This window comes from Rutidosis leptorrhynchoides, chromosome 1 (assembly GCF_046630445.1).
Source record: "Rutidosis leptorrhynchoides isolate AG116_Rl617_1_P2 chromosome 1, CSIRO_AGI_Rlap_v1, whole genome shotgun sequence".
In the NCBI taxonomy this organism is placed as follows: domain Eukaryota; kingdom Viridiplantae; phylum Streptophyta; class Magnoliopsida; order Asterales; family Asteraceae; genus Rutidosis; species Rutidosis leptorrhynchoides.
Window position 1 is genome coordinate 98997707 of NC_092333.1, and position 72089 is coordinate 99069795.

The 72089-nt window shown below is 33.4% G+C and overlaps 2 protein-coding genes and 1 non-coding gene across 3 annotated transcripts; 1 reads left to right on the top strand and 2 right to left on the bottom strand.

Moving 5' to 3' along the window:
* Positions 1 to 27288: 27288 nt before the first annotated feature.
* Positions 27289 to 28500, bottom strand: LOC139887615 (uncharacterized). The gene is made up of 2 exons (XM_071870693.1): positions 28494 to 28500; positions 27289 to 28010 (listed from the first exon to the last, which is right to left on the bottom strand). The coding sequence occupies exons 1-2, from the start codon at positions 28498 to 28500 to the stop codon at positions 27289 to 27291; spliced, it is 729 nt and encodes a 242-aa protein (XP_071726794.1).
* Positions 28501 to 30265: 1765 nt separating this feature from the next.
* Positions 30266 to 34030, bottom strand: LOC139863502 (uncharacterized). Its single transcript, XM_071852130.1, has 3 exons — positions 32908 to 34030; positions 30795 to 31337; positions 30266 to 30679 (listed from the first exon to the last, which is right to left on the bottom strand). Exons 1-3 carry the CDS (start codon positions 33781 to 33783, stop codon positions 30581 to 30583), a joined length of 1518 nt encoding a protein of 505 aa, XP_071708231.1. The 5' UTR covers positions 33784 to 34030; the 3' UTR covers positions 30266 to 30580.
* Positions 34031 to 58871: 24841 nt separating this feature from the next.
* Positions 58872 to 58978, top strand: LOC139887293 (small nucleolar RNA R71). The gene has a single exon (XR_011773130.1). It is a non-coding gene; the product is annotated as a small nucleolar RNA R71 (small nucleolar RNA).
* The last annotated feature ends 13111 nt before the right edge of the window (positions 58979 to 72089 follow it).

A 72089-nucleotide genomic window follows, 5' to 3' on the forward strand; every position in this document is an offset into this window, starting at 1 on the left:
GATATACTAAATAAGTCGACCGATTGGGAAAGTCAGTCGACCAGTTGTGTCAACAGTCGACCGACTGTCTACGTCAGTCGACCGATTGAGGAGACAGTCGACCGACTGTGTGTCCAGGGCAGAATGTTTTACCAAAGTGCCTTTTTCTAGCCGTTATGCTGCCCGTTTGTATTTTGGTGTTCAGGATGTAAATTTTGAAAGTGCATAAGTGTTAGGTGGACTTTTAGCGGCGCTTTTTGTGACTGATTTTCTGTACTGTGCTGTTTTGTGTTAACGGACAGAAACTAACTTGATTTGCCTTATGTTCAGGTGATAAGGATAAGGAAGCCGCTCAGTGATAGATTATCTGAGCTAGTTGCTGGTATTCGGTGAGTGGGTCTATCTCCGGATAGAGTTTAAGTAGCATATCCTGCTACTGTGGTTGACTCCTTTACCATGCATAGTGTAGAAATTGTCATGTTAGAATAAAATAGTATGCCTGATGTTGTATGTGAATTATGTGTACACTATGTGAATGGTACCAGTCGAGCCTAGGGAGACTGGGGACTCGAGACCGTGCCTAGGAGAGGTTAGAGTCCGTATGAGGTCAACCGTGCCTAGGGGAGGTTGGGTCCATAGGCTACTGATTGTGGAGTATAGTGTGAACGATGCATCCCTTGCATCTGGATAACTATACTGTGAATTGAGTAGCAAGGACTATCGGTAGACTCAGGCCCGATCAGCTGGGAGTCGTGTGCTCGTACAAGCTGCCGATCCTCGTATTGTCTTATTGTATGCTAGTTGGTAGTTAGCAAGTGTTGTTGTTAGTATATATCTTGTGTGTGGCTTAAGATATATCTGTTAGATAGATTTCATTCACTTAACGGTGCGCTAATCCCCCACATATTCTCCTCTTGCAGGTTTAGGTACTGTTAGTCGGGATGAGTGTTGTTGCAGAAGACATGTTTGACAACCCAACTCTGATGTGGACTTTTGTATAAATAATGTCTTATGATAACGTAACACCGTGGTGTAAACTTAAACTTAATTACATGGATTAATGTAATGACGTGACCTATACTGTGTTTATTAATAAAGTCTTCCGATGTGTATAAAAAAAAAATATGGCAGGTGTTACACTTTACTTCTAATATTGTTTTAGTTTCTACTAATAATCAATCTAAGAAATACTATACTCCGTATAATATTGTATTAATGGGACAAGTGGATATTTGATTTGACCCTTAAAAAATCCCGCAAATTTTGCGGGTCTTAAGTTAATAATAATAATAATAATAATAATAATAATAATAATAATAATAATAATAATAATAATAATAATAATAATAATAATAATAATCCCTATCTCTATACCAACTCTATATATATAAAAAAAAAAAGTTAAATAGAGCAATTGATTAAAAAAAAAACTTTCTTAACAACTGTTAGATAAAAAATTATACTAGTAATTACCTCTTTGATTAAATCGTCCAAATCATATTAAGAACTAATAGTGTAATTAGTTAACCTTAACCGAAGCTTGGCTTGAGTGATATGTGATGGAATTCAACATGGGGTACTACCAATTCAGGTTCAATTCTCACTTCAAGCAGAGAATTTTCAACCTTTGATGGTACTACCAACATCAATGTGATTTGCTCTGAGAGGTTTTCCCAAAACTCAATTCGCGATTGAATATCACCTCATACCACTCAAGCCAAGCTTCGGTGGTTTCTATAACTTAACATAATAATAATAATAATAATAATAATAATAATAATAATAATAATAATAATAATAATAATAATAATAATAATAATAATAATAATAATAAAATAATGTGTAACTATATAAGAATAGATCATTATACGCATTACATCAATTTATATCGAATTGAATTTACTCAGATTAAACAAAAATTCATTTGCACATTACTATTATTATTAATTAGTTAATTAATTACTTATTACATAATTATTAATTATTTAAGTAATTATCAATTATTATTTAATTAATTTATTTATGTTAATAATTAATATCTCTAATACTAAAAAATTTATACATTAGTACGAGGCGGACAAAGATTTTTATCAGTTGATGGTTGTGCACGATCATGAATATCTAATATCCGTTGCGATTAAAATTCGACTCATGAATCCGTCATATCCGTTTGAACAACCCGCGGGTATAACCGTTAACTTGCAACTTTTATTTAATTACACATTATTATTTATTATAATTATAATTTTCAACAAGTTGCATATATTTCTTACTTTTTATTTTTATTATTAACCTTTTCGATAAGTTATATTATATATTTTTATAATATGCAGGTTTTTGATATTCGAAGGTTATATATTTTTATAATATGCAGGTTTTTGATATTCGAAGGTTACAGGTATGGGAAAAAATTATCCTATTAAGTGGTACAATAGCCCCGACGAATAAAGAAAAATTATTGTGGGCTGCAACATAACTGGTTATTACGATCATTAAAGCCTTTATAAAAGACTATTTTAGCAGACATGTGGTATTATGTAGTAGTATTTGACAATCTCGTCTATAACCGTGAGTGATTTATCATTTTAGTTAAAACTCTCAAATTATTTTTGTAGTTTAAAGTTTATTTTACGTGTTATATTTAAGTTTCTTGAAACGGCGGGTTATAACCTTCTAATAATAATAATAACCAGAAAAATTCTGCCATCGTGTTGCTGCAGGTGTGTTTGGATATACGCGATTAGTATCAAGTATATCTAATGTCCTGCGCGTTTTTAACGCCTTATGAAAGTAATGTCGAGCGAGAAAACTTATCTGAAAAATCACAAAAAAAGGGGACTGAAGGACTTAAATAAGTCAGGTCTTTTCTTTTATAAGCTCATGAAGTTAGCAGTTTCTCAATCCATTGACATGTTATAGTTAGTTTCGGTTGTTTATTATATGTGTGTATATATTTATTAAAAAGTAGCCCGAAATGGTTAGCGTTATTTACAAATCTTTCGTTTCACGTATAGTTAGTTGCTTTGTGCTCGTAAAATTATTTCGAGTTTAATGGTGATGTCGGTGAAAAATAACTCACGGCGAATAGAAAGATAAGTCCCGTCTATGATGTCGAGGTGGATAGCGTTTTTTGAAAAGCTGTCATTTCAAGCATAGTTAGTTGCGTTTTGTTCATAAAATTATTTCAAATTTTAATGGTGTGGGCGGTGAAAATTAACTCGATACGAATAGGAAGACATGTCACATGTAAGATGTTGGTGGGTTTGTGAGTTTTGTTTTAAATTAAATAATAAATTTACACTATAAATTCATGGAAATTATGTTTTTGGCCCTGAAGGATGGTCGAAAGTGTAAAAATTGGGTTGTTGCATTGTTGACGTTTTCAGGCGACCAAATTTTAGTTTAGGACAAATTACATAAAAAGGTAACTTATTTTCTCTGTTTTTTCATTATAGATAATCTATTTCATTTCGGATATAAAAAAAAGAGATTTTTTTTTCAAAAGTTAATCAAAAAGAGGTCTACCGTTAACATTTATTAACTTTCTAAGTTAAGTGTACTTCGCATAACATGTCAAGTTCATTATCGACCAACATTTTCAACTCGCAATTTCGACGCACAGTTTCGACATGCGTTTTCGATCTGCGTTTTTTAGGCGCATTTTTGAGGCAGAGTTTTCAACCAGCATTCTAGAGGAGCGTTTTCAACTCGCGATTTCGTGGCGCGTTTACAAGGTGTGTTTTTTGGCGAAGCGTTTTTCTAGGCGCGTTTTCGAAAACGCATGTCGAAATCACGCATTGAAAACCTAGGTCGAAATCGCGAGTTGAAAATGTTGGTCGATAAAGGACTTGACATGTTATGCGAAGTTGACACTAACTGAGAAAGTTAACAAAAGTTAACGACACATCTCTTTTTGATTAACTTTTAAAAAAAGACCAATTTTTTATATCCGAATGAAATAATAATAATAATAATAATAATAATAATAATAATAATAATAATAATAATAATAATAATAATAATAATAATAATAATAATAATAATAATAATAATAATAATAATAATAATAATAATTTTTTGTTTGTTTGAAAGATCGACAATTTTATTAAAGAATAAGAAGTACAAAGAGGGCCATAGGCCATAAACACGAAACATATACAAGGGAGCATTTACATGTATAGCTAAACCCTACCGATCTAAAAGGTATACTCGAACGTTGACACAGGGAAAAACCCTCAACTCACAGGCTAACTCTCAGCTTTTCCTCACTTTAGATAAGCTGGGCCGATTATAATTACAGTACTAAACTATCTTAGCGACAAAGCAATTAATAAACGGCACCATTTAGGTACTAACTAAGAGATCACCTGCGAGAGAGCATGAAAAAACCCTGAAATATTAACCGATACCTTCTTTATTTGGCGGGTTGACATCAAATTTTTTCGGGTTTGCTAGCCAATTATGCCAATCTATAAACCCGTTTTTTAGCCTCGATGAAATCCATTCAAAGGATTTCATTTGAATTCGGAGACTATTTTAGCGTTGCAAAATCTGGTCTTATGTGACGATCGCTCCAAATCCATATGGACGAACACGTCATTCATCGGTTTCATTGCGAGGTATTTGACCTCTATATGATACGTTTTGTAAACATTGCATTCTTTTGAAAAGGCACACCATAAATGAATATTTAAATCAAGGGTTTTCGACATCTGATGATTTCTACATATAGACAATCACCGTAAATAATAGTTTACAATAGTACTTCCGTTGACAATGCAGTCAAAATAAGATACACGGTGATGATTTGGTGAATACAACGTTTCCTTGAAAAATATGCCATGTAAGACTCCATGCACATAGCTTGTCTAACATATAAGCAAACAGCGGAAGACTTCTAGGGAACCTGAGAATAAACATGCTAACAAGTGTCAACACAAAGGTTGGTGAGTTTATAGTTTTAATGTTTTGCATAATCTGTACATAAAGGTGGATCACAAGATTTCAGTTGTTTCATCCAGAAACGTTTATCAAAATATTCTACAAGATTGAGCACCCTGGTAACTAAACTTAATGTATATATAATTTGTACCCTTTGTATAATCATCTTAATAATACACGCAAACCAACTTGTACGCTTCTCAAATAGCATACGTCCATTAAAAGGCTAGTGCTCTAGCTCGGACGGGGATATCAAGCCCTATGGATCCATATATAACTACTCGCGTCCACCAGTTCTTATAACCGGCAGTTACTAGTTACCAAAGCTAAGGGATTTTTGGTTCAAACTCGGTGTAGAATTTAGTATGTACTTTTATCCATTGCGTTCAAAATAAAGTGCATGTATTCTCAGCCCAAAAATATAGATTTCAAAAGCATTTAAAAAGGGAGCAAATGAAACTCACCTTAGCAGCACATAAAGTTGTTCATCGTAATGCGACCGAAACTCGAAATATCAAATAATTGTAGATCTCAACCTAGAGAACATATGTTGGTCAATAAATGTCTATCAAGCTAGGTCAGGTCATAGTGTATCTCAATCCTAATGCTCGAGATTGACATACAAAAGTTATCAAAAGTTATTTCAAAAAGTCAATCTGATTCAATACTATAGTTGAATGATTATGATAATCGAAACATTTTAACATTTCACATAGTTTCCCAATTCTTGTAAAATTAGACTATAGTTTTTATAAGGCTTTAAAATATGATAAAATAATCAATTTTGACAATTGTTTAACAAAACAAGATGTGCCTTATATAAGGATTCATTTACTTGGCTGGTAATATTCAAAAATCCAATTTATCAATCTTACAAACAAGTTGTTTAAATATCGATTGCAGATTCAAAAGCAATTTTAATTAATGTCAATCATAATTTAGTTGATCATATCTTTTAATTCGCTCACCGAAATTACGCGATTTCTAAATGGAAAGTTATTTATTTTTCGTCAGCTTTCCAAAACATGCATATCATATACCTTTATTAGTAATATATGTATTTAATTCGTGATTCATCATAAACTGTTTAACGACGAAATTTAGCATACAAGCATGCATAAATATATATACTCGAGCACTAGACATGGATACACAATTAATATATAAAAGTTAAGATATGAATGCTCACGTATCAATATTGTGATTCAATATTGTAGGAAAGTACATAGACACAACGGAGATGATAAACACTAGGTTTGACTTGCCAATAATACCCATGAACATTACCTATAACCTCCATAGTTATAACTCATAGTTTCCTTAGCTCTATCCCGCTCGAAAACCCATTTTTGAAAGTGACACGCTCATAACCTCGTCGTAGTATTTTATGTATAATACTAATAATAATACTCCTAATTATAAGATTAATAATAATATTAATCTTGATAATAATAATAATAATAATAATAATAATAATAATAATAATAATAATAATAATAATAATAATAATAATAATAATAATAATAATATGTAAGTGTATGTGTGCGAGAGATAGAGTGATCCACCAACTAAAAAAAATGTTCGAGCTTTATAGACCTGGCCTGTCCACCACAGCCTTGCGATTACATGGTTTGTGTGAGGGGATGCCATGCAATCGGATGGCTCCCATTTCCAGCTCACATCTGATTTTGTCCTAACGCTTGTCGACATATTTAAATATAATATATATAATATATTTAATTTATATAATTATTTATATATTATATTATATTTACGTGCATAGTTAACTTGTAACTTTTTCTCCGATAAGTTGTACGTCGTTACTCGAATGATGTCCCATTTCTGGTTTTTCAAATGTCCTTTCGTACGCTGAGAAAACTCGCTCTTTATGTTTCGTGACTCATACCTTTGCCAAATTATATACTTAAATTATCCATAAACTATATCAATAGAATTGTAACTTATACACTTGAGTGTTTTGGTCTTTATGTTTCGAAAACACTGTAGCTTTTCGAGTACTGTAAAAATTCGAAAATACTGTAGCAAATTAGTGTTTTACTGGTTCATCTTAAACGTTTTAGTTAACTTATCTAAATATCAATCGAATGTTACTATCGTTTACAAAATAAGTTGAAATCATATATATATATATATATATATATATATATATATATATATATATATATATATATATATATATATATATATATATATATATATGTATATGTATATATATATATATATATATATATATGCACATTAAGTTATATATATATATTGTTCGTGAATCTTCGAGAACAGTCAAAGAATAATTGATTACATGAATATAGTTCCAAAACTTTGAGACTCAACATTACAGACTTTGCTTATCGTGTCGAAAATATTAAATCATTTAAAGATAAAGTTTAAATTTGGTCAGAAATTTCCGGGTCGTCACAGTACCTACCCGTTAAAGAAATTTCGTCCCGAAATTTGAGTGAGGTCGTCATGGCTAACAATAAAAATGTTTTCATGACGAATATGAGTTGATAATTAGAGTTTTATCACCGTTGAATAATATGGATAAAATAATCCAATTACTCGAAGCGTATGAGAGAAGTTATCGTAAAAGAGTGAAATGAGGGAATAGAGATTCGTTTTAACTCTTGACGTAGTAACGATTGATTTCCGGAATTTAAGGAATAGAGAATCTTCATAATCTAAATAAGATTTGATTCTTCGGGATTTAAGGAAATTATGATTTCCTTTGATTAAATTCGTAATCTGCCTCGATTGCTATGTCTGATATTTCACTATAAATTGACCTTTTCCGTTTCATTTATTTTCACCACTCCTATAAGCTTCTTTCTTATTTCATACTTCCTAATAGATTGTGAAAATGCTTAATCCAGTTCTGATTCTTGATATTTTCTTGGCTATCTTATCCTTCATTCTTCTTTTTCATCTGCCACCAGAGGAGGTTATTTTCTTCTAATATTACCTTGGGGTTATAGTGTTTTTCATTCTCCCGTGTCTTTATATTGCTATATGCATTGATATACACGGTTTGTAATTTCGGGGTTTTTATCGGACTTTTTATTCTCCATTATATTTCGGAGCTTCATGCTTTTGTTTTCTCTTCCCGACCTTAAGTCAAGCGGATAATGGTCTAGAATTCGTAGTTATGCATTTCGGAATGAACATAGTCAATGTTCTAAGAAAGAAATTGTAATAACACGATCTTGATTTGTCAAATTACTAGAATATCCGAAAAAGACCGAATCATCAAGAAAAATATTTTCTTGATATATTTAGAGGTTAAATAGAATGAAAGAGTTATGTAACATGGTTCATGATGAGGGTATGATCTGTGAACCTTTATCACGTTCCATTAGAAACTCAGCATGACTTACTGTAATATAATCACATTGATCAAGTGTCATTATATTATACTAACTCATGCTTCAATTCCCAACACTACTTCAAAAACATCCATTTTTTGAAATTTTCAGGATTTAGAAACTAAAATAGTTTCTTTTATGATGTAATACAGATAGCGCAAAGAGATAAATGATTTCAGATAAGAATAGTTGTGAAAATATCTTCAGGAATATCGAAGATATTTATAATGAAAGATACGATGATATCTTAGAATTTCTAATATTGAAGGATGATGAAGAAGATTTGTTCATAAAGGTTTAGAGTCAAGAGCAAGGTATTCGTTAATGACTTCAGCAGACACTGAATCATTTGGATTCTTTGAAGGCAAGTTTAATCTTTGTGATTTTTCCACAGCCTTCTTCATAGTTTGCTCAATCCGTTTTCCAGTTTCAAACCTTCTCTTTTTCTGTGCTTTTTCAACACACTACTCTTTATCATCCAACTTTAAATTGTTAAGGTCGTTTATAGTTTTTGCTGCTTCATCAGCATTTTTCCAAAATTCAGAGGACTAGTTTCACAGTTTGGGGTGTTTTTCAGAAACTTCACATTCGAAGTAAGTAAGTCTAGGAGATAGAAATTATATGTATATATATATCTGTTGGCTTACAATTGCTGTGAATTCGAAATACTGATTGCTAATTTCTGGTAGTTGGTATGGCAATTACCGTTACAAGATGTGGATGAGTACATGATATGGTTTCAATGAGTATAATGATTTTTCGGAAGGTCAGGGATTAATGAAGTTGTTGGTAAATTTACTGCTAATGTGGTGGAACATGAAAGGTTCCCCAGTAACAAGAACGTATATGTCAAGGTTATAATAAGGCTAATCTGAAAAGTCGAAATTGACTGGTTGGAAGTGTGGTAAAACTGGATACTTTGAACAGGGATTGCAAGGTTATTTTCGGTAATAACAATGCTAAAGGATCTTTCACAATTTTGAAATCAAAGTATAGCTTTAAAAAATGTAGAGATCTAAGAATGATGTCACTTGTTAAATCTTGACTTGGATTCTGTTCTGTAATTGAATTTGAATAAGAATGGTTGTTCAGATTTCTATGAACGAATATATAGCTTTGTGAAAGTAGTGGGTATAGTCAATAATTTTTTGAATCAAAATTGAAGAATGTACAGTGTAACATATTAATTGTGAACTTATATATTTTTCGGGTATTACCTACCCGTTAAAAATTTCACAAGTAATATTTTGTACAGAAGAATTTTACTACAGTCTTTATGAAAATATATGTATGAATATTTTCTTCAGATGTAATACAGATTTAATGAGTTAATGTCATATTAAGCTCATTTAATTTTCGGCTGGATTAGAAATGAATAATCTCTAAAACATTAAAGATTTCATAATCTTCGTGGAGTATTTTACTAATGTAATCAATACTTCGTTATTCAGTTTTATTGATATTTCCTCAGTGAATCATGTTGGTACTTATGGAACTCTTGCTAACTTCGCAAGGTACGAATGATGTTTTCTGGAAAGTTTCAAGTACATCGAAAATGAAAGTGTTAAAATCAATCATGTATTTGAATAATACACTTGATTTATTATGAAATGGAATCTATTAAGTCGAAGCAAAGATTATAGTTAACGATTGTTAATTCATTAACGAAGGATGTATAGCATATTAGTAACATGAACTAACTGAGTAGTACCTACCAGTTATGATTCACATGTAATAGCTTAGTACGAAAAGATTTATTTTGTTTTCAAATTTCACATATATATATATAAAATATACATATAATTTCTTCAGGAAAAATGAGTTAATACTTCATAACTCGTTGATACAATATACGCGTTGTTGATTTGTGATGATGTTGGTGATTATGAAATTAGCGGAACTTGTAGTGCTACAGGTTTTGCCGGTGTTGGTGATACTGACGATACTGTTGATGCTGCTGGTAAAACAAGTCTAGCTTGTAAATCGTGCATCATTCCGGTCAGGGTTTCTACTCTTCCTTCTATCATTTCGGTCCACTCATCTGATTTACGGTTACGGCTGGAATAGGTTATCTCTAAGACTTTAGAGATTACATATTCGCCGTAGAATATTTCTCCAATGAAGTTATGAATCAATACTTCATCGGTTATTGTTGTTGGTACTCCTTGGTATCTATGGTGCGTATAACGTTGATGTTCAAGGTTCATATTGTGATGTTGAGGCTTGCGGTGCGGATATTGTTGGTGGTGGTAATGGTACTGTTGGTGTTGTTGTCAGTGGTACTGTTGATGCCGGTGATTCTGCTGGTGCTTGTAACCTTTGCACCATAATCTCCAAAGCCACTACCCGAGCGCGAAGCTCGTTGACTTCTTCTACTACACCGGGATGATTGGCGGTTCGGACGAGCGGATGAATAAGATCCAGAATTTGAGAGAGTATATGATCATGACGAGATATTCTAGAGATGAGAGAGAAAATGGTATTACGAATAGGTTCGCCGGTAAGTGCTTCAGGTTCTTCGCCAAGAGGGCAATGTGGTGGATGGAAGGGATCACCTTCTTCTTGTCTCCAATGATTAAGTAAGCTACGAACTCATCCCCAATTCATCCAGAATAGGTGATGGCTGATTAGTTGATCCATTCCGGTTACACTATCTTCGGAATTCAGGTGAATATCCATATCGGAATAGCTGTCGGAGTTTAAGGAATTTGAACTAGATACGGGATCCATCTTGTATAATTAGGGAGATGATTTTTGATATGAATTAGATTATAGAATTTAGTTTGGTATTCTTCAATACATAATTTACATATGTATATATAATACCAAATTCCATAAATCACGGAGAAATTTTTGAAAGATGTCAGGAAAAGTTTACAGTAACAGATACGCTAAGATATTAATTTTTATCTATACACTATTTATACAATAAATGCAGGAAAATGTGTCTAGACTTAAGAATGATAAGCATGTAATTTCCGACAAGAAATGATAAGCAAAACTTTTAACATGCAGACACGGTCGAAGTCCAGACTTACTAATGCATCTTAACAACTATCAGTTAGACACACTCATGCAAGACCTGGTTTGCTAGGACCAACGCTCTGATACCAACTGTAACGATCGCTCCAAATCCATATGGACGAACACGTCATTCATCGATTTCATTGCGAGGTATTTGACCTCTATATGATACGTTTTGTAAACATTACATTCTTTTGAAAAGGCACACCATAAATGAATATTTAAATCAAGGGTTTTCGACATCTGATGATTTCTACATATAGACAATCACCGTAAATAATAGTTTACAATAGTACTTCCGTTGACAATGCAGTCAAAATAAGATACACGGTGATGATTTGGTGAATGCAACGTTTCCTTGAAAAATATGCCATGTAAGACTCCATGCACATAGCTTGTCTAACATATAAGTAAACAGCGGAAGACTTCTAGGGAACCTGAGAATAAACATGCTAACAAGTGTCAACACAAAGGTTGGTGAGTTCATAGTTTTAATGTTTTGCATAATCTGTACATAAAGGTGGATCACAAGATTTCAGTTGTTTCATCCAGAAACGTTTATCAAAGTAATCTACAAGATTGAGCACCCTGGTAACTAAACTTAACGTATATATAATTTGTACCCTTTGTATAATCATCTTAATAATACACGCAAACCAACGTGTACGCTTCTCAAATAGCATACTCCGTTAAAAGGCTAGTGCTCTAGCTCGGACGGGGATATCAAACCCTATGGATCCATATATAACTACTCGCGCCCACCAGTTCTTATAACCGGCAGTTACTAGTTACCAAAGCTAAGGGATTTTCGGTTCAAACTCGGTGTAGAATTTAGTATGTACTTGTATCCATTACGTTCAAAATAAAGTGCATGTATTCTCAGCCCAAAAATATAGATTTCAAAAGCATTTAAAAAGGGAGCAAATGAAACTCACCTTAGCAGCACATAAAGTTGTTCATCGTAATGTGACCGAAACTCGGAATATCAAATAATTGTAGATCTCAACCTAGAGAACATATGTTGGTCAATAAATGTCTATCAAGCTAGGTCAGGTCATAGTGTATCTCAATCCTAATGCTCGAGATTGACATACAAAAGTTATCAAAAGTTATTTCAAAAAGTCAATCTGATTCAATACTATAGTTGAATGATTATGATAATCGAAACATTTTAACATTTCACATAGTTTTCCAATTCTTGTAAAATTAGACTATAGTTTTTATAAGGCTTTAAAATATGATAAAATAATCAATTTTGACAATTGTTTAACAAAACAAGACGTGCCTTATATAAGGATTCATTTACTTGGCTGGTAATATTCAAAAATCCAATTTATCAATCTTACAAACAAGTTGTTTAAATATCCATTGCAGATTCAAAAGCAATTTTAATTAATGTCAATCATAATTCAGTTGATCATATCTTTTAATTCGTTCTCCGAAATTACGCGATTTCTAAATGAAAAGTTATTGATTTTTCGTCAGCTTTTCAAAAACATGCATATCATATACCTTTATTAGTAATATATGTATTTAATTCGTGATTCATCATAAACTGTTTAACGACAAAATTTTGCATGCAAGCATGCATAAATATATATACTCGAGCACTAGACATGGATACACAATTAATATATAAAAGATAAGATATGAATGCTCACGTATCAATATTGTGATTCAATATTGTAGGAAAGTACATAGACACAACGGAGATGATAAACACTGTAGTGACCCGAACTTTTCCATGTTTATATATATTAATTGAGATTGATATTTACATGATTAAATGTTTCCAACATGTTAAGCAATCAAACTTGTTAAGACTTGATTAATTGAAATAGGTTTCATATAGACAATTGACCACCCAAGTTGACCGGTGATTCACGAACGTTAAAACTTGTAAAAAAACTATATGATGACATATATATGGTTATATATATAGTTAACATGATATTATGATAAGTAAACATATCATTAATTATATTAACAATGAACTACATATGTAAAAACAAGACTACTAACTTAATGATTTTGAAACGAGACATATATGTAACGTTTATCGTTGTAACGACATTTAATGTATATATATCATATTAAGAGATATTCGTAGATCATAATATCATGATAATATAATAATTTAAAATCTCTTTTGATATTATAAACATTGGGTTAACAACATTTAACAAGATCGTTAACCTAAAGGTTTCAAAACAACACTTACATGTAACGACTAACGATGACTTAACGACTCAGTTAAAATGTATATACATGTAGTGTTTTAATATGTATTTATACACTTTTGAAAGACTTCAATACACTTATCAAAATACTTCTACTTAACAAAAATGCTTACAATTACATTCTCGTTCAGTTTCATCAACAATTCTACTCGTATGCACCCGTATTCGTACTCGTACAATACACAGCTTTTAGATGTATGTACTATTGGTATATACACTCCAATGATCAGCTCTTAGCAGCCCATGTGAGTCACCTAACACATGTGGGAACCATCATTTGGCAACTAGCATGAAATATCTCATAAGATTACAAAAATATGAGTAATCATTCATGACTTATTTACATGAAAACAAAATTACATATCCTTTATATCTAATCCATACACCAACGACCAAAAACACCTACAAACACTTTCATTCTTCAATTTTCTTCATCTAATTGAACTCTCTCAAGTTCTATCTTCAAGTTCTAAGTGTTCTTCATAAATTCCAAAAGTTCTAGTTTCATAAAATCAAGAATACTTTCAAGTTTGCTAGCTCACTTCCAATCTTGTAAGGTGATCATCCAACCTCAAGAAATCTTTGTTTCTTACAGTAGGTTATCATTCTAATACAAGGTAATAATCATATTCAAACTTTGGTTCAATTTCTATAACTATAACAATCTTATTTCAAGTGATGATCTTACTTGAACTTGTTTTCGTGTCATGATTTTGCTTCAAGAACTTTGAGCCATCCAAGGATCCATTGAAGCTAGATCCATTTTTCTCTTTTCCAGTAGGTTCATCCAAGGAACTTAAGGTAGTAATGATGTTCATAACATCATTCGATTCATACATATAAAGCTATCTTATTCGGAGGTTTAAACTTGTAATCACTAGAACATAGTTTAGTTAATTCTAAACTTGTTCGCAAACAAAAGTTAATCCTTCTAACTTGACTTTTAAAATCAACTAAACACATGTTCTATATCTATATGATATGCTAACTTAATGATTTAAAACCTGGAAACACGAAAAACACCGTAAAACCAGATTTACGCCGTCGTAGTAACACCGCGGGCTGTTTTGGGTTAGTTAATTAAAAACTATGATAAACTTTGATTTAAAAGTTGTTATTCTGAGAAAATGATTTTTATTATGAACATGAAACTATATCCAAAAATTATGGTTAAACTCAAAGTGGAAGTATGTTTTCTAAAATGGTCATCTAGACGTCGTTCTTTCGACTGAAATGACTACCTTTACAAAAACGACTTGTAACTTATTTTTCCGACTAGAAACCTATACTTTTTTTTGTTTAGATTCATAAAATAGAGTTCAATATGAAACCATAGCAATTTGATTCACTCAAAACGGATTTAAAATGAAGAAGTTATGGGTAAAACAAGATTGGATAATTTTTCTCATTTTAGCTACGTGAAAATTGGTAACAAATCTATTCCAACCATAACTTAATCAACTTGTATTATATATTATGTAATCTTGAGATACCATAGACACGTATACAATGTTTCGACCTATCATGTCGACACATCTATATATATTTCGGAACAACCATAGACACTCTATATGTGAATGTTGGAGTTAGCTATACAGGGTTGAGGTTGATTCCAAAATATATATAGTTTGAGTTGTGATCAATACTGAGATACGTATACACTGGGTCGTGGATTGATTCAAGATAATATTTATCGATTTATTTCTGTACATCTAACTGTGGACAACTAGTTGTAGGTTACTAACGAGGACAGCTGACTTAATAAACTTAAAACATCAAAATATATTAAAAGTGTTGTAAATATATTTTGAACATACTTTGATATATATGTATATATTGTTATAGGTTCGTGAATCAACCAGTGGCCAAGTCTTACTTCCCGACGAAGTAAAAATCTGTGAAAGTGAGTTATAGTCCCACTTTTAAAATCTAATATTTTTGGGATGAGAATACATGCAGGTTTTATAAATGATTTACAAAATAGACACAAGTACGTGAAACTACATTCTATGGTTGAATTATCGAAATCAAATATGCCCCTTTTTATTAAGTCTGGTAATCTAAGAATTAGGGAACAGACACCCTAATTGACGCGAATCCTAAAGATAGATCTATTGGGCCTAACAAACCCCATCCAAAGTACCGGATGCTTTAGTACTTCGAAATTTATATCATATCCGAAGGGTGTCCCGGAATGATGGGGATATTCTTATATATGCATTTGTTAATGTCGGTTACCAGGTGTTCACCATATGAATGATTTTTATCTCTATGTATGGGATGTGTATTAAAATATGAAATCTTGTGGTCTATTGTTACGATTTGATATATATAGGTTAAACCTATAACTCACCAACATTTTTGTTGACGTTTAAAGCATGTTTATTCTCAGGTGAATATTAAGAGCTTCCGCTGTTGCATACTAAAATAAGGACAAGATTTGGAGTCCATGTTTGTATGATATTGTGTAAAAACTGCATTCAAGAAACTGATTTCGATGTAACATATTTGTATTGTAAACCATTATGTAATGGTCGTGTGTAAACAGGATATTTTAGATTATCATTATTTGATAATCTACGTAAAGCTTTTTAAACCTTTATTTATGAAATAAAGGTTATGGTTTGTTTTAAAAATGAATGCAGTCTTTGAAAAACGTCTCATATAGAGGTCAAAACCTCGCAACGAAATCAATTAATATGGAACGTTTTTAATCAATAAGAACGGGACATTTCAGTTGGTATCCGAGCGTTGGTCTTAGAGAACCAGAAAATTTGCATTAGTGTGTCTTATCGAGTTTGTTAGGATGCATTAGTGAGTCTGGACTTCGACCGTGTTTTCTTTAAAAATGATTGCTTAACATTTTTGTTGGAAACTATATATTTTTAACATATGAATATTATGTGATATATTAATCTCTTAACGTGTTTGATATTATGTGATAGATGTCTACCTCTAGAACAAGTCCCATTGACTCACCTAATAATAATGAAGAGTCAAATGTAAATTGGAATGATTTGTGGACTGATTCACAAGTTCCCGAAGAGGAACCGGAAGAAGAGTCGGAACCGGAAGAAGAATCGGAACCGGAAGAAGAATCGGAACCGGATGAAGAAATAGAACCGGTGGGGGAAATAATAAAACGGTTAAGTAAAATAAAATCCTCAACCAACCGACCAAAGTTAATTATGGTCAATGGTGTTTCCGCCAAGGAAGCAAAATATTGGGAGGATTACCAATTCTCCGATGAATCGGATTCCGACGAGAATTCCGATGATGTTATAGAAATTACCCCAACTGAATTTAAAAAGGCAAAAGAAAATAATAAGGGAAAGGGCATAAAAATAGAGAAATCTAATTCCAACCCCGATGAACTTTATATGTATCGTCAACCCCCGAAGTCCTTAAGTTGTAACAATGACCCGGGAACCTCTAAACCACCAGGTTTTTCTAAACCAATGTGGACAACGACGGCTCGTATTAGGGGAACATCATATATCCCTAGAAACTTGGCAAAACGAACCAAAACCGAAGAAGGAGAAACGAGCGAGTCGGAATAAGATAGTTGTATTCGTGTGGTGTAATATATGGAATATAGTGTTCTTATGCTTTATGATATATGTAAAAATTGCTTGTATTAATAAGTATTTTTTTTATGAATCTAACTCTTGTCTATTTTACAGTTTAAAAACACAAAATGGATAGACAACCCAATATTTTAAGAGACCTACCCGGAGACATGATTGATGAAATCTTGTCTAGAGTCGGCCAGAATTCTTCGGCACAACTATTTAAGGCGAGATCAGTTTGTAAGATATTCGAAGAACGTTCCAAGAATGTCTTGGTTTATAAGAGACTTTCGTTTGAAAGATGGGGGATATCACATTGGGAAACCCATAAGTTACGATGTGTTTACTTTGACGCATATATTGCGGGGAACCCAAATGCTATTTTACGCAACGGGTTAAGAAATTATTTTGACTCAATATATCCGAATATTGGACTTCGTGATTTAGAAAAAGCGGCTAACATGCAACATAAAGAAGCATGTTATGCTTACGGATTAGTAATGTTCGCTTCTCACCAAAGTGAGAACAAGAACATCGGGCTACAACTATTAAACAAAACGTTTCCACAAGTGACGGAGTCGGTAATTGGGGTAAGAAATGAGGTTTTTAGATTATTACGGGACTGTTGGACATTACGTAACCCTCGTCCCTTTGACGACGTTACAACACGCTGTCTTATCAACGGCCATAACGGTTATGTTGCACAAGACCAAGGATGGGAAGTGGTCCTAGTAAAACCAGAATGCATGACTTGTTTCTGGACGTATGAATTACGTGTCTTTATTGCCTTTGCTGAACGACTTGTGTACTAGCTAGAATTATCTTCACAACTATCTTGTATCAAAGTTATTGTGTGCTATATTTCATGCTTTATGTAAAATAAGCGGTATTGTAAGTTTGTAAAATATTGTGTAAAAGTTTGAACGCGAAATATTATTATAATCAGTTTTTCATATAGAATTGAAGTAGTTGAATTGTATATTAGCTACTAAGTATGAACTTAACGGGTAAGTACTACCCGAATTTAAACTTATAAAATGCTAATATGAAGAAAAAGCTTTTATAAATGAGTTCATATTATGCTACGAAATACTATTAACTACTCTTAATATTCTGTATGATTAACTTGTTCCATTTGACTATTTTGAAGGAAATGGCACCGACTACTCGACATACCGTGAATATGAATGAAGAGGAATTCCGTACTTTTCTAGCTTCAAACATAGCCGCAGTACAGGCTGCGCTACATACCAACAATAACCTTGGATCTAGCAGTACAGGAAATCGTGTAGGATGCACCTACAAAGAATTCACTGCCTGTAAACCTTTGGAATTTGATGGAACCGAAGGACCGATCGGATTGAAACGGTGGACCGAGAAGGTCGAATCGGTGTTTGCCATAAGTAAGTGTACTGAAGAGGACAAAGTGAAGTACGCTACGCATACCTTCACAGGTTCTGCGTTAACATGGTGGAATACCTATCTAGAGCAAGTGGGACAAGACGATGCGTACGCACTACCGTGGTCAGCATTCAAGCACTTGATGAACGAGAAGTACCGTCCGAGAACCGAGGTCAATAAGCTCAAGACAGAACTTAGAGGGTTACGAACCCAAGGATTTGATATTACCACGTACGAAAGACGATTCACAGAATTGTGCCTATTGTGTCCGGGAGCATTCGAAGATGAGGAAGAGAAGATCGACGCATTTGTGAAAGGATTACCGGAAAGAATCCAAGAAGATATAAGTTCACACGAGCCCGCCTCCATACAACAGGCATGTAGAATGGCTCACAAACTCGTGAACCAGATTGAAGAAAGAATTAAAGAACAGACTGCTGAAGAGGCCAATGTGAAGCAAGTCAAAAGAAAGTGGGAGGAAAACGGTGATAAGAATCACCAATACAACAACAACAGCAATTACAACAATAATCGCAACAATTATCCCAACAATCGCAACATCAATCGCAACTACAACAAACGGCCCAACAACAACAACAATAATAACAACAGCAACTACAACAATCATCCCAACAACAATAATAACCGCAACAACAACAACAATCAGAAGCAGCTATGCCAAAGGTGTGAAAAGAATCACTCGGGGTTCTGCACCAAATTTTGCAACAAGTGTAAAAGAAATGGTCATAGCGCGACGAAGTGTGAGGTCTACGGACCAGGGGTTAATAGAACGAAAGGAACAAATGATGTCGGAACGAGTAATAGCGGAGCAAGTAGTGTCGGAGCAAGTTATGCCAATGTAGTTTGTTATAAATGTGGAAAACCAGGCCACATTATTAGAAATTGCCCGAACCAGGAGAACACGAATGGACAAGGCCGTGGAAGAGTTTTCAATATTAATGCGGTAGAGGCACAGGAAGACCCAGAGCTTGTTACGGGTACGTTTCTTATTGACAATAAATCTGCTTACGTTTTATTTGATTCGGGTGCGGATAGAAGCTATATGAGTAGAGATTTTTGTGCTAAATTAAGTTGTCCATTGACGCCTTTGGATAGTAAATTTTTACTCGAATTAGCAAATGGTAAATTAATTTCAGCAGATAATATATGTCGGAATCGAGAAATTAAACTGGTTAGCGAAACATTTAAGATTGATTTGATACCAGTAGAGTTAGGGAGTTTTGATGTGATAATCGGTATGGACTGGTTGAAAGAAGTGAAAGCGGAGATCGTTTGTTACAAAAATGCAATTCGCATTATACGAGAAAAAGGAAAACCCTTAATGGTGTACGGAGAAAAGGGCAACACGAAGCTACATCTTATTAGTAATTTGAAGGCACAAAAACTAATAAGAAAAGGTTGCTATGCTGTTCTAGCACACGTCGAGAAAGTACAAACTGAAGAAAAGAGCATCAATGATGTTCCCATTGCAAAAGAATTTCCCGATGTATTTCCGAAAGAATTACCGGGATTACCCCCACATCGATCCGTTGAATTTCAAATAGATCTTGTACCAGGAGCTGCACCAATAGCTCGTGCTCCTTACAGACTCGCACCCAGCGAGATGAAAGAACTGCAAAGCCAATTACAAGAACTTTTAGAGCGTGGTTTCATTCGACCAAGCACATCACCGTGGGGAGCTCCTGTTTTGTTTGTCAAGAAGAAAGATGGTACATTCAGGTTGTGTATCAACTACCGAGAGTTGAACAAACTTACCATCAAGAACCGCTACCCACTACCGAGAATCGACGACTTATTTGATCAACTACAAGGCTCGTCTGTTTATTCAAAGATTGACTTACGTTCCGGGTATCATCAAATGCGAGTGAAAGAAGATGATATTCCAAAGACTGCTTTTAGAACACGTTACGGTCATTACGAGTTTATGGTCATGCCGTTTGGTTTAACTAATGCACCAGCTGTGTTCATGGACCTTATGAACCGAGTGTGTGGACCATACCTTGACAAGTTTGTCATTGTTTTCATTGATGACATACTTATTTACTCAAAGAATGACCAAGAACACGGTGAACATTTGAGAAAGGTGTTAGAAGTATTGAGGAAGGAAGAATTGTACGCTAAGTTTTCAAAGTGTGCATTTTGGTTGGAAGAAGTTCAATTCCTCGGTCACATAGTGAACAAAGAAGGTATTAAGGTGGATCCGGCAAAGATAGAAACTGTTGAAAAGTGGGAAACCCCGAAAACTCCGAAACACATACGCCAGTTTTTAGGACTAGCTGGTTACTACAGAAGGTTCATCCAAGACTTTTCCAGAATAGCAAAACCCTTGACTGCATTAACGCATAAAGGGAAGAAATTTGAATGGAATGATGAACAAGAGAAAGCGTTTCAGTTATTGAAGAAAAAGCTAACTACGGCACCTATATTGTCATTGCCTGAAGGGAATGATGATTTTGTGATTTATTGTGACGCATCAAAGCAAGGTCTCGGTTGTGTATTAATGCAATGAACGAAGGTGATTGCTTATGCGTCTAGACAATTGAAGATTCACGAACAAAATTATACGACGCATGATTTGGAATTAGGCGCGGTTGTTTTTGCATTAAAGACTTGGAGGCACTACTTATATGGGGTCAAAAGTATTATATATACCGACCACAAAAGTTTTCAACACATATTTAATCAGAAACAACTGAATATGAGGCAGCGTAGGTGGATTGAATTATTGAATGATTACGATTTTGAGATTCGTTACCACCCGGGGAAGGCAAATGTGGTAGCCGATGCCTTGAGCAGGAAGGATAGAGAACCCATTCGAGTAAAATCTATGAATATAATGATTCATAATAACATTACTACTCAAATAAAGGAGGCGCAACAAGGAGTTTTAAAAGAGGGAAATTTAAAGGATGAAATACCCAAAGGATCGGAGAAGCATCTTAATATTCGGGAAGACGGAACCCGGTATAGGGCTGAAAGGATTTGGGTACCAAAATTTGGAGATATGAGAGAAATGGTACTTAGAGAAGCTCATAAAACCAGATACTCAATACATCCTGGAACGGGGAAGATGTACAAGGATCTCAAGAAACATTTTTGGTGGCCGGGTATGAAAGCCGATGTTGCTAAATACGTAGGAGAATGTTTGACGTGTTCTAAGGTCAAAGCTGAGCATCAGAAACCATCAGGTCTACTTCAACAACCCGAAATCCCGGAATGGAAATGGGAAAACATTACCATGGATTTCATCACTAAATTGCCAAGGACTGCAAGTGGTTTTGATACTATTTGGGTAATAGTTGATCGTCTCACCAAATCAGCACACTTCCTGCCAATAAGAGAAGATGACAAGATGGAGAAGTTAGCACGACTGTATTTGAAGGAAGTCGTCTCCAGACATGGAATACCAATCTCTATTATCTCTGATAGGGATGGTAGATTTATTTCAAGATTCTGGCAGACATTACAGCAAGCATTAGGAACTCGTCTAGACATGAGTACTGCCTATCATCCACAAACTGATGGGCAGAGCGAAAGGACGATACAAACGCTTGAAGACATGCTACGAGCATGTGTTATTGATTTCGGAAACAGTTGGGATCGACATTTACCGTTAGCAGAATTTTCCTACAACAACAGATTACGGGTCCGGAGATTATACAAGAAACTACCGAGAAGATCATCCAAATTCAACAACGGTTGAAAACTGCCCAAAGTCGACAAAAGAGCTACGCTGACATTAAAAGAAAAGATATAGAATTTGAAATTGGAGAGATGGTCATGCTTAAAGTTGCACCTTGGAAAGGCGTTGTTCGATTTGGTAAACGAGGGAAATTAAATCCAAGGTATATTGGACCATTCAAGATTATTGATCGTGTCGGACCAGTAGCTTACCGACTAGAGTTACCTCAACAACTCGCAGCTGTACATAACACTTTCCACGTCTCGAATTTGAAGAAATGTTTTGCTAAAGAAGATCTCACTATTCCGTTAGATGAAATCCAAATCAACGAAAAACTTCAATTCATCGAAGAACCCGTCGAAATAATGGATCGTGAGGTTAAAAGACTTAAGCAAAACAAGATACCAATTGTTAAGGTTCGATGGAATGCTTGTAGAGGACCCGAGTTCACCTGGGAGCGTGAAGAACAGATGAAGAAGAAATACCCGCATCTATTTCCAGAAGATTCGTCAACACCTTCAACAGCTTAAAATTTCGGGACGAAATTTATTTAACGGGTAGGTACTGTAGTGACCCGAACTTTTCCATGTTTATATATATTAATTGAGATTGATATTTACATGATTAAATGTTTCCAACATGTTAAGCAATCAAACTTGTTAAGACTTGATTAATTGAAATAGGTTTCATATAGACAATTGACCACCCAAGTTGACCGGTGATTCACGAACGTTAAAACTTGTAAAAAAACTATATGATGACATATATATGGTTATATATATAGTTAACATGATATTATGATAAGTAAACATATCATTAATTATATTAACAATGAACTACATATGTAAAAACAAGACTACTAACTTAATGATTTTGAAACGAGACATATATGTAACGTTTATCGTTGTAACGACATTTAATGTATATATATCATATTAAGAGATATTCGTACATCATAATATCATGATAATATAATAATTTAAAATCTCTTTTGATATTATAAACATTGGGTTAACAACATTTAACAAGATCGTTAACCTAAAGGTTTCAAAACAACACTTACATGTAACGACTAACGATGACTTAACGACTCAGTTAAAATGTATATACATGTAGTGTTTTAATATGTATTTATACACTTTTGAAAGACTTCAATACACTTATCAAAATACTTCTACTTAACAAAAATGCTTACAATTACATTCTCGTTCAGTTTCATCAACAATTCTACTCGTATGCACCCGTATTCGTACTCGTACAATACACAGCTTTTAGATGTATGTACTATTGGTATATACACTCCAATGATCAGCTCTTAGCAGCCCATGTGAGTCACCTAACACATGTGGGAACCATCATTTGGCAACTAGCATGAAATATCTCATAAGATTACAAAAATATGAGTAATCATTCATGACTTATTTACATGAAAACAAAATTACATATCCTTTATATCTAATCCATACACCAACGACCAAAAACACCTACAAACACTTTCATTCTTCAATTTTCTTCATCTAATTGAACTCTCTCAAGTTCTATCTTCAAGTTCTAAGTGTTCTTCATAAATTCCAAAAGTTCTAGTTTCATAAAATCAAGAATACTTTCAAGTTTGCTAGCTCACTTCCAATCTTGTAAGGTGATCATCCAACCTCAAGAAATCTTTGTTTCTTACAGTAGGTTATCATTCTAATACAAGGTAATAATCATATTCAAACTTTGGTTCAATTTCTATAACTATAACAATCTTATTTCAAGTGATGATCTTACTTGAACTTGTTTTCGTGTCATGATTTTGCTTCAAGAACTTTGAGCCATCCAAGGATCCATTGAAGCTAGATCCATTTTTCTCTTTTCCAGTAGGTTCATCCAAGGAACTTAAGGTAGTAATGATGTTCATAACATCATTCGATTCATACATATAAAGCTATCTTATTCGGAGGTTTAAACTTGTAATCACTAGAACATAGTTTAGTTAATTCTAAACTTGTTCGCAAACAAAAGTTAATCCTTCTAACTTGACTTTTAAAATCAACTAAACACATGTTCTATATCTATATGATATGCTAACTTAATGATTTAAAACCTGGAAACACGAAAAACACCGTAAAACCAGATTTACGCCGTCGTAGTAACACCGCGGGCTGTTTTGGGTTAGTTAATTAAAAACTATGATAAACTTTGATTTAAAAGTTGTTATTCTGAGAAAATGATTTTTATTATGAACATGAAACTATATCCAAAAATTATGGTTAAACTCAAAGTGGAAGTATGTTTTCTAAAATGGTCATCTAGACGTCGTTCTTTCGACTGAAATGACTACCTTTACAAAAACGACTTGTAACTTATTTTTCCGACTAGAAACCTATACTTTTTTTTGTTTAGATTCATAAAATAGAGTTCAATATGAAACCATAGCAATTTGATTCACTCAAAACGGATTTAAAATGAAGAAGTTATGGGTAAAACAAGATTGGATAATTTTTCTCATTTTAGCTACGTGAAAATTGGTAACAAATCTATTCCAACCATAACTTAATCAACTTGTATTATATATTATGTAATCTTGAGATACCATAGACACGTATACAATGTTTCGACCTATCATGTCGACACATCTATATATATTTCGGAACAACCATAGACACTCTATATGTGAATGTTGGAGTTAGCTATACAGGGTTGAGGTTGATTCCAAAATATATATAGTTTGAGTTGTGATCAATACTGAGATACGTATACACTGGGTCGTGGATTGATTCAAGATAATATTTATCGATTTATTTCTGTACATCTAACTGTGGACAACTAGTTGTAGGTTACTAACGAGGACAGCTGACTTAATAAACTTAAAACATCAAAATATATTAAAAGTGTTGTAAATATATTTTGAACATACTTTGATATATATGTATATATTGTTATAGGTTCGTGAATCAACCAGTGGCCAAGTCTTACTTCCCGACGAAGTAAAAATCTGTGAAAGTGAGTTATAGTCCCACTTTTAAAATCTAATATTTTTGGGATGAGAATACATGCAGGTTTTATAAATGATTTACAAAATAGACACAAGTACGTGAAACTACATTCTATGGTTGAATTATCGAAATCAAATATGCCCCTTTTTATTAAGTCTGGTAATCTAAGAATTAGGGAACAGACACCCTAATTGACGCGAATCCTAAAGATAGATCTATTGGGCCTAACAAACCCCATCCAAAGTACCGGATGCTTTAGTACTTCGAAATTTATATCATATCCGAAGGGTGTCCCGGAATGATGGGGATATTCTTATATATGCATTTGTTAATGTCGGTTACCAGGTGTTCACCATATGAATGATTTTTATCTCTATGTATGGGATGTGTATTAAAATATGAAATCTTGTGGTCTATTGTTACGATTTGATATATATAGGTTAAACCTATAACTCACCAACATTTTTGTTGACGTTTAAAGCATGTTTATTCTCAGGTGAATATTAAGAGCTTCCGCTGTTGCATACTAAAATAAGGACAAGATTTGGAGTCCATGTTTGTATGATATTGTGTAAAAACTGCATTCAAGAAACTGATTTCGATGTAACATATTTGTATTGTAAACCATTATGTAATGGTCGTGTGTAAACAGGATATTTTAGATTATCATTATTTGATAATCTACGTAAAGCTTTTTAAACCTTTATTTATGAAATAAAGGTTATGGTTTGTTTTAAAAATGAATGCAGTCTTTGAAAAACGTCTCATATAGAGGTCAAAACCTCGCAACGAAATCAATTAATATGGAACGTTTTTAATCAATAAGAACGGGACATTTCAAACACTAGGTTTGACTTGCCAATAATACCCATGAACATTACCCATAACCTCCATAGTTATAACCCATAGTTTCCTTAGCTCTATCCCGCTCGAAAACCCATTTTTGAAAGTGACACGCTCATAACCTCGTCGTAGTATTTTATGTATAATACTAATAATAATGCTCCTAATTATAAGATTAATAATAATATTAATCTTGATAATAATAATAATAATAATAATAATAACAATAATAATAATAATAATAATAATATAATAATAATAATAATAATAATAATAATAATAATAATAATAATAATAATAATAATAATAATAATAATAATAATAATAATAATAATAATAATAATAATAATAATAATAATAATAATAATAATATGTAAGTGTATGTGTGCGAGAGATAGAGTGATCCACCAACTAAAAAAAAACGTTCGAGCTTTATAGACCTGGCATGTCCACCACAGCCATGCGATCACATGGTTTGTGTGAGGGGATGCCATGCGATCGCATGGCTCCCATTTCCAGCTCACATCTGATTTTGTCCTAACGCTTGTCGACATATTTAAATATAATATATATAATATATTTAATTTATATAATTATTTATATATTATATTATATTTACGTGCATAGTTAACTTGTAACTTTTGCTCTGATAAGTTGACGCCGTTACTCGACTGATGTCCCGTTTCTGGTTTTTCAAATGTCCTTTCGTACGCTGAGAAAACTCGCTCTTTATGTTTCGTGACTCATACCTTTGTCAAATTATATACTTAAATTATCCATAAACTATATCAATAGAATTGTAACTTATACACTTGAGTGTTTTGGTCTTTATGTTTCGAAAACACTGTAGCTTTTCGGGTACTGTAAAAATTCGAAAATACTGTAGCAAATTAGTGTTTTACTGGTTCATCTTAAACGTTTTAGTTAACTTATCTAAATATTAATCGAATCAATAATCGAATGTTACTATCGTTTACAAAATAACTTGAAATCATATATATATATATATATATATATATATATATATATATATATATATATATATATATATATATGCACATTAAGTTATATATATTGTTCGTGAATCTTCGAGAACAGTCAAAGAATAATTGATTACATGAATATAGTTCCAAAACTTTGAGACTCAACATTACAGACTTTGCTTATCGTGTCGAAAAGATTAAATCATTTAAAGATAAAGTTTAAATTTGGTCAGAAATTTCCGGGTCGTCACATCTTATTAAACACGTGATCGTTTCTATTTTTCCAAATGTAGTAGCTAGTGACCCAGACTATAGCTTGCCATATGGAGGCTCCGGTTGCCGTATGAAATTGTGAATTCGAGCCTTTTATGAGTTCATTTATATCTGCGAAAATTGTTAAGTTAAGGTTCCACCATTTGTAAATTCTTTCCCATATGTCAAAAGCCGTTTTGCAGAGGATGACTGAGTGATTTATGGATTCAATATCGTCGTCACAAGCCGGGCATCTAACGGAATCCAAATCAATTCCCCGACGATCTAATTCGGATCTTACAGGTAATTTATTCTGGGAGGCACGCCACATGAGGATACCCACTTTTTGTGGGATTAGATTGTTTCTAATAGTAGGTTTGACATGTGTATCAACAGAGGAGTTTAACATCTCGATCAATGACTTCGTAGTGTAAATACCGGAGCAACACGGTTTCCAAACCCAATTGTCAACATTTCTACCTGAGCATTTGGCTACTGATAGCCGATTTTCAAGCTGTTGAAGGTCAGACAATATACGCCATCTAGGAAGTGTCGACCATTGCCATGAGAACTGTACGCGTCCCTCTGAACCGGTCCACTGCAGCCTGTCCGAGACCAGCGCCAATTTGTTTGATTCGAGCCTGAATAACTTTGGGAAAGCTTGCTTTAAAACGGGTTCGCCAATCCATTTGTCATGCCAAAACAATGTTTCCGTCCCTGAACCAATAAACTTAACAAACTCGTTAGTAATAGTTAGGGTGTGTTTGATATCGATAATATTGGACCACGTAGTGCCGGTTAATCCTTTGAAGTTTGTAGGATTAGGAGAGATACATTCTAGCCCACCGTTATATCCATAGATATTTTTTATGACCTTCACCCAGAGTGCCTCCTTGTTTGATAAAAAATACACGTGTCTTCCTTATAATCCGTAAGTTGTCAATTCTTATCGTATTGTATTTATTGATTGTTTTTCATTAGTATTATATTAAACTAAATAGCCATTATTTATTTTTACCAACTCTTTGTACCAACCGTATTATGTTAGCCTTTTGGTGGTTCCATTCATTTAGTTGAGTGTAAAAACTAAATTAGTTGGTTATTGATAAGAAGACGATGATCGTCACACTAATACGAGTACTTTAGCTACCATTAAAACACATTTATTGGTATATGGTTAAAATGTAGTAGAAAATTCACCTCTCATATTATGTAAATGTAAAAAGAATTACAACTACCATATGAAATACTACTTTTACTAGTAATATTATACTGTATAAGATTTTTCAACTGAGAGTCCTACGTACTGTCATTAATATGTATTAAATTCTTGTATAATTTATAACCGTCACTTTGAGTTAAATAGATAACTGTTACATACACGATTAAGCACCTTAAATTAAATAGATAACCATTGTCGTTAGAAAATCTTATTACGAGTATATATCACTTGTTTATAACCTGAGCCTTCACGAAATTAATATTAAGAACCAATTCATATTAATGGTTAATACGAATAAGAAGAACAAGAACAAAAACAAAAACAAGAAAATTAATTTTTATTTGCATTATCAAATTAAAATTGTTGAAATTGAAATCGGTGATTGAAAAATAAGAGAAACAATTTTAAAAATCATTATCCAAATTAATAATGATATTATCATTCAAAATAATATCTAACACTTGAAATTGAATACGTTTATGTAATTTTGTCTTTCTTTTAATAGATTATAAATTATATATAAGTTAAAGTTAAATAAAGTTAAAGTTGGATAAAAGATGTGTTTAAATTACACCTTAAATTATACTCGGAAAAAAAAAGTATTTGCATAGCTCACATGGCACAACCCAAAGAACTTGGATGTCGGGTCGAAACAAGATAGAAGACCACGGTTAACAATTTAGTTTTCGTTCGTTTATTCTCGATCGTCTGTTCTTTTAGTAGTATCTCGTGTTTCTGTCCCATAGCCTTTTGCTCAAAGGCAGTTTTGTTAAATGTAATCCGTTTCATTAATAAAATTGATTGCTTTTCGAAAAAAGAAAATAAATAACCCAAAGAACTTGTAGTTCAAACCCATCAAGTTTGTGACCCAATGTTGAGTTTCAACTAAAAAGAAGGAAAGCCAAGGATCCAAAAGAAGCTCTCTACAGCTATCCCATTGGTTCCTCCTAAGAATGGTAAGAAAATTATGATATTTCTAAAATTATGTACATACCTATGTTTTTAATACTCAAATAATAAACCATCGATTTGATTTAATCATAGTCACCAGTTATGTAGTAGAAAGTGTATAAATAGAGATGGTCTCATTTGATACAAAACGCTTCAAAGTTCTTGTGTTATTTTTTATAAAATTCTCTCAGAAGTATTTTCATTAAATCCCATATGTAATCTATTACTCCGTATGTTTTCTTTTGGTTATTTAAATAGTTAGAAGGTCCGAACAAAATTTTTAGATATTTATTAATAGGTACGAGCAAGGAAGGAATTAAAATTGTAACAATTATCAATGATTTTAAATTTTAATATTATGTTAAAAAGGTCCGAGCAGAAACAAGGGTCGTAAATTTTTAGTGTTAAAAATTCTTGTTTACCTCCAAATCTTTGACATATATAATTCTATAGTAGAGTGTGACCACACTCCAATTATACTTAAAAATTTCACCAACCCCAAACGACAATGTTTGCATTTATTTTTGTCGGTGCCTTTTTTTATATGGCGATTTGAATTAAACATTAAACATATAATAATTAAGTACACAAATACACAATTAAACATTAATTTATTTGTATCTTTGCTAGTTGCAACCAACGGGTCAATAACGATGTTTTTGCCCAAAATAAAACCAATGAAATTGATTGAACACATTGTCCACATGGCCATTTGACTATAGCTACTTATATTTGTATACAATTTACGCTAAAAAGCATCATTAATTAGACTTCAATTACAAGTACCACTTTGTGCATTCAGAATTCAAGTCACAAGACATTATCGAAATTTCCATTTGAGTCCACGAAAATGGCATATGCGAACGCAATAGGACAACGACTGCAGGTTAACGACACTAACATAAACTTAATGATCATGTTTATTGCGTGTAAGCGACAAAAGTTTATACATTCACATAATCCCTAATCTAAATCAACGTGTCAGTGAGAACATGAAAAAAACAACAAACTCATGTATGGGACTAAAAGCATGAATTTTCAAGACATAAAAAAAATCATAATAAAAATCGACGTAAACAAAAGTACCTTACAAGAAATTAAGCATTGCTTGTTATTATACTTCACTTATCTCGCCATCAGCACATAATCCAACATCAACGACCAAACCTTTCCTCTTCGACTCCAAAACCCTGCAACAGTTTCTCCTAGGCGACTGCAATAAGGTAAAATAAATAAATGTATAAAATAAGTACCATGTACAAGATCATAATAATACAATAACAAATACTCCATAGAACGAAAAAGAAAACAAAGAATCTTGTGCATACCCTATCCCATAATTGTGGATCAGGTTTTTTATATACGACAACTTTATCAAGATTTGAAGGATCAGCCATCTTCCATTTACAAGCAGGATGAGGTACACGATGGTGTGCATATTCACTGATGGTGTTGTTTGTTGTAGAATTTAATCGAACCTTTGTCATGTAAAAGACAAACGGTTTTTGACAAGGGTTTCTAGCAACGGGACGTGTGTTAAATGCATAGGCCGTGTAATCAGCTCTTCGGTACCAATTCAAAAAAGTTCTAGATGGCATTTCCACTTCACGCGGAGACATGATTCCTCTAAAAACTTGAATGGCAAACCCCCAAGAAACTGAAACAGTCCAACTCTTTGACGGATCGTAACAAATTGATTGTTGTATGAGCCCAGCTGAGTCGAGCATCATTGGTTGCATTAGTCTTTTCAGGGCTTCGGCCCGTGTCACGTCTGGGAAAATTGGCTCAACAACATCTAAGTGGTGCAATGTGACTAGCGGTGTCACCGGGTGTGCAGCAAGTAACCCAAATAAATTCCCGTACACGTCATACTGAATGCAATAATATTAGAATCATGTAATCAATTTTCATGAAAAATATGTATTTATAAAACTCGAGAAGTCCAAAAGTTACCGAAAACGAGAAACAAATTGTTATAATTTTCATGGTACGATTCAATAAACACAAAACAAAACAAAAGGCGGCAATAAAAGACAAGATAATGTACAAAATTTATAAACTTTATGATAAGACCCATATCAGACAGACTTTTCAATTTTATCACAATATGGGCAAATCCATTCCTCTACTAGAGTACCATACTTTACATGAAAATGTAGTTGAGGGAACTATAAATAACAAATTAGGGTAAAAAACACCATAAGCCCAACAGCAACAGTAGTACAGTACCATTCAATAATTCAAGATTCTATAGTTACCATGTGCATCAATTATTGCCTAAATTCAGAAATAGAGTTCCAACAAAAACATAAATCAAATCAACAATTACCCTTTCCACAAAAAGACAAGTAGTCATATGTTGTTGGTCTGCAAAAAAACTTACAACTACATCCACACCATCCTTTTAATTTCATGGAGTTATAAGCAAGTATAGCATCACTAGAACAACAATAATGGTAATATGTTTGACAAGAAAAGTTATAAATGAACCAATTCTCAAAAATTATAGCCCGGTTTGTAAATCTTGCATATAACCAAGTAACAATGAAGCTAAAAGTTGTATACTTGAGAGTACATTGTGGTGGTTATGACTTATGGAGCTCAATTTGATCTATAAATAAAATTTTGGGTTCGTAAAGTAACAAGAAGACACTTAACGTGACAATGTTCAATTTATATAATGTGTCCTAGCAAAAACTATCCTATAGTGTCAAATTTCTAGTCACGTAAACCGTGCACTTGATTATACGTCCCCTACAACTAGTATTACTTCGGTACGTGATTATAATTTCTAAAATTTGATAATCTTCTTTTACTAGAGTTGCTAATCATGATACAAATAGCATAAATTACTACGAGACCGTTTGCCTATCAGCTTAACATCGAAACTACCATTCGATAACAAAAGATTTTCAAAGAACAAAAAGCAAAAAAAAAAAAAAAAAATGCTTAAAATGTGTAGTAATTTTTTTTTGGACAGCAGTTAGTTGGGATCACTAGGGACTTAACCACTCACGCGATCATCTCTCGCAGTTGCTATACCCGCTCCCAATTGCGTGCCCAAGAGTTTACCACCAACGCGATGTGGGAAAGGTTTCATGGGTGGTACTTCATGGCGGAGATGAAATCGTGAGTTAATATGTAGCCAACGGGGTCAAACTACTGACCTCACCCTAAAGGAGTCAGGTCACCAACCGTTGGACCACATCACTAACTTCAATGTGCAGTAATTAACTTATGTAGCAAAACTAATAAACCCATTACACCAAGAAACCTCTGCCCTAAACCATTAAGCACAACCAAAAAAACATGATTTCCAACCCAAAGCAACAACCTTTGACTATTTCAAGTTACAAAGTTCAACTAGATTAGCACAGTGTACAGCCCAAGAAAGCAAGAACAGCAACAAATACAAAAAGGGTTTAGAATCAACAAACTAACCTGATGAAATCCAGATTCTTTAGTAAGTGGAACACCAAGTTCAGCCATACAAGCCTGCATCCTATCATCAGAACCATACAAACCAGGATACCTCTGAATACATCTATCTTGCATCTTAACTAAAGCTTTAGCTAATGGGTAACTTATTGCAAAACCACCACCACCATAAGCCATCCCATAACTAAAATATATATTTTGTAAATGACTTTCTGACAAACTCCCAATATAATAAAACTGATTATGATCATACTTATTCAAAACCCTAACAAGATTCTCAGTTATAAAAACTGTATCATCATCTCCCATCACAAACCACCTCACATTACTCATACCTAATTTAATAGTCTCTGATATTATCCTTGATATCCTGATAGCTGACCTGTGACCCTGTTTATTCTTATATGCAAAATGTGATGTGTCGCCGGAAATTTTCAACGGCGGTAGACCGTCGTCGATCTGGGTTTTCACCGGAGAATCCAACCAAACAATACCCCTCATTTTGTGCTCTTTTTTCCACCATAACTTTATGTAATTTTTCCTTTTTTCCCATAGCTTTGCTGAAGCTGCAATCCCAAATACTATATGTTTAAGCTCTGTTTTCTCCGGCGGGATGATCTCCGGCGCCGTCGGTAAATGGGTAATGTTGGGTATTGAATTATGAGCTGAAAAGACTAAATCTTTATCGTTACAAGAAACATTTGAGCTTGTGTTAAGAAGCTTAAGAGTGTAAAGAAGATAAGTTAAACACAGAACAAAGATTAGGTAAAGCATATGTCTTGGATATGTGCATCCTCTGTTAGATAAAATGGGTGATGTTGTATTGGATCTCATTTGCTCCCATAAGATTTTTTCTGAATCTTTTTGAACTAATTTCATATTGGGTGAAACAGATCTATGGAAAAGAAATTGAAACCAAACCCTAATTAAAAAAACAAATCTTGAAACATTTAGCAAGAAAATAAAATTAGGGATTTAGAAAAGAGTAAAGTTTTGATTTTTATTTTTGTTTATAAAAAGTTTGTAAGGAGAGCATGCAATGGTGCCAGCTTGCACACTCCCCTGAATGAAGGTGAAAGATGATGACTACAATCGGTTGATAATATACGTATGTATGTATAATGTATAATGTATAATGTATAATGTGTATATATGTTGTTGATATGTAATGTAATGTGTACTGAGAGTGTTATTGGTGTTTGTGCCGCCGTGTAAATACAGAAAAGAAGGGGTTAAAATCGTATATTAAGAAAGATGGATTGTTTCCACATGGTGAAGACAAAGAATAAGAAAGGGGAGGTTTTTGATGGGGGACTAGGGGAGGGGTTTTGGGCTGTAAATTATAAATTAATAATTTATATATTATTAATTAATAGGGACACATATTTTTTTTGATTCTCACACACCAATTTAAAGAAATTGAGTATTATTAGAAGAGTAAAAGGTTAAAATAGGTGTGTGAGGATCAAAAAAGAGTGTGTTAAAATCATCCCCTTAATTAATACTTAATAATTAATAATTATATTATAATTATAATCATAATTATAATAATATAATAATTATAATTATTATTATAATGGTTGATGGTTATTGGTTGATATCGATATACTCCAATAAGATTCGTATGTGTATATTGATATTTGATTTTTATAGTAATCCGTATAAGATTGTGATGTGTAATTGTGTATATATATCGGGAGAGATCCACACACATAACATACTTCTATTTTTATCTCTTATTGTTAGCTACTATTGGATATTGGATTAGATGAGATAGAGATTAAATTGTTAGATGAGATTTGTGGTAAATTTTCAAACATTATTTGATTAACTAACTAATTACCCTAACTATTAATTAGCATTATTCAAATACTTATCTAATGATATGCTTACGTAACTAGACAAAGGTGTAGTACTGTAGTATCATAATTTGGCTATAAAAAAGAGAGATGATAGAGAGAACATCTTCTCAGGAGTTGCACCCAAAGGGATAGAGGGAGCTTCCAACACCGCATGAGTCAAGAATGGAGAAAGAAAGCAAGATGGCAACTTCAAGCACCAGCACATAGGATCGAAAGGTATCAACGTTAAGTCATTTTTCTTTTTTAACTTTCCGGATAAGTGGAATATAACAGATCTATGGAGGGTTTTCAAGAACTTTGGGGAGCTTAGGGAAGTGTTTGTGCCCCCAAAGAAGAGATTAAGAAGTGGACAAAGGTATGGCTTCGTAAGATTTGATGGTATCAAGGATATCGACATTGAAGACTTCGCTAGAAAACTATGCACAGTGATTGCAGAGGGTCAAAACCTAAAAGTTTTCATCGCAATGGACAGAATGCGGCCCATCATGAAAAAAAACGAATCGTATGATGGCCACCAATCTAGAACACAAAACCATCCCAGGTTGTTCAAAAGCAATTTTACTGATGGGCGTAGCTACACGAAGGTGGTAGATGCAAGGGAAATTATTGATGAGAAAAGGAAAGTTAAGGAATTAAAAGATATTAGGGTTGTTCATACCACTTTTGATCAAGATGATAGCAACATACTCAAACGTGCGCTGGTAGGCAGAGTTAAAAAAACTTGAATATATCGAGCAATTTGTGGATATCTGTGCATCAGAAGGTTTGCAGGAGGGTTTTAACATCAAGTATTTGGGAGGTTATGAGCTTATGTTAGTCTTCGAAAAACCTGATGCTGCTGCTAAAATCGTGGAAGATCGAAAACATTTTCTCCATTCATGGTTGAGCAATGTGAAGGTTTGGGATCATAATCACTCGTCATCGGGTAGATTTACATGGCTTAGCATTATCGGCGTCCCTATCTCTTGCTGGAATGTTAGAACTTTTATGGATATCGCTAATTGGTGGGGAAGTCCGATCGAAACTAGAAACTGTAAAGTTACGGGCAATCAAATCTAATAATCGGGAAGGTCCTAATTCATACAAAGGAGTCCAATCTACTCAATGGCCAGGTTTAACTTGTCGTAGGATCCAAACATGTTTCTGCTTTCGTTACTAAAGATCTAAGTGACATCTTGGACGCGGAGTTTGGTGAAATATCACCAGAAAAGTGGAATGAAGACCCAAACTCAGATGAAGAACTATCAGATGGTGAATCATTCATGAATGAAGTTAGGAATGTGGTCAATAATGAGGATGGGAAATTGATTAATTCTGAAATAAGTGACTTTGATGATACTTGTAACATCCCGCCTTTTTTTATTTGCTTTCTGTTAAGTTAATTTAAGTCCGTTATTTAATTATAACATCTCTCGTTTACTCTACGTATTTAAGGTAATTGGTTTGGTTAATTCGCGCACCCGTATTTAAACTTGAGGGACCAAAGTTGTCAAGTGGGCAAAGTCATGACTAGGTCAACTAGTCAACTTCATCCTCCTCCATTCATTTCATCCTCCTCATTTTCCACTACTTCCACTTTTATGCTCTCAAACCCTCAAACACAAATTCATCATCTAAATTCGATCTAGTAAGCGTTCTTCAAAACAAATTACATATTTGGAATCCTTGCATCTTCCTCTTCAAATCCATACCAACTTCATCTCATTTGGATAACTTTCTAAAAATACTAAATTTCTTGTTCTTGATCTTTAAAACTTAAAAGTGTGTTAATTAGTGTGACAACCCGGAAATTTTTGACCAAATTTAAACTTTATCTTTAAATGATATAACGTTTCCGACACGATAAGCAAAGTCTATGAAGTTGAATCTCAAAATTTTAGAACTGTTTCATTACATTTGACCGCTCTCGACGATTCATGAACAATTATATGTATGTATATATATATATATATATATATATATATATATATATGTACAAGTAAAAACGACTTTTCTACAGTAAAACACTATTTGATGTCGACGAACTAGCAAACAAAAACAGGATAAGGCGGCCATGCGATCGCATGGCAAAAACACTGAAAACTCATGCGATCGCATGAGGTACTGTAGCAGGCCACATACTATAAAAGCTCGATTCATTCCTCCGTATTATTATTTTTATTATTATTATTATTATTATTATTATTATTATTATTATTATTATTATTATTATTATTATTATTAATATTATTATTATTAATCTTATTATAATATTATTATTAGTAGTATATATACCTAAAATACTACGACGAGGTTATGAGCGTGTCACCTTAAAAATGGGTTTTTGAGCGGGATAGAGCTAAGAAAATTATGGGTTATTGCCAAGGAGGTTATGGGTAATGTTCGAGGGTATATTTGTGAATCAAATCTAGTGTTTATCATCTCTGTTGCATCTACGTACTTTCCTACAATATTGAATCTCAATATTGATACGTAAGCACTCATATTTTATCTTTTATACATTAATTGTGTATCCATGTCTAGTACTCGAGTATATATATTTATGCATGCTTGTATGCTAAATTTTGTCGTTAAACAGTTATGATGAATCACGAAGTAAATACATATATTACTGATAAAAGGTATATGATATGCATATTTTTGGAAAGCTGGCGAAAAATCAATAACTTTTCATTTAGAAATCGCGTAATTTCGGTGAACGAATTAAAAGATATGATCAACTGAATTATGATTGACATTGATTGAAATTGCTTTTGAAACTTGTTTGTAAGAATGATAAATTGGATTTTTGAATATTACCAGCCAAGTAAATGAATCCATATATAAGGCACGTCTCGTTTTATTGAATTATTGTCAAAATTGACTTTTTGAAACGACTTTGGATAACTTTTGTATGTCGATCTCGAGCATTAGGATTGTTATACACTATGACCTGACCTTGCTTGATAGACATTTATTGACCAACATATGTTCTCTAGGTTGAGATCTACGGTTATTTGGTAATCCGAGTTTCGATCACATTTTGGTGAATGACTTTATATGCTGCTAAGGTGAGTTTCATATGATCCCTTTTACTCAATATATTTTTGGGATGAGAATACATGCGACTGTTTTTAAATACTGAAAATACTAGATTTATATGCGTGAGTTTCATATGATCCCTTTTACTCAATATATTTTTGGGCTGAGAATACATGCGACTGTTTTTAAATACTGAAAATACTAGATTTATATGCGTGAGTTTCATTGCTCCCTTTTTAATTGCTTTTGCAATCTATATTTTTGGGCTGAGAATACATGCACTTTATTTTAAACGCAATGGATACAAGTACATACTAAATTCTACACTGAGTTTGAACCGAAAATCCCTTAGCTTTGGTAACTAGTAACTGCCAGTTATAAGAACTGGTGGGCGCGAGTAGTAGTATATGGATCCATAGGGCTTGATATCCCCGTCCGAGCTAGAGCACTAGCCTTTTAACGGATGTATGCTATTTGAGAAGCGTACACGTTGGTTTGCGTGTATTATTAAGATGATTATACAAAGGGTACAAATTATATATACGTTAAAGTTTAGTTACCAGGGTGCTCAATTTCGTAGAATATTTTGATAAACGTTTCTGGATGAAACAACTGAAATCTTGTGATCCATCTTTATATACAGATTATGTGAAACATACAAACTATGAACTCACAAACCTTTGTGTTGACACTTGTTAGCATGTTTATTCTCAGGTTCCCTAGAAGTCTTCCGCTGTTTGCTTATATGATAGACAAGCTATGTGCATGGAGTCTTATATGGCATATTTTTCAAGAAAACGTTGCATTCACCAATTCATCATCATGTACCTTATTTTGACTGCATTGTCAACGGAAGTACTATTGTAAACTATTATATACGATGATTGTCTATATGTAGAAATCATCAGATGTCGAAAACCTTTGATTTAAATATTCATTTATGGTGTGCCTTTTCAAAAGAATGCAATGTTTACAAAACGTATCATATAGAGTTCAAATATCTCGCAATGAAATCAATGAATGACGTGTTCGTCCACATGGATTTGGAGCGATCGTCACAATTAGTGTCTATGGCTCAAGTCTAACATGAATATGTGATTTATATGCTCGATCTTATTGTTTTGAGTAACTAGCATGAACTTGATAAATGGGTGTGTTTGATCTTGAGATTTAGTTGCTTAAATGTTGTTAGATGTTAAAAGTGCATGTATTAAATGTGTTACTAGCATCACTAGCTTTAATTTGGTGTGTAGGTTGACTTAGAAAGACTCCATAAACATAATTGCTAAATTTATGATTTTGAGTTAGGGTTTGATAGAAGTAAAATAGATTTTTGATGCATTGAATGCTTTGCAATGTTATTTGTAATGTTTAGTAGTATTGTATACATAATTACCTACGAAACGGCGTATTATATGTGTGCATTTAATTCCCGAATCATCAATATGCATTTATGAACTTGAAGCATTTATGATGAACATTAAATGAGCATTCAACTTGGATTTGATTATTGTAAATGATGTTTTTTTATTATGAAAGGTGTTTAGTTGTATTCCTCGTTAAATTACCTTTTCAACGATATAAGATATGTGTTTTGAATGTTTACGATTCATTAGTTATGTTTGTTTGAAGTTTGGTTCGTGCACTTGTTAAAATTCAGAAACAGCATTTTTCCAGGTACAGGAGCGCCGCTTCTGCACTAAGAGCGCCGCTCCTGGTCAGTCTTTTGTGGAGTTTTTCTTCAGATGTCAGGAGCGCCACTTCTGGAAACAAGAGCGCCACTTCTGGGTCCTCAAGAGCACCGCTCCTGGTTTTGGTGCGCCGCTCCTGTGCAGAAAAAGTAGACTAACTTATTATGTGTTTTCACAAATTCAACCCCGCTTACTCGCAACTCCGATGAACATGAAACTTGGCCAACACGTTTATATATGATTACTAATTGAAGAAAAATTGTCGGATACCCGACCCGACCCCGTTGACGTTGACTTTGACCAAGTCTGACTTTTAATCAAACTTAACCAAATACTTATGCAATTGTTCTAACGTGCTTTTATACTTGTATCTTGCATGAAACTTGACAATTTGACTCACATGCTATATTAATCGAGTCGTAATGAGCCATAGGACTAATTGAACAACTTTGACCGACTGTGTTTACCGATATTGATACAACCTATTTGTTTAGGTCAAGACTAGCATTTGTTCATGCACACGTTTACTTTTTGAAGTACATTTATATTCGTGCACTTAAGGTGAGATCATAGTCCCACTTTTACTCTTTTATACTTATACTTGGGATGAGAAAACATAAACGATTTATACTTTTATATATTGAACACAAGTACGAAAACAAACATTCCGCGTACGAGTTAGAATAAAAATCCTCAATTCAATTATCATTAGTTACACTTGTAGGGTGTAAGCGAGTAATTATGTTGTGTGGCCATACGGGTTTGACGAGCCCTCATTCGGACGGTTCGCTACCGTTAGCGAATGAAATATAATTTTATCGATATAGTGTATGTTCTAACACTATGGATTCAGAGGTAACATTCAGTTAAGCCTTGATAATTGGGTGCTCGTGATACAAACAACATCTTTGGAATGCAAACGATTTGGATAATCAACTTATACTAAATCTTGTGGTTCAAATACATACGTTTACTAATACACCTATGATTTCACCAACGTTTTTCATTGACAGTTTTCTATATGTTTTTCTCAGGTCCTTGAACGCTAAGTGATACATGCTTCCGCACACTATTTTGATACTTGCTTGGATGTCGAGTATACATGCATACATGGAGTGTCTTTTGACTTAACTTAAATTGTGTCGCATAGGTTTCAATTGTACTTAAAACGTTGTAACATGTTTAGTCATGGAACTACTTTGTAAACTTTGAAGCATCCTTACTTTTGAAATGAATGCGACATATTTTGGTCAAACGTTATTTTAAAGACTTATGACCACGTGACGGGACCTAAGTAGACGGCGCCGTCAATGACGATTTTGTCGGGTCGCTACAATACTGATGAAGAAGACGATGAAGAAGTGCAGTATCCTCCAAATTATGACTGGAGTTCCGGAAAAGGTGTTGACCGGAAGAAGTCAGGCGAGAAGTTGAACAACCCAAAATCATCAGATAGTAAATCGAAAGGTTACGAACGCGTGGGCGTGGGAATTTCAAAATGTGTTGGGACCCAACGTATGTTTTCTGACAATAATGACGACTCTCCAGTTTCCAAGAAGTTGGGTGCACGTGCCAACAGTCCTCCGGGTATTATACATAAACCTAATTCTTGTAACCCTGCGTCTCCTTTTGGGCTCAAGTCTTCTGTTGGGCCTATTGAAGCCATGTGCAACACCTTTAAATCCATTGACAAACCCAATGGTATGCCTAGTAATAACGTGGGCTCACCTGCTGTTGGGCCCAATATTCTTGATGATTCTGATTCACCTCACCAAGCAATAACCTAACAATGTCAACCCTTTTCAACCCCACCCAATCCACTGAATAGCCCAACTTTGATACCCAATCACCTCCATAACCCACCTACGCCTACCCAAAATAACCCCACCGATTCTCCTAATGTCCTGCACTTTTCCTATCCCACTACCAGTTACATAAACCCAAACCCTAACAACAACCTGCATAACTCTCCCAAAATTGCTTCACCCATTCTCGACACCTTCATCATCGAATAAACCCAACACACTTCTTCACCTCAACTGGATCAAAACACCCATATTAACCTTGATGATTTGTGCTCCAATCCAAATATTGCTCTCAAGATTAATTGCACCTCTAATAAATCTGGAATTAAGATTGATGATCTCAACATGCCTAAATTTAAAAGAGTTGCAAGGGAATCATCTGTCCACCCAAAAATCAATCAGCATCCTCTTCTAAACTAAAAACTAATGAGCAAAAAAGAAATTGGACGGGTTCCTCAAATTTCCTACAATTCAAGAACTTGGCTAGAAACGCTCATAAGGGGAGTATATCACATCTCAAAGTTAAACACTGCAAACCCCCAACAGTGATAAACCTCAGCAAGAAATATATATCTAAATCTAAATCCAGTTAATCCTCTAAAGAAAATGGCACATCCGACAGCGAAAGTATTAAGGAGATTGAAGGGTAAATTGGCGTTTGATGGAAGGTTAGACAATAATTTTCTGACATCAAGTCGGTTCTATCTTTTTGTAATGATTATTTTGTCATTAAATGTACAGGGTGTGGGGCAAGAAGGTAAACTTAAATGGTTAAGGGACTTGTGTCGAAAGGAAAAACTGGTGGTATGTACTCTGCAAGAAACTAAATGTGGTCCTATTGAAGAATCATGGGTCGAAAGTTTTTGGGGGTCTGAGGATTTCAAATTTATCCAAAAGAACGCTCAAGTTTCTCGGGAGGAATTATTACAGTTTGGGACTCCACAGCCTTCATGTAAATGAAGCAATAGAGGGAACATTTTATCTTTCAATCAAAGGTTTTTTGAAAGGAATTGATACCGATATTGCAGTTGTTACAGTGTATGGACCCCATTCGACAGCTAAAAAGAAAAGGTTCTGGGAAAGTCTTGAAAATATTTTAAGGTATCGGGATATGCCGTGGATTATTTGTAGTGATTTTAATGAAGTAAGAAACCGTGTGGGGCGTCTCAATACTAACTTCAACAAGAATTGGGCAGACATGTTTAATGATTTCATAAACAACAACCAACTTTTGGAAATCCCGCTTGGAGGTAAGAAGTTCATACGCGTATGCGACAATGGTGTTAAATTTAGCAAGTTGGACAAGTTTTTGGTGAGTGATCAGTGCTGCCAATTATGGCCCAATCTATGGCCATTACCCTCGAAAAACATCTTTCTAATCACTGTCCAATTGTTCTTAGTAATGGTTGCGTGGATTTTGGGCCCAAGCCCATACGTATTTTTAATGAATGGCTTCTCTTGGATGGGGCATAAGACATCATTATTAATGCGTGGAATACACGTGTATCTGGTACTCGACCTGACTGCATGTTGAGGAATAAACTAAAAGAATGTCAAACTTGAGCTCAAAAAACGTAGTTCGACATTAGACAACCTGGACAAACAAATACTCAACCACTCGAAGGCTGCATCAGAGTGGGAATTGGTTTACAAAACTAGAGCTTTATCAGATCAAGAAATACTATTATGGATCGAGGAGAAAAAGCAGTGGATAGCGAAAGAAAAAATAAATACTAATATGTGGAAGCAAAAATCACGAATTAAATGGACTCTCGAAGGTGATGAAAATTCCAAATTCTTTCACAATTATGTCAAAAGAAGGGGACACAAAAATTTCATCAGGGATATCAGTATTGATGGAGCATGGTCAGAAGATCCGCAAACGATCAAAGATGAGGTTTATCGATTCTATTCCAATATTTTCAAGAGCAGCCACTTGCATGAAGAATGTTATATGGATTTGGATATTGGAAGGATAACAGCCGAAGACAACACGATTCTTGAAAGTAAATTCAGTGAGCAAGAAATTTGGGATGCGATAAAGAGTTGTGGTAGCTAAAGGCCCCGGGCCCGAATGGAATCAACATGAAATTTTACAAAAAGTACTGGTGGCTAATTAAAGATGACATTGTAAGGATGTTCGATGGTTTTGGAGCCACATAGAAATTTCCTGAGGTTGTAATGCCTCGTTTATTACGTTGGTCCCCAAAACAATAACCCTATTAGTTTGAGCGAGTATAGACATATTAGTCTCATTAGCAGTCTATATAAGGTGGTATCCAAAGTACTCTCCAAAAGATTATCAACCATTATTTATAAAGTGATTGGAGTTGAATAGAGTGCGTTTATGAAGGATATATTTATCTTAGACAGGGTCCTTATTGCAAACGAAATTATTGATGAGCTAAAGAGAGAAAAGAGGAGGGGCTTCTTGTTTAAGGTGGATTTTAAGAAAGCCTTCGATTGCCTCAAATGAGATTTTATTGTGGAAACAATGAAAAGTATGGGATTTGGTAAGAAGTGGATTAGGTGGATTATGGCATGCTTATCATCGGCATCCATCTCGGTACTTGTAAATGGATCTCCCACGCGTGAATTTAAACTGGAAACAGGGGTAAGACACGGTGACCCTATCTCACCTTTTCTATTCATCTTAGCAGCCGAATGACTCAATATCCTCACTAAAAAGCCACAGAGAATGGAATATTGAAAGGGATCGATGTTTGGCGTGATAAAGTTAGAGTCTCTCATGTACAATATGTGGATGATATGATTTTCTTCAAAGAGTGGAATAGAGGTAACTTGGAAAATGTAATGAAGCTTCTAAGTTTTGAAGAGTTGTCGGGGCTTAAAGTAAATTTTGGAAAGAGTAAACTCTTCGGTATTGGTGTTTCAAAAGAGGAACTAGATTCGATGGCAAATCGTTTTCACTGCTCATCTGGTTCTTTACTGATGACTTATCTTGGAATCCCTTTGGGTATTAAATGAATAAAGCTAGTTCATGGAAACCGTTAATTGAAAAATTCAAAAAGAGACTAACGGAGTGTAAAGAAAAATCTATTTCGTTTGGTGGCCGATTGACCCTTGTGAAATCGGTGCTTAGTAGTTTGCCATTATATTTCTTTTCCCTGTTCCGAGCTCCCTCAAGTGTGATCAAGCTACTCGAATTCTTAAGGTGCAATTTCTTTTTGGGCGGGACGGGTACGGGGAGAAAACTTTCATGGGTCAAATGGGATAGGGTTCTTTTACCCCATGGGTCGGGGGGGGGGGGGGGGGGGGGTTAAATATTGGTTCTCTTGTTTCAAAAAATTTGGCACTATTAGGCAAGTGGTGGTGGCGGTTCAAAACAAATCATAATTCCTTTTGGGCCAAAATTATCACTAGTATTTAGGGTCGGGAGGGGGGTTGGTTAATACTAACAATTTTCGATTTCCTTGTGAAGGCTCAACATGGGCCAACATCATCAAAGCATGTTCCAAGATCGAGTCACTGAATATTTCTTTCACCAATTCTTTCGTAACGGAAGTAGGGAATGGTAGCTCTATAAAGTTTTGGTCGGACGTGTGGATTGGTAACACTCCACTTAAGGATACATTTAAAAGTATATTCGCGCTAGAAAGATATAAAGAGGCGTCAGTTGAAGATAGAGTTCATCAGGATGGGGTCTAGCTTTCGTTAAATTGGCAGTGGGTTAGAGAGCCAAGAGGTAGATCACTAGGTGACATCGAAGATTTATCCAGGTTGATACATGCATTTAGGTTCCAACCGAATGAACATGATAAGTGGCGATGGTGTCTTGGTACCGATGGGACTTTCACCACTAAACAGCTCGCGATAATTATCGATGAAAAGAGGCTGCTCCCTGGGAATGCAATCATTGAAACTGTCCGCAATAAATTTGTACCTTAAAAAGTCGGGATTTTCGCATGGAGAGCTAAACTAAAGGGATTACCGGTGCGGGCAGAACTTGATAAATGAGGTATCGATTTAGCTTATACTCTCTGTCTACTATGTGAGGAAGAAATAGAAAAGGTCGACCATTTGATCTCCAATTGTTCAAAAGTGATTGATTTTTGGAAAAGTTTCCTAAGGTGGTGGAATATCCCGGAGGGTAATTTACACTCGATGGACCCTTTCAAAGATGATTCTGTTTTCTCCTCATTCGCGAAGTTAGGGATTTCTACTTGGGAAGCCGTTAAATGGACATGCTGCTACACGTTATTGAGGTCGAGAAATAATAAAATCTTCAAAAATAAAGATTGGAGCACTCCAAAGATCTTAGCCAAGGTGCAATCCATGTGATTTAGGTGCATATCAAAGCGTAATAAAAAAAATTCAATGGAATGGCATCAATGGATACTAAATCCGGGTAAATATGTTTAATTAATTTGGTGGGTTCATATGATGGTGAGAAAATATTGCATGAATGACCGTCAATATTTCCTGGAGACGAAATGAGGAGAACATGTTTTGATGTAACATTGATGTGTCAGTCTATCTAGATGATGAAGAATGTCAAGGTTGGAGTGGTCTGATTATACATTGCATTACAAAAATATTGCTCCACTAGAGTTATTATATGTGGTGTATAAACTAATCATTCCGTAATAATCTATCTATATGAATATTTGATACGGAGTACTTATTTATTTTTAATTACTATATAATTTGTTGAGTCATTTTTACGGATTTCAATAATATTATTATTATAGTTATAACTCATACGTGGTGTATAAACTACTTCAAAAAATTAACTGATTAACAATAATAAAAAGTATCAAACCAAAGGGTTGAAATAATATTCATATTAAGTAAATCTAAATAAAACATTAGATTAATAGAGAATTAAATATTACATTACTAATAGAAATATCATTACAAAATACGATTACATAAATTAAAAATACAATTACATAAATTAAAACTACGATTACAAAAATTAAAATCACGAGCAAATAAATATAAATTCCTAAAGTAAGGTATTTTCCTAATTGTGTCATCACTCACATATCCTACCTCACTACTCTCATAAGGAAGGCCGAACCATATATTCTTAGAATACACATGAATTCGTGCCGAGCGTATTATTGCATTTTTGAGTATTTTAGCCCATTTATCATCGCTCTTAAGAAACACAAATACCTTCGAGTCTTCATCTTAATACGCAAACTCGGATGCCTCGCAATCAACGTTACATCTTAAATAATTGAACAAAGTAAATAAATTAAAGCCGATAACAACAATATTTTCCAACGTATGTTTCGAACCACTGTACTGCACATTCATATCATCGGTAAAAAATCTAACGGAATGAATGATGTTATGCGAGGTGTATATAAAATAGCTTAAATTTTACTAGGAAATACTATTAAATACGATACAATTTTACACAAGATATTTATTTATTTATTGAATGGATATACTTAAACCTTGATACAACACTTATAGGCAGTGTACCTAATCGTACAGTAGTGTAGTTTTTAGTAAGTCCGGTTCATTCCACAGGGAAAAAAATCTTTAAACAAAGCTTAACGCTATATTAGTTTTATTTTATAAAAATACAAATATATATATATATATATATAAGTAATATTATTATTATAAAGGGGGTTTTACCGTTTAATGACCGGTTTGCCGATTTTAAAAACTTTAGTCGCAGTTAAAACCTGATATAAAATAATAAAAATAAATATAACTTAATTTAAAGCGTAAAGTAAATAACAATAATGAAATTGCGATAAATAAAAGTGCGATAAAATAAAATTGCGATAATTAAAAAGTACGATAATTAAAAGTGCAATTAAATACAATAACAATAAATAAAAGTGCGATAATTAGAAGTGCAATTAAATATAAAATAAAGGAAATTAAATATGAAATAAAATAATTATGCTTATTTAAACTTCCGTAATCATGATGTTTGACGTGTTGATTTTAGTTTTATGCTCATGGGTTAATTGTCCTTTATCCTGGATTATTTAATATGTCCGTCTGGTTTTTGTCCATAACAGTCCATCAGTCATAAATATAAAGTGCGAGTATCCTCGTCAAATTATCCTTATACCCGAAGTTAAATATTCCAACTAATTGGGGACTTAAACTGTAACAAGATTTTAATTATTACACCAGGTTATTGACTGCGTGTAACCCAAGGTTTTAATACTTTGTTAACAATTATGCCAAGTGTCCTTGTACATAATTTCACCCCTGTTTTAATAATTCTAGTGACTATTAATCCATTCCCGTGTCCGGTTAAATGAACGATTATTCGTACATATAAATACCCCGCCCATCGTGTCCGATCGAGTGTATATGGTTATTTATAGGGACGTCCAATTGTAAATCTTTATATTAAAATTAACAAATTATCATTTAGTTAAACAAATATAAATCCCATTAATAGCCCATAGTCTAATTTCCACAAGTGTCGTTCTTTTGTCCAAACCCCAATTATGTTACAAAGCCCAATTACCCAATTTTAATATTTTTAGCCCAACATCATGATTACTTCGGATTAAATAAGCATAATAATAACTTAGCTACGAGACATTAATGTAAAAAGGTTGAACATAACTTACAATGATTAAAAATAGCGTAGCGTTACACGGACAGAATTTCGACTTACACCCTTACAACATTCACTAACATACCCTTATTATTAGGAATTAAAATTAAAATTAAAATTAAAATATAAATATATATATTACGTATATATTGAGAGAGAGATAGATTGATGATATTACGTTCACCAAACTGCGAATTTATAGGCATGTGAACTGAAAAAGGAGCTCATGCGATCGCATGAGCTTTGCTCTTCAAGGCCATACGATCGCATGGCCAGCTGGGGAGGCTCACATTTGGTTGTTTTCTTCTGCCGACGGTTTTATAATATAATATAATATATATATTAATTTTAAGAATTAACTATATATTATATTATATTCATGTGCATAGTTGACTTGTAATTTTTAGTCCGTTGCGTCGAGCGTTGAGAGTTGACTCTGGTCCCGGTTCCGAATTTTCGAACGTCCTTGCGTACAATTTAATATCTTGTACTTTGCGTTTTGAATCTTGTACTCTTGTAATTTCGAGACGTTTCTTATCAATAATTGGAACCTCTTTGATTGTATTTTGTTCTTTTGAGCTTTTTGGTCATTTGCGTCTTTAATTCGTCGAATCTGTCTTTTGTCTTCACCTTTTATTATTTAAACGAATATCACTTGTAAATAGAACAATTGCAACTAAAAGCTTGTCTTTCTTGAGGGATAATGCTATGAAATATATGTTCATTTTTAGCATTATCAAATATTCTCACACTTGAGCGTTGCTTGTCCTCAAGCAATATAGTCTTGAAATACTAGAATCACTTCTTTATTCTTCACACTTTGTACATCAGTGATTTCAATACGGCGGTATAAACAATGGTAGTAACGATGTGGTTTACAGTCCCACATGACTATAAAATTTAGATCCATTAAGGAAATTGGATCTTTATGAAAATATTTGATCTTTTTGAAAATTAAATCTAGCTTTTACCCTAGATAAGTTTTCCGGAATAACCCTTCACCGGTGTTTGCAAAATATTTTTGTGGGTTTGGTGGGTTTCAGATTTGAAATTTTAGCTCAAAACTTGCGGTTTTGTGTCACCCACTTGCTAACCTTGTATTGGGAAAGCAACACGTCCAGTTTACTTGTTCCAAATATTACCTTTCGGTAAACTACCGTCCGGTTGTAAAGGAAAGCGTTGAACAAGCAACTGTTAAGGCAATGTCCCCTGACATGCTTTTAATTATGGTATATAACGTGTCGGACGTAATTACTATCCTTTGTAGGAGCAATAGTAAAGCTCACCCTTATAATTTTTTCCGGTCTGGCACAAGGTCCTATCTTTGACCATGCTATGCAACCACCGTTCTTACAGTTGACACCCGATTTGGTTCAGGTGACCTAATGAATTCCAGGTGAATTCCTAGGATTTTACGTTCAATGGTAATGAACGCATTGAAAATGGGTTTTCAGAAAACAAATCAGTTTATAATTTGATCAAAATATTTTCTCGTTCAAGCTCGAGTTTAGATATCATTGAATTCCATGAGTTTGTAATTCTCAATCTTTAAGGTCAATCTCTAGGATTGAGTAATATCAGTCTTAAAAGCTGATTTTTGATCTTTAAAGGAGATTATCCTTTCTGGGGATCTGATTTATTAGTCTTATCAATCTAATTTGCACGGTGCCCCCCCATTGTACGAGATAAATCCTTCTCATGGTTAGGATAAATCTGACCACTTGGCGACCCTGTTTTATGCTGAGGTCCGTGGATTTCCTGCTGATTTTAGAGATGACTTTTCTAGATTTTTCATCGACCTACAGTTGGTCTGGACGACAACTTCATGACCTAAATCAAGAAGCGCGTTTCTTTTTCGGAAGACTTTACTTTCTTTTAACGATGGAATTGATTCATCGTGTAGATCCATCTTTCTTTCAAATATATTACAGTAAATCGGGTAAAACTGTTTAGTTTAGTCCAAAGCAAAAGTATCTTTAATTATTTGTTACAGAAATATGTGACATATGTTTAAAATAACTTGGTAAATTTTTCCACACTTGGCTTTTATTTTCCTTTTTATTGTCCTCTATTCCATTTTAAATGAATTTTAACATTTTGGTTTGTTTCTCAATTTATGTCCTTTCCGAGGTAACAATAATTTCGGTGTTAATACCTAATTTTATCGTTCATAAATATGTATAAACATGATTTTGAATTCATTTAATTGAAAATTTTGAAAAATTTTACTAGAATTGGGTAGTCAGTATATAAGACTAGGGCTGTTCTTTATTATCAGAGAGCACTAGATTCTAATACAACTACTGCTTTACTAGTATTTCTAATGGTAACCAAGTGTATAAAGTAAAAATTTTAAAATCCGAAAGAATTTAACCCCTTCCCACACTTAAGATCTTGCAATGCCCTCATTTGCAAGAAATCAGTAACAATTTAAATTATTGAGGGTGATTAGCGTGGAAATGATTAAATTTTACCAAAGTTTCCAAACATATTGGCGTTTCTTTTGCTGAATGATAAATGGTGCATATCATTTGTTCATTCTGTCTGTTGTTACATCACATTTATTTTTCATCTTGCCGTCAAAACTAGCTTTTGCTGAACTTAATGCCAGTCTTTGAAAATGCGCTGTTTTACCCTATTTTGTACAATCGATAATATACATACAATACAAATATAACATGCATGGCAATTTGAAATGGGACTTAATATCCCACTTTCAAATCCTAAATGTGAAATATTAGTACACAATAATAATAGAAATGATAAAAATTACACAAATATATCCAATAACATAAGTTTAAACATGAAAAGGTCAAAAGATAAAAACATAACAATCATAAAAATAACCAAATGGAACTAAATCAGTCTGGATATGGGTTCCAGTTCATCTCATCAAGTGGGTTCCATTGTTGGCTATAGGTGTTCTGATAGGCTTGGTTATAGTCATACCGGTTAAAGCGTGGTCGGATATCGGGGCTGTGTGGTGGAAAATGAGCAGGTCGAGTAGGCACATAATTATTTGGTACCTGATATGATAGCTGGCTCATGATTTGGTGCTGATGAACTAACCAGCTATCGTGTTGGCATCGCCTATAATCCTCGTATACTCGCTCGGAGTTCCACTGCTCATACATACTATGTCTGGTCGCGTTCGTCATTGCTTCCTCATCTATACGAACGTGGACGTCAAGAATAGCATCTCGAAAGACATCCCTAATGTCTTTCGCCTCCTCCATTTCCTCATCTGAGCCTCTCTCTACCTGAGGATGAGATCCCTCATAGGGTACTGCCTGGTTACGTCTACTTTTCAATACCTTAGCACCCACATAAACTTTCAATCCTAAGGGCTCAACCTGTTCTCTACAAAGTTGTAATGGACCTCCTTGGTTCCTATCAACACCTAAATACTCTCCAATGAGAGTAACAAAAATACCTCCTCCTATTATACTCTCGTCTTGCATTCCCTCTACCATTTTAGATAAATTAAAAGCAACACAGTAAGGGATATTGATAAAGCTTCTAGGATCCCGAATACACTTTAGGTAGAATAAATCATGTAAGGTAATTTTTTCTTTATTATGACCTCTCTGTGTAATCGAGTTAGCCAAAAATCTATGAATAATACGAAGCTCAGCTCTGTCAATATGTGTATAGGAGTGTCCTCCTGCTCGTGTAAAAATATCAAAATGTGACATACGCCTCCAAATGGCGTCAGCGTCAAAGTTGCTATCTAACCTTTCACCATAATGAATCAAGTTTGTACAATCGGGTAGTAGCAACTCACCAGGAGTATATATCTGTAAAGCCCTGGCCATGTCCAGCATGGACATTCTGTACATCCTACCGCCAAGGATAAACCTAAGAAATCTTCTATCATCTATTCTAACTATATTTGTATCAAGTGATATAGTACTCATCAACTCAACACACCATTCCTTATATACAGGTCTACGAATGGTGAAAAGACGTTCCCAATCTGTAAAAGAAGAACTGCCATACCTTTGAACTAAAAGCTGTCTAATAAGGTCAGCTAGATGGACCGTTTCCAAAGGAACCCAATCGATTACCCTTGGCACCTCTACATTTTTTGTTACCAATTTGAATTTGTTCCTTTGATATGTCTCGTAATCTCTCCATCTCCTATCAAATCTCAGATTAGGATGCAGAGTGTGCTCAGGAATCATTGGGAATTCTACTGGCGGCCTCATTGGGAATACTATGAATTCATCAACAAACTATACCGGATCATAATAAGGTATGTGCTGATCAGGCTGTTGTTGTGGTTCTTGTTGTGGTTCTTGTTCGTGTTGCATTTCTGGTTCTGGTTCTGGTGCTGGTCGTCTAGATGATGATGCTCCTGAACCTCCCGTATCGGCTTTCAGCAAAACACATTAAACACAAATTTGTGCATCCAAATATGCATTAGTGTTAGCAAAATAACAACTTAAAACAATCACTATAACATGTTAAATCAAAATTAAACTTATACACATTTTCACAATTTTTCACAATTCTACACTTTTCAAATAAGCACATATGAAAATGTATACAAAGTTCATAAGCATTTAACTCAAATAACATGTCAAAATAGTCATTACTAATAATTAAACAAGTCTCAAATGGCAATTACATCAAATTAATCAAGTTCATGAATTTTGGACTTAAAAAGTCCACTTTAATCTCCAAAAATCATGTTTAGGATCAATGTTTGGATCATTTAACTATCTAAACATGTTACACTACTCAATTTAGCAATAATTTATGACGAAAATCGGCCATAACCTGTTTATATCAAAAAGCCCCAAATTGCTCAAGAACACAAACCCTAGATTTCTAAAATTTTTAAAATTTGTCAAATCATAGCGCGGTTTTAAAAGTAAAGATTTTTGGGTTTTTTAATGTTTTTGGCATACTTTAGTTCAATAATATTAAAAATAATGATAATAAAAGTTCTCGTCCCTCCCTCGGGTAAAGCAATTTCGGTTCAACGACCTTGTCTTCAACTCACGACGAATTTTAAAAATCATATTTTTAACTTAGCAAAATAAAGTAAATTTTTGTTTTTAAATTCACACAACTTAAATTTAAAAATGCATAAAATTAAAAATTCACACCAAACTTAAATAAAAATTCATATTATAAATTCACACCAAACTTAATTATATTTTTGTTTTTATACATACAAAATTATATTAAAAAGATTAATTTTTTCAAATATTTACAATTTTAAATAAGTTTACAATATTAAATTAATAATTATATATTAATTGTAAAAACATGGTAAAAATAAAATTAAAAATCTTTTTGGCTTTTATCCCACTTTAATCAATCAAATATTATCAAAAATATGCGCCCCCTCTTTTCGGTAAAGTAATTTCGGTTCCATGACCTAATTTAACTCATGACGAATTTTTGAAATATTTTGTGTTGATTGATTAAAGATATTTATACCTTAAGAATAAACGTTAAATTTCGCAGTGATGTAATAAATTTTTGAATGATATCAATAATTTCGGTCGCCAAACCTAATTTCATCGAATACCAATTTAATACTTTATAGCGAACAAATTAGCGTTTATTATCAAAAGGTTAAAAAAAATAAAAAAATAAAAACTGTACAGACTTACCTGTGAGATAGTATTCTTAGTGATACGATCTATCCCACTCATAAGATAGTCGGTTTAATTGGTTTTCCATAGCTACATAGGCGTAACCTCGAGCATTCAGTGTTTTTTCTTCTAAACATATGAACGGTCCGTCTCTGCATAAAGTAACAAATTCGGTGTTTGAATATGTTTGATTATTTGAACATTTACCTCCATGTGACCATTTTCCGCATTTGTGACATTTTTCAAGGTGTCGTGCTCTTCTTTTCGCTGCGGATTTTGATTTTCCTTTACCAAATTGTAACTTATTATCTTCGCATCTGGATTCTTTTCTTACTCCGTCCAATCTTTCTCTGATTACTGATACTAGTTCACTCAGAAGTGTGTCATTATTACGTTTAGTGATCAAAGCGTGTAGCATTAGACCATGGTTTAGTTCACAGGAAGTCTTCATTTCCTAAAAACCTAAAAAAAATAAAAATTCAGAATGGGGGGAGAAGACTAGTTCTTTAGGGTCTGCTAGGGAAAGACCATTCGGGTTCCATTTTCGAGAACTACACGAAAACAGACAATCTAACTCTAACAGAAATACATTATATCCTTTAAAGACTTGATTCTCCCCACACTTAGTTAGCTGTGGTATCGAAATTGTGATTAACTTCGTTGTCGATTTCCATTGGACTATCTATGTAGTGTTTAACTCTGTGACCATTAACCTTAAATTCAATCCCATTTGAATTTATTAATTCTACTGTTCCGTATGGGAAAACTCTTTTGACTATGAATGGTCCAGACCATCTTGATTTTAATTTTCCAGGAAATAGCTTGAATCGTGAATTGAAAAGAAGAACTCTGTCTCCTTCTTTGAATTCTTTTGAACTTCTGATTCTTTTATCATGCCATTTCTTCGTTCTTTCTTTATAGATTAATGAATTTTCGTATGCTTCATGTCTTAATTCTTCTAATTCGTTTAGTTGACTTAACCGTAGACGTCCAGCTTCATGTAAATCAAGATTACATGTCTTCAAAGCCCAAAATGCTTTGTGTTCAATTTCTACTGGAAGATGACATGCTTTTCTATAAACGAGTCTGAAAGGTGTGGTTCCAATTGAAGTTTTGTAGGCCGTTCTAAAAGCCCAGAGTGCATCCTCCAATTTAATGGACCATTCCTTCGGATTTGATCCTACGGTTTTTTCTAGAATACGTTTTAAAGCTCGGTTGGTATTTTCAACTTGTCCACTTGTTTGTGGATGATATGCAGTGGATATTTTATGAGTTACTCCATATCTTTTAAGAACTTTCTCAAGTTGATTATTACATAAATGAGTTCCCCGATCACTTATTAAAGCTTTCGGTGTTCCAAACCTTGCAAAAAGACGTTTTAAAAAGTTGACTACAACTCGTGCATCGTTAATTGGGAGAGCTTGCGCTTCCGCCCATTTAGATACATAATCAATGGCTACGAGAATATATAGATTATTATGAGATTTTGGAAATGGACCCATAAAGTCAATACCCCAAATGTCAAATACTTCACATACTTGAATGACATTTTGTGGCATTTCATCACGTTGACCTATTTTTCCTGCCTTTTGACAAGCATCACAGGATTTGCAAAGAAGGTGTGCGTCTTTGTAAATTGTAGGTCAATAGAATCCAGCATCATAAACTTTTCTTGCTGTTAGTTGAGGCCCATAATGCCCCCATGTTGGTCCTGTGTGACAATGGTTTAAAATTTTACTAGCTTCATCTCCGAATACACATCGGCGTATTATTCCATCGGGACAACTTTTAAACAGATGTGGATCTTCCCAAAAATAGTGTTTTATATCACTGAAGAATTTCTTTCGTTTTTGGTACGATAATCCTTTTTCAAGGAATCCACAAACTAAGTAGTTTGCATAGTCTGCAAACCATGGTATTTCATTATAATCTATCTTCAATAGATATTCATCAGGAAAGTTTTCTTGTATGGCTGATTCATTTAGAACTTCTAATTCGGGATTTTCAAGACGAGAAAGATGATCGGCGGCGAGATTTTCTGCTCCTCTTTTATCTTGGATTTCAATATCGAATTCTTGTAAGAGTAAGATCTAACGGATTAATCTTAGTTTGGCATCTTGTTTCAAAAATAGGTATCTAAGAGCAGAATGGTCGGTATAGACCACCGTTTTTGCTAGAACGAGATATGAACGAAATTTGTCAAAAGCAAAGACAATATCAAGGAGTTCTTTTTCAGTAGTTGTGTAATATGTTTGTGCTCCTTGTAACATCTTACTAGCATAATATATAGGTTGAAATCGTTTTTCAATCCTTTGTCCTAAAACGGCTCCCATTGCAAAATCACTTGCTTCGCACATTAGTTCAAACGGTAGATTCCAATTTGGTGTTATCATGATCGGCTAATTAGTGAGTTTCTCTTTAAGAATATTAAAATATTTGATGCATTCATCTGAAAAGATGAATGGAGCATCTTTTTCTAGGAGTTTATTCATAGGAGTGGCAATTTTAGAAAAATCTTTTATTAAACGTCGGTAAAAACCGGCATGCCCTAGAAAACTCCTAACTCCTCTAACATTGGTGGGATGTGGAAGTTTAGCAATTACATCTACTTTAGCTCTATCCACTTCAATTCCTTCCTTTGAAATTTTATGTCCAAGAACGATGCCTTCTTTAACCATGAAATGGCATTTCTCCCAATTAAGAACTAGATTTGATTGTTCGCATCTAATAAGCATTCGTTCCAGATTAATTAGACATGATTCAAAAGTTTACCGAAGACTGAAAAGGCATTCATGAAAACTTCCATACATTCTTCTATCATGTCGTGAAAAATCGCCATCATGCACCTTTGAAAGGTTGCAGGGGCGTTGCAAAGTCCAAATGGCATGCGTTTGTAAGCAAAAGTACCATAAGGGCACGTGAATGTGGTTTTCTCTTGGTCCTCGGGTGCTATTGGAATTTGAAAATATCCGGAAAAACCATCAAGAAAACAATAGTAACTATTTTCGGCTAATCTTTCCAACATTTGATCAATAAAAGGTAAGGGAAAGTGATCTTTTCTGGTGGCGTCATTTAATTTTCTATAATCAATACAAACACGCCATCCTGTTACAGTCATAGTAGGAATAAGCTCATTTTTCTCATTTGTAATGACAGTCATGCCACCCTTCTTAGGCACGCATTGAACTGGGCTTACCCATGGACTATCAGAAATTGGATAAATTAAACCTGCATCTAGCAGTTTAATAATTTCTTTCTTAACAACATCTTGCATATTAGGATTTAGTCTTCGTTGGCGTTGCACATACGTTTTATGACCTTCTTCCATAAGGAGTTTATGTGTGCAATACGAAGGACTTATTCCTTTAATATCATGAATCTTCCATGCAATGGCTGGTTTATGAGCTTTCAACACAGAAATGAGTTGTGATTTCTCATTTTCAGTAAGAGAAGACGATATTATTACAGGTAATTCAGATTCACCATGTAAATAAGCGTATTCCAAATGGTTTGGAAGTGGCTTTAACTCTAATTTCGGAGGTTCTTCTATCGATGATTTATATCGATATCTGTCTTCTTCTTTTAGCATTTGAATTTCTTCTGTTGTTGGTTCATATCCATTAGCCATTAGTGTAGCTAACATTTCAGCTTCATCAATTGGTTCAGTTCCTTCTCCTAAAGAACATTCTCCTGTTCCTTGTAATTCTGGAAATTCTTCTAATAATTCTGCATGTGAATCTATAGTTTGAATATAATAGCATGTATCATCTGCAGATTGCGATTGTTGCATTGCTCTATCAACTGAAAATGTAACACTCTCGTCCTCTATACTTAGGGTCAGTTTCTTACCGAACACGTCTATCATTGCTTTAGCCATGTTTAAGAATGGTCTTCCTAATATGAGAGGAACTTGAGAATCTTCTTCCATGTCCAGAACAACAAAATCTACTGGAAATACTAAAGTACCAACTTTAACTAGCATGTTCTCCATTATCCCTCTCGGATATTTTATTGATCGATCGGCTAGTTGTATACTTATTCTTGTTGGTTTCAATTCTCCAAGGTCTAGTTTAGTGTATAGTGAATACGGCATTAAATTTATACTAGCACCTAAGTCTGCTAATGCTTCTATTGAACTAAGACTACCCAGAAAACATGGAATTGTGAAACTTCCTGGATCAAATAATTTTTCTGGTATCTTATTCAACAGTACTGCAGAACAATTAGCATTCATAGTAACAGCCGAGAGTTCTTCCATTTTCTTTCTATTCGTGATTAGATCTTTCAAGAATTTAGCATATCTAGGCATTCCTGAAATCACATCAATGAAAGGAAGATTTACATTTATCTGTTTAAACATATTCAAGAATTTGGATTGTTCGGCTTCAAGTCTCTCTTTCTTCAATTTACTTGGGTAAGGAAGTGGTGGTTGGTATGGTTTAACATAAGGTTTATCCTTAACTGTGTTATCTTCATTAACCTTTTCAACTACCGGTTCTTTTTCCTTATCTTGATCAGGTTGTGGTTTTTGTGGAGTAGGAATAGTTTCATCAGAAGTTACAGGTATTTCAGGTGGTTTAAGTGTTGTACCACTTCTTGTGGTAATGGCTTTAGCTGTTTCATTCCGGGGGTTAGCATTTGTATCACTAGGTAAACTTCCCGGTTTTCTTTCACCTATTAACCTTGCTAGGTTACTTACTTCTTGTTCCAAATTTTGAATAGAAGCTTGTTGATTTCTAAATGCTTGAGCATTTTGTTCATTAGTTTGTTTCTGAGATGTGAAAAACTGCTTTTGAGTTTCAACTAGCTTTGTCATCATATCTTCTAAATTCGGCTTTTTATCATCGGGTTGTGGTGATTTGTTTTGAAAATTAGGTCTTTGATGGTTGTAAGTATTATTGAATACTTGTTGATTGCTAGGACCTTGTTGGTTGTTGTATGGAACATTTCGATTATAATTCTGGTTTTGATTGTAGATCGGTCTTGGCGGTTGATAATTATTCTGATAATTATTTCCAGGCCTTTGGTTTATGTATGAAATATTCTCTCTTTGTTCCATTGTTAGTTCAATACTGAGACAATCTTTTGTCAAATGTGGTCCTCCACACTGCTCACAACTAATTCGTATTGAGTGAATATCCTTAGTCATCTTTTCCATTTGTCTCTCGACAGCATCTATCTTTGCAGAAATGGAATCTAAGTCATGGCTAGAATCGGCTCTAGCTGCTTTAGATGATCTAACGATATCTTTTTCTTGGTGCCACTCATGTGAGTGGGAAGCAGTGTTATCAATAATTTTGTAAGCATCAGTTTCGGTTTTCTTCATAATAGAACCACCAGCTGCTATATCGATATCTTTCCTTGTAGTGATGTCGCATCCTTGGTAGAATATTTGTACTATTTGACAGGTGTCTAAACCATGTTGCGGACATCCTCTTAATAACTTTCCAAATCTGGTCCACGCCTCATATAGAGTTTCATTCGGTTTCTGTGTGAACGTAACAATTTCTCCTTTAAGTCTTACGGCTTTAGATGCCGGAAAGAATTGTTTAAGAAATTTTTCAACTAAAACGTCCCATGTATCAATCGCCCCTTCAGGTAACGATTCCAACCAATCTTTGGCTTCTCTCTTTAAAGTCCAGGGAAATAACATGAGATATATCTGTTCATCCTCAACTTCTCTTATTTTAAATAGTGTGCAGATCCTATTAAAGGTACGAAGATGTTCGTTTGGATCTTCCTTCGACGCACCACTAAATTGGCATTGATTAGTCACCATGTGTAGAATTTGTCCTTTGATTTCATAATCTGGCGCATTAATGTCTGGATGAGTAATTGCGTAACCTTGGCCAGTGCGTTTAGCTCTCATTCGGTCTTCCATACTTAAAGGTTCTGTTACTTCCATAATTGAATTTGTTGAATCTGAATCACTAGAGGATTCTGATTCAATGGTTCGTTCCTCAACAATCTCTGTTTGAATGATTGGTGGTTCCGGAGGAAAAATTAATGGTTCAGGATCTATGAATCGTCCCTGAATATTCTCCGGATTCTCAATTGTGAGGTCGGGTTCAAAAAATGGATTATCAGAAATTTGAACTGGAGTACTTGGTCGACTGGATGACGATTCTAAAGGAAAATCAACGGCGACAATATTTGCTAGATGTCTTGATCTGGTTACAGGTGGCGAACGTACAAAAGGTGGTGAACGTCTTGCTCGGTGCATTCACTGAATATCCTATTAGTTTTTAAAAGGAAAGAAAAATTATATAAGTTATCCAATTAATAGACTTTTCTGATTTTGTCCAAGTTTCGAATAGCCAAAAGATGCAGCAGAGGGGCAGGATTCGTTTGGTCTCAATATAATTGAGGACTGTTTGGCTCCAATAACCCGGTCCACGTACAAATCCAACTATTACTACGAACCAGAAAATTTTGATGTCTATCAATTTAACCACTTAAAATAAATTTTCGTAATTTTAAGAAATTTAGATAAGAAGTAGAATAAAAATCTATGTCCTAAAACTAGAATAGCGAGAAATAAGAAAGAAAAAGAGTGCGTCGAAAAAGAAAAGAATTGAAAAATAAAAAGGCGTCGAAAAATAAGAAAGAAAAAGAGTGACTTATAGAACTTAAAAACACTCGACTAACCCAACCTTATTACTATCACTAACTTAAAATTAAAATTGCAAATTGAGATTACTAATTGGAGTGATAATTGATACATAGGTAAAAGGCGTCGAAAAATAAAAATAAGAAAGTAGCGCGTTGAAACTTAAAAAAGAACTAAAAACTAAAAATTAAAAGTTGCGTCTAAAAATATTAAAGCTTACAAGTAAAACTATATCCCAAATGGAAATAACTTAAAAAGGTAATAAAACTTAAAAAGGCGTCGCAAAATTCTAAAGCACCTAAATCTTAGTCTAAAGAAAAAGCACTTAAGGGATTTTACGGCAAAGCCTAAAAATCTAGAAATAAAAATAACTATGGCAAAAACTAAGTTTAAAACTAAATACGAGCGAAAAATACAAAAGTTACGCTAAAAATAAATAAAAAGAGACAAAATATAAAAATATACTAATAGTTGTATAAAGTACAATTTTTATAAAAATATTATTTTTAGATTATTTATTTTATAAAAGTATTAAATTTATAATTTAATTAAACTAATTTAACTAAATAATACAAATTAAATAAAAACTAATAACTAATTAATAAATTAAGAATAACCTAATTAGGGTTTATATATATAATTAATAATAAAACTGTAATGATTGCAGTTTTCAGTCAATTCTGGCGTGTCTGCAGAGCTCATGCGATCGCATGAGTTCTAAGTTACCCGGCCATGCGATCGCATGGGCTAGGGTTTCGGGCCAGACACTGGGCTGCTACAGTACAGGCTGAGAGTTTTTAAATTTTTTTTTTCTGTTTTGCTGTTTTAATAAAAAAAATTATGTAATATATTTATATAAATTAAATAAAACTTATTTTTTTTAAAAATAAAGATAAAGAAAATTTTTATATAACTTATAAACTCTTAAAAATATTTATATTTTTGTTTTTCTTTTTATATTTTCGAATATTTAAAACGTATTTTTACAAAAGCGTATTTTTTTTAAAAGTAAACTAAAAATAAAAATCTTTTTTTTTATATATTAGCGTTGCGCTTCCAGCTTTTAAGCTAGATTTTCCCCGGCAGCGGCGCCAAAAATACTTGATGTTATGCGAGGTGTATATAAAATAGCTTAAATTTTACTAGGAAATACTATTAAATACGATACAATTTTACACAAGATATTTATTTATTTATTGAATGGATATACTTAAACCTTGCTACAACACTTATAGGCAGAGTACCTAATCGTACAGTAGTGTAGTTTTTAGTAAGTCCGGTTCGTTCCACAAGGGAAAAAAATCTTTAAACAAAGCTTAACGTTATATTAGTTTTATTTTATAAAAATACAAATATATATATAAGTAATATTATTATTATAAAGGGGAGTTTTTACCGTTTAATGACCAGTTTGTCGATTTTAAAAACTTTAGTCGCAGTTAAAACCTGATGTAAAATAATAAAAATAAATATAACTTAATTTAAAGCGTAAAGTAAATAACAATAATGAAATTGCGATAAATAAAAGTGCGATAAAATAAAATTGCGATAATTAAAAAGTACGATAATTAAAAGTGCAATTAAATACAATAACAATAAATAAAAGTGCGATAATTAGAAGTGCAATTAAATATAAAATAAAGGAAATTAAATATGAAATAAAATAATTATGCTTATTTAAACTTCCGTAATCATGATGTTTGACGTGTTGATTTTAGTTTTATGCTCATGGGTTAATTGTCCTTTATCCTGGATTATTTAATATGTCCGTCTGGTTTTTGTCCATAACAGTCCATCAGTCATAAATATAAAGTGCGAGTATCCTCGTCAAATTATCCTTATACCCGAAGTTAAATATTCCAACTAATTGGGGACTTAAACTGTAACAAGATTTTAATTATTACACCAGGTTATCGACTGCGTGTAACCCAAGGTTTTAATACTTTGTTAACAATTATACCAAGTGTCCTTGTACATAATTTCACCCCTGTTTTAATAACTCTAGTGACTATTAATCCATTCCCGTGTCCGGTTAAATGAACGATTATTCGTACATATAAATACCCCGTCCATCGTGTCCGATCGAGTGTATATGGTTATTTATAGGGACGTCCAATTGTAAATCTTTATATTAAAATTAACAAATTATCATTTAGTTAAACAAATATAAAGCTCATTAATAGCCCATAGTCTAATTTTCACAAGTGTCATTCTTTTGTCCAAACCCCAATTATGGTACAAAGCCCAATTACCCAATTTTAATATTTTTAGCCCAACATCATGATTACTTCGGATTAATAAGCATAATAATAACTTACCTACGAGACATTAATGTAAAAAGGTTGAACATAACTTACAATGATTAAAAATAGCGTAGCGTTACACGGACAAAATTTCGACTTACACCCTTACAACATTTGCTAACATACCCTTATTATTATGAATTAAAATTAAAATTAAAATATAAATATATATATATTACGTATATATTGAGAGAGAGATAGATTGATGATATTACGTTCACCAAACTGCGAATTTATAGGCCTGTGAACTGAAAAAGGAGCTCATGCGATCGCATGAGCTTTGCTCTTCAAGGCCATGCGATCGCATGGCCAGCTGGGGAGGCTCACATTTGGTTGTTTTCTTCTGCCGACGGTTTTATAATATAATATAATATATATATTAATTTTAAGAATTAATTATATATTATATTATATTCATGTGCATAGTTGACTTGTAATTTTTAGTCCGTTGCGTCGAGCGTTGAGAGTTGACTCTGGTCCCGGTTCCGGATTTTCGAACGTCCTTGCGTACAATTTAATATCTTGTACTTTGCGTTTTGAATCTTGTACTCTTGTAATTTCGAGACGTTTCTTATCAATAATTGGAACCTCTTTGATTGTATTTTGTTCTTTTGAGCTTTTTGGTCGTTTGCGTCTTTAATTCGTCGAATCTGTCTTTTGTCTTCACCTTTTATTATTTAAACGAATATCACTTGTAAATAGAACAATTGCAACTAAAAGCTTGTCTTTCTTGAGGGATAATGCTATGAAATATATGTTCGTTTTTAGCATTATCAATGAACGTAGAAAGTAACAACGCAATTAGCCATGAATGGTTGGTGTGTTTTTAGTAAGAGTGTATATAAAAATATATTTTAGTGAGAGCGAATGTGTGTGAAAAATATGAAATGGTTACGTGTTTATGTAGGTGTGAAAAAATTGATTAAAAATGACAAAAAATCAAACGGTTATGAAAGGACCCGTTCATATACATTATAAACGATTCACAACAGTTGATTACATCGCGAGGTATTTGACCTCTATATGATACATTTTACAAACATTGCATTCGTTTTTGAAAGACAAACTTTCTTTACATCAAAAGTTGACAGGCATGCATACCATTTCATAATATATTCAAACTGTCAATGACTTATAATAATCTGGTTAAACTCAACAACTCGAATGCAACGTCTTTTGAAATATGCCATGAATGAGTCCAAATAATATCTTTAAAATGAGCAAATGCACAGCGAAAGATTTCTTTAATACCTGAGAATAAACATGCTTTAAAGTGTCAACCAAAAGGTTGGTGAGTTCATAGGTTTATCGTAATCAATCATTTCCATAATTTTAATAGACCACAAGATTTTCATTTCCATTTCTCATAAATATACATCTCCTATCAGGCATTTCGCAAACTGCATAGAGATAAAAATCATTCATATGGATTGAACACCTGGTAACTGACGTTAACTTTAATGCATAGAATATCCCCACAGACATCTCGTCTGTATAATAATAATCTCGAAGTACTAAAGCATTCGTACCCCGAATGGAACTTGTCAAGGTCCACAGATCTATCTTTAGGATTCGCGTCAACTAGGGGCCATTTCCCTAAATTCTTAGGTTACCAGACTTGAAGGGCGATATTCGATTTAGATAATCAAACCATATAATGTAGTTTTGATTATTTGTGTCTATTACGTAAAGCATTTATAAAAGCAGCGCATGTATTCTCAGTCCCAAAAATATATATTGCAAAAGCATTTAAAAAGGGAGCAAATGAAACTCACGGTACGATATTTTGTAGTAAAAATATGCATACGACGGAACTGAACAATGCAGGGTTGACCTCGGATTCACGAACCTATATCAAGTATATATATTAACACGTATAATTGTAATCGGACAAATTTATATATAATTAGTGATATGAATTTTATATTAAAAATTTATAGGTTTCCTTAATAAATTAATATATTCATTTTATATATAAAAATATTAATATTGTTAAGTTATATGTATTGAGTATAGTTTTAATAGTTATTTGATAAATTAATAATATTAAATAAAAAAATGGTATTATCTTCTAATAATAATAATAGTAAATATTTTTAGTAATAATAATAACTATAGTAATAATAACCATGATAATAATAATGTTAATAAAAATGAAAACACTTATAATACTAATAATAATGATAATACTAGTAAAAATAAATAAAATGTTATAAGTTAATAATAATGATGATAATCCTTATATTAATTCTTAATGATAATACTAATACTAATGTTAATAATAATAATAATAATAATCTTAAAACTATGTTAATATTAATAATAATAATATCAATAATAATAATAACTATAATAATAATAATAATACTTATATAAGTGATAATAATGTAAACTATGAAAATCATGATATCAATAATAATAATAATAATAATAATAATAATAATAATAATAATAATAATAATAATAATAATAATAATAATAATAATAATAATAAAAATAATAATAATGGTACTAGTAATTCTACCTCAAAGGAGTATCCCTAAAAAATACCCAAGTCCGAGTTTGAACCCGCGACGTCTCCCTAACCCTGATAACGCCTTTAACCATTCCTTTGTCACCTCATTTCTGATTTAATTGTTTATCCTAATACAAATGTCTGTCTTCTTCTCCTTCTTATATAAAAAAATTGCCACAACTCAGGCTCGAACCCGAGACCTCTCGTTCAACTGACACATGCCTAGACCATTGCTCTGCTGCTTCTTTTGTGTTTTAAATATCGAATTAAAACATATCTCCTATATATCTGTTTGTTCTTTCTTCTTTATAACAAAACCCCTTTAATCTCTTCATCATCATCATCTAATATCTATATTATTATCACGATTTTAATCTTAATTATTTGTTATTAGCAATCTACCATCATCTTAATTCTTTGTTATCATCATAACCACATAAAATCACGATTCATTATGTATCATGTATATCATAATCATCATCAACGAACATCATAGCTTCATCATCTATATTCATCTTAAATCATCATCATAGTAATCGCCATTTTATCATAACAGATTTTAAGCATAACAGAAACCCATTTAACGGTTGGATTCTTTTCTGAAGTCCAGTTTAACGATATGCAAGTTTGAAACGAAGCCCATTAATCAAAGTCCAACTAGATAGCCCAAGAAAAAGGTTTAGTCTAATCCATATATCTGTGATGTTTCATTTAACTAAATTAGATCGTGGGATTCAGTTTTTAGGGTATAACCCCGTATATTTCATTCTTCCTCTTCGACAGGAACAGTAGACCTCATCACCATCGTACACGTAACATATCATTTTTATCAACACACGCTATCAACATCATTAACATTTATAATCGTATGTGAACATGTGGGTTTGATACCCTTAACCCACAACAAACATAGTAGCTTATTTAAATGATCAAGTGGGATCCTTTGTTTGTTAATTTCGGCCAAAGATAAAGAGGAGTAACAGCTCCAAAAGTTGAAGACCCCACACAGATCATTACTCCTAATATATTAATGTGATGATGATTAATTTGGGTTTTAAAGAGACCCCATTAATTCGACAGAATTGCATAAATATACATGGAAATGCTTTTGTAGCTGCAACGTGCACAACAGGAAAAGAGAGAGATGGTTACTTTGGTTTTGCTTCGAACAGAAACTGATTCATATGCAGCAGCTACAGCAGTTATTATGAAGGTATTGTGTGTTGTAGGAGAGAGAAAAAGCTAGTGGTAGTTGTTTTGGGTTTTAGTTGAATCGTAACAAGTACACTCGAGTTAAAAAAAATGGTGTTTGGTTGTAGTAGAACCCGAGCTAGTAGCAATAATAAACAAGGTGATGGTTTGTGATTCAAACAAACATAAACATAGCTGCAGTTTTATGATCTAAAGTGTTGTGATGTTCATGGGTGTGGTTGAACATAGGTTTGCATGTGGTTCGATGGAGGTGGAGTTTGATGGTATTGTGGTTGTCGTTCTCTTCAAACTGCAGTTACAATAATGTACAAAGGGACTATTTTGGTGGTTGATTTGTGTAATCAGTTAACGAAGAGGTGGTGATGGGTTATAGAGCGATGGTCGTTCAATGGGGTGGGTTTGAAGACGAGGGTGGTTATGGATGGTTGTTGCTCATGAAACAAGGTTGTAATTGTGGTATTGGTGATTGGTGATGGAGGCTCATGGTGGCAACGAGTGGTGATTGGCGTCGGTGGTGTTTGGGTTTTTAATCAATCAAGAATCAAAATTGTAACGACCCGACTTTTTCGACTTGCTTTTATACCTTGTATTTTTTGCGAAACTGCGTATTTGTGCGTACTGCGTTGCTTTATGCTTCGGAAACTTGATATACATGTTTTATATACGTATATACCTTAAAATGTGCCTTAGTGTATGTGGAATGCTTAACTTGTCCATTGGATGCTTTATAACCGTTAGTGTTACTTGCCGTTACGAATAAACCGCGGACTGCGCGCACGTTTGACTTTTGTCGGAACCAGAACTTTTGGACTGCGAAATATTAATTATTATTTTATAATAATAATTACTTGGGCCTTTGGATGCTTAATTTTATTTATTTAATTGCTAAAGCCCAATAGTTAGCTTTATTGGACTTTTTACCTTGTTGGGCTCAAGCCCACCCTACTCTAGCTAGTGACCCAATTAATTAGCCCAAGTATTATTACTAGTAACCCATAATAATAAATAAATAATAAATAAATTAATTAATGAGTCATACTAGCATAATGGATAAGGTTTATCTAATTGTCACATGGGATTCTAGCAAAAGAACACACTTTAGACAACCACTAACCAAAAAAGCAACATGGTGTCTCCCCCTCCCCTCCTTAAAATTTCAGCCAAATGGCCTTGCCATGTCATCAATCCAAGTGAAATTATGCCTATAAATACTAGCCTTTAGTCCCTCATTTCCACACTTGATCATTTTGGTTTTTCACACACTTGTTCTTTCTTTCTTTCTTTCCTTTCTAGCATTACTTGTAAGTCTTCTTTTCCTTCTTCTTTTTCTTTTCAAATTCATGATCATCATCATTTTATGGAGATCAAAGTTCCTTTTAGCTTTGATCTTACTTATATCTTGTTGATTCAAGCATGAATCTTTCAAGAACATGGAAGATTCAAGCTTTTTAGCTTGAATCTTCATATCTTTTGTAGATCTACTTCTTTTATACTTTAATCTTTCTATTTTATGATAAAGATTCAAACTTTTGTTTGTAATCTTTATGCATCTTCAAGATCCAAGCTTTATGCTTCAAGATCTTTAAGAACAATCAAGATGCAAGCTTTCTAACTTGAATCTTCATATCTTTTTGTTAGATATAAGTTCTTTTTGCTTTGATCATGTTGTTTTGTGAAAAAGATTCAAACTTGTGTTTGTTATCTTCATATATCTTAAAGATCCAAGCTTTATGCTTCAAGATCTTCAAGAACACTTAAAGGTTTAAGCTTTCTAGCTTTGCAACCTTGTAACTTGTGTGAATAGGATCCAAGCTCTCTAGCTTAGGGTTCCATCACCTCATTTGACTTAGATTGTGTTCATACTTGTTAGATTGATATAAAGTTTGTAGCTTTAGTTGTTATTGTGAATTGAAATTATGTTAAGACTAAGGATATGATGTAACCTTGGTTCATCATCCATCTAAGACTCATGAATGAGTTGTGTTCTTACTTGGTCTTAACATATTGTGTATTGATGGTGGATCTTGGTCAAAAGTGATGCTAAACCATCAACGAGTTGTACACTTGAAGCTACAAGCATCAAGGATGAGAACCGTGATGAGCATCAAGCACCAAGAACCCCACCGGAGCACTTACCTACTGTTTTTCGTTTCTGATCAGTCCACCTGGGCTACTGAAAAGTTGATTTTCAGTTAGTTCGATTCGAGTAGATGATTTTCTGTTTAGGCCTCGTCTTAATCCGTGTAACCACCCGGATTTTTCCAATCATTTTATACTTATGAGATTAATATTTACATAAATTAAACCTTACCAACATGATAAGCAATCCAAATTGTTGAGACTTGTGTTTTTGAAAAGAGTTTTACACAACGTTTGACAGTCCAATTTGACCGATGATATCACGAACTATATAACATACGATAATTATACGTTTGTATATATATATGTATTTATATATATTTAACATGATCTAAGGATGGTTTAACATCTCATTGTGTACTAATGACAATGAGTTATAAGTATATTTTGAAACTACTAACTTAAGTTTTCAAAACGATAACTATACGTAACATTCTTTGATATATATATACTTATAACCTATAATGCTTATACATGTATCGTATATATAATGTATTTAATCACTTTTTAAGGACTTAAATACATAAAACAATATAAGTATGTTCACAAAAGATAGCTATATTTGAATTCTCATTCCGTTTCCTCAAGATTTCTATACGTATATCTAGGGTATATGTACCCGTATCATACCCAACTTCTATATGTATTTACTATTGGTATATACACATAAAATCAACATCCTAATCAACATTATTACTGCCCTAGATATGAGGTAACTAGGATTTGTCAAGTAGCATGAATTATTAGTAAGAAAACAAAATTAGGAATCCTTTTCTTTCTTTATAAACTAAAAACGTTTTTATGAATGAACACCATTTCTTCACTCCATTTTCTCATACCTACACCCTCATTTCTCTGTCAAAATACTCCTAACTTCATACTTGATCATCTCCAAGCATTTTTCCCATCATTTAGCTTCAATTACAAGCATAAAACACCATAAGAAAACTCTTTCAAGAACATATCAAAATAACCACCCATTTGAAGAAGTATACTTCCAACCTTTTGATCTAACTCCACCACTCTTTGATTCCAAGATTTTTTCTTATCTCTTACAGTAACTTTGTCCAAGTAACTTGAGGTAGTATCCTTGTTCATAATCTTGTTCAATTCATAATTATATAGCTATCTTATTTTATGTTGTAAAATTTTAACAACAAGAACATAGTTTGAATGATTTCAAACTTGTTTGCAAACTAAATAGATCCTTCTAACTTAACTTTTAAAACACTTCAAGACCTATAATATATCATAATGATATGCTAACTTAACAAGATATAACTTGGTTTTACAAAGAACACCTTAAAAACTGAATCTACGTCGTCGGAGTGCAATCGGGGGCTGTTTTGGGTTGGATAATTAAAAACCATCTTGAACTTTAAATTGGAAGTTCATGTTCTGGAAAAATGATATTTCTTATGAATATGTTAACACATAAAAATTTCATGGTTTAACTCAAAGTGTAATTATTTTTAGAAAAATGATCATTAAATGTTGTTTTTATGATGGAAAATGATCACTTTCATAAGTTTTACCAAAGTTTGACCTATAACCTATGATTTCGAATACAAACTAAGGTATTTTCAGTTCATATTCTTAAAATTTGACTCGATCCAAGGAAGTGGCAAGTTGAACCAACAAAAACGGAGTTGTAATGAAGAAACTACGACTAAAACAAGATTGGGTATCCGAAGCTAGTTTAGCTACGAAAATATTTGGAGAAAAAGTAAATTAATCATATCTTTGCTAATTAATATGATATTTTATATATATTTACTTATGATTTGATTTTATATATTTCAGGACCACCCGTAAACAACATGAGAAGATTAATCATATGACCTCATGATTGTACGCAACACGTCATTTGACAACACGGTACTTTATGTACGCAACACGTCATTTAACAACATGGTACCATGGGTCGAGATTAATTCTGATTAATACGAATACGATGGGGTCTTTATTTATTTTATTGAGCAACTAATTGTGGACCACTAACATCGGACTGCTAACTACGGACTAATAAATATTAAAAGTATTATAAGTATATATATATGTAACGATTACTTGGAAAAAAAATATGTTGATATATTATATACATGGTTAGGTTCGTGATATCTATCGGAGACCAAGTCGTGTTAAATACCTTCAAGGCAAAAGTGAGTATATACTCCCACTTTTAAACTCTAAATATTTCGGGATGAGAATACATGCATTTTATGATTTACGTTATGGACACAAGTGATTAAAAATATATATTCTACGTTGAGTTGTACCACTGGCATATCTCCCTGTAACTTGGTAACTACTATTTACATGCGGTATTGTAACGCGAATCCTGTTGATAGATCTATCGGGCCTGACAACCCCAACCGGACTGGATGACCAGTATTCAATGGTTGCACAGTACTTCGTTTCGGTGACTACACTTGGTACGGTGTAGTAAGATTTCATAATAAAGGGAATATGCGACTTTGATTAAATATTAAGTACGGTTACTGAGTGCTCAACCACTTAGAATATTTTTATTAAAACGTTTATGTATATGAAATCTTGTGGTCTATATTTATAACGCTGCTAGCATTAAACCTATATCTCACCAACTTTATGTTGACGTTTAAAGCATGTTTATTCTCAGGTTCCTAGAAGTCTTCCGCTGTTTGAATATATGTTAGAGAAACCATGTGCATGGAGTCATACATGTTGTATTCGAGGAAGCATTGCATTCACAAAATCATCACCGTGTATTTATTTTGACTGCATTGTCAACGGAAGTATTCTTGTAAACTGTTATTTACGGTGATTGTCTATATGTAGAAATCATCAGATGTCGAAAACATTGAATTTTAAATATTCATTTATGGTATATCTTTTCAAAAGAATGCAATGTTTATAAAACGTATCATATAGAGGTCAAATGCCTCGCGATGTAATCATATGTTATTGTATTCGTCCCTATAGATTGGGTCGGGTCGTTTCATGTGGTATCAGAGCGGTGGTCTTAGCGAACCAGGTCTGCATTAGTGTGTCTAACTGATAAGTCGTTAGGTTGCATTAGTGAGTCTGGACTTCGACCGTGTCTTCATGTCAAAATTTTGCTTATCATTTTGTGTCGAAAATCATCTACTTATCATTTGTAGGAAATTACCTGCTTATCATCTTAAGTCTAAACGCGTCTTACTGCATTCATTGCATGAATGGGGTATAGACAAAATTCATATCTTAGAGTATTTGCTAATTCATATCTACGCGTATCTGTTACTGTAAACTTTGTCTGACATATTCCGTAAATCCCTCCGTAATCTATGAGATCTTTTGTTCTATATATGTGGATATTCTATATAATTAGAATACCACCCGATAGCCGGAAAATCATTTCATATCGAAAAATCCTTTATTCAATCATACGATATGGAACTCATCACTAGTTGAAGTCCCTCGGATTCCGATATGGAATACCACTCAAGCTTCGAAAGCAGTGTGACCGGAATGGATCAACCAATCAGTCATCATCTATTTTGGATGGATTGGGGATGGGTTCGTAGCCTCCTCAATCATTGGAGACAAGAAGAAGGTGATCCCTTCCATCCACCAAATTGCCCTCTTGACGATGAACCTGAAGCACTTACCGGTGAACCTGTTCAAGAAACCATTTTCTCTCTCATTTCCAGAGTATCTCGTCACGATTATATACTACATCAAATTCTAGATTTTATTTATCCGCTCGTCCGAACCGACAATCACCCCGGTGTAATAGAAGAAGTCAAAGAGCTTCGCACCCGGGTAGTGGCTTTGGAGAATACGGTACAAAGGTTACAAACACCATCAGCAGCATCAGCAGCATAACCAG

What these genes read in the sequence shown, in the direction of transcription:
- LOC139863502 (XM_071852130.1), bottom strand. Translation starts at nt 33,783, where the DNA reads ATGAAATTAGTTCAAAAAGATTCAGAAAAAATCTTATGGGAGCAAATG. An exon ending in AAGAATCTGGATTTCATCAG is followed by an intron (nt 31,338 to 32,907) that starts GTTAGTTTGTTG and finishes TATTGCATTCAG; the next exon opens with TATGACGTGTACGGGAATTT. An exon ending in ATCCACAATTATGGGATAGG is followed by an intron (nt 30,680 to 30,794) that starts GTATGCACAAGA and finishes ACCTTATTGCAG; the next exon opens with TCGCCTAGGAGAAACTGTTG.